The 60,038-nt window shown below is 59.5% G+C and overlaps 4 protein-coding genes across 8 annotated transcripts; 1 reads left to right on the top strand and 3 right to left on the bottom strand.

Moving 5' to 3' along the window:
• Positions 1-3,058: 3,058 nt before the first annotated feature.
• Positions 3,059-13,120, top strand: GCGR (glucagon receptor). Of its 2 annotated transcripts, none has more exons than XM_031011668.2 (14): positions 3,059-3,170; positions 7,824-8,060; positions 8,533-8,635; positions 9,576-9,683; positions 9,761-9,882; positions 10,333-10,439; positions 10,515-10,671; positions 10,762-10,921; positions 10,997-11,057; positions 11,295-11,364; positions 11,689-11,777; positions 11,919-12,057; positions 12,128-12,169; positions 12,586-13,120. In XM_031011668.2, the coding sequence occupies exons 2-14, from the start codon at positions 8,001-8,003 to the stop codon at positions 12,799-12,801; spliced, it is 1,434 nt and encodes a 477-aa protein (XP_030867528.2). In that variant the 5' UTR covers positions 3,059-3,170; positions 7,824-8,000; the 3' UTR covers positions 12,802-13,120. The 2 variants fall into 2 exon arrangements, with proteins under 2 accessions (XP_030867528.2, XP_063562067.1); XM_063705997.1 differs by lacking the exon at positions 3,059-3,170 and adding an exon at positions 3,198-7,240 and having other exon boundaries at positions 12,586-13,113.
• An 8,344-nt stretch (positions 13,121-21,464) lies between these two features.
• Positions 21,465-32,427, bottom strand: MCRIP1 (MAPK regulated corepressor interacting protein 1). Of its 4 annotated transcripts, XM_055389430.1 has the most exons (6): positions 32,301-32,367; positions 25,437-25,572; positions 23,548-23,603; positions 23,336-23,454; positions 22,460-22,561; positions 21,465-22,359 (listed from the first exon to the last, which is right to left on the bottom strand). In XM_055389430.1, exons 2-6 carry the CDS (start codon positions 25,449-25,451, stop codon positions 22,295-22,297), a joined length of 357 nt encoding a protein of 118 aa, XP_055245405.1. In that variant the 5' UTR covers positions 25,452-25,572; positions 32,301-32,367; the 3' UTR covers positions 21,465-22,294. The 4 variants fall into 4 exon arrangements, with proteins under 4 accessions (XP_055245405.1, XP_030867540.1, XP_055245406.1 ...); XM_031011680.3 differs by lacking the exon at positions 25,437-25,572 and having other exon boundaries at positions 32,301-32,427; XM_055389431.2 differs by lacking the exon at positions 25,437-25,572 and having other exon boundaries at positions 32,306-32,351.
• Positions 32,428-32,561: 134 nt separating this feature from the next.
• On the bottom strand, positions 32,562-34,657 carry PPP1R27 (protein phosphatase 1 regulatory subunit 27). Its single transcript, XM_004040771.5, has 3 exons — positions 33,829-34,657; positions 33,568-33,718; positions 32,562-32,915 (listed from the first exon to the last, which is right to left on the bottom strand). Exons 1-3 carry the CDS (start codon positions 34,016-34,018, stop codon positions 32,792-32,794), a joined length of 465 nt encoding a protein of 154 aa, XP_004040819.1. The 5' UTR covers positions 34,019-34,657; the 3' UTR covers positions 32,562-32,791.
• A 7,432-nt stretch (positions 34,658-42,089) lies between these two features.
• P4HB (prolyl 4-hydroxylase subunit beta) lies at positions 42,090-59,817 on the bottom strand. Its single transcript, XM_004040770.4, has 11 exons — positions 59,450-59,817; positions 58,303-58,509; positions 54,665-54,798; positions 54,354-54,491; positions 46,434-46,538; positions 46,129-46,254; positions 45,368-45,568; positions 44,811-44,931; positions 44,501-44,682; positions 44,080-44,166; positions 42,090-43,022 (listed from the first exon to the last, which is right to left on the bottom strand). The coding sequence occupies exons 1-11, from the start codon at positions 59,592-59,594 to the stop codon at positions 42,942-42,944; spliced, it is 1,527 nt and encodes a 508-aa protein (XP_004040818.1). The 5' UTR covers positions 59,595-59,817; the 3' UTR covers positions 42,090-42,941.
• Between the last annotated feature and the right edge of the window lie 221 nt (positions 59,818-60,038).

Here is a 60,038-nt window from a genome sequence, read left to right as displayed (position 1 = left end):
ATTTTGTTCAGGACTATTGTAATAGGGGAAAAAAGATTTTAGTATAGACCTGGGCTCAACTCTCAATGTGGCACATGCAAGTGGGGATTTAGATCTGAGGAGCAGGGCGGGGTCAGTGGGTGGAAAATTACTGGGACGAAACACCTGTCTGGAGGATTCTGGCTAAACCCAGGAAACAGGAAGCTTGCTGAGGGCAGGCAGGGTTAGCAGACATCGCCTGGGGGTGGCGGAGGCTGAGAACCCTACCCAGGTAAAACGAAGCTTGCTGAAGGCAGACAGGGTTAGCAGACATGGCCTGGAGGTGGCAGAGGCTAAGGAACCTACCAAGGTAAAATGAAGCTTGCTGAAGGCAGCCAGGGTGAGCAGATATTGCCTGGGGGTGGCGGAAACTAAGGACCCTACCCAGGTAAAAGGAAGCTTGCTGAAGGCAGGCAGGGTGAGCAGACATTGCCTGTGGGTAGCAGAGCCTGAGGACTCTACCCAGGTAACAGGAATCTTGCTTAAGGCAGGCAAGGCGAGCAGACATCGCCTGGGTGTGGCGGAGGCTGAGGACTCTACCCAGATAACAGGAATCTTGCTGCGGGCAGCCAGGGTGAGCAGACATCGCCTGGGGGTGGCGGAAGCTGAGGACCCTACCCAGGTAAAAGGAAGCTTGCTGAAGGCAGGCAAGGTAAGTAGACATCGCCTGGGGGTGGCGGAGGCTGAGGACCCTGATCAGACATGGGGGGATGGAGGCTTCTTGCCAAACTGACTTAGCAGAGTTCTTGATAAATCTGGATTTTACAAGGCAGAATGCAGATGAGCCTGCGAGAAGGTTCTGAAGCCGGACTACAGTTTGGTCAAGCAAACAATCTTGTCATGGATTCAGTCATATCAATAACGGTCACCTAGCCCAGGGGAGGGGCCCCACCCCATCTGTTCCCTCTCCCTCCCCACACTGAGTCCGAACCTTTCAGGCTTTGCCCCCTTCACACACTCCAAATTTATTCTTCTACTTCTCTTCCTGCAGGTACCAGACTCCGGCCACCCAGCACTTACCTAGGACTGCTGGGCCTCTGCCCTGGACCTGTCCTCCAGGAAACAAGGCCAGACACAGGAGGGCAGGGAGGACTCTTCTCCAGGGCCGGTGCGCCGTCTCTTCAGCCCCATGGCACTTGACTTAGGCAGAGCCTACAGCACCCTCACCCCAGTCCCTGCAGCCACCAGGAGGTGGTCCCCCTCATCCCATTAGCCATCACTCCCATTCACAGAGGTCTCGGACTGAGGCTGGCAGGGGGAGCACCATGACCCAAGATCAGAACCCTGTTGTCTGTGCCTCTGGAGAGGTGGGGGCAGGAGCTGAGGGAGGGTTTGGGTGGAGAGGGGAGAAGATGCGGTAGCAGGGGCAGATGCTGGCAGGTAGAGACAAACTTTTATGACCTTTGCCTTCTGACCTTTGCCTCTGGCCACTGCTCCAACTAAAACAGAATGGCCCCCTCTGGGAACAGGGCTTCCTATGGGCTGGGAAGCATGGAGCCCCCACAGTGTGGCTATGCAGGGGAGTGAGGACCAGGTGGGGGCAGGCCTGTGGGGGTCACAGAGCTGGGCTAAGCTTCAGAGGGAAGTGGCCCCTGGGAGGGGAAATGGCTGGGGTTAAGACCCTGGGTTCCCACGCCCCCTAAAACAGAAGTAGAATTAGGGAGAAAGGACCCCCAAGACCAAGGACGGCACCTATCAAAGGAGCTCTCCACGGGCAGGAGGTGTCCCAGGGTGAGGGTGGCCAGGACAGGTCTAGGGAAATGCAGGTGGAGCAGGACCCAGAGATGGACTGGAGATGCCGGAGGGGAGGCTTCCTAGCGGGAGCCGAGACAGGCACTGCCGACAAGTGTCAGCGGGAGGGGCTCTGGGTGGGGAAGAAGACTGGGACTTGGAGGAAGACCTCTCCAGGGAGAAGGGAGGAGGGGGAAGGAGAAGGGGAGGAAGTGGGAGGAGGAGAGTGCTCATCCTGGAAGCCACAGCCTCGGGGAGAACTTTCTAGAAGGAAGGCATGACCATCAGTGTCCCAGGATGCTGAGAGGCCAGGAAAGGTGAGGCCTCAAGGCGCCATGGGGTTGTGGTGACCCCAAGATCACTGGGCACAGAGCAGGGATGGCTGGGGGTGGAAGGGGAGGGGCGCGGGCTGAGGTTCTAGCGGCCCCAAAGCCAGGTGTGATGTTGGCTCTAGGGGGAGTGAGGAAGGGGAGAATGTCCCTCTGAGCGTGCCTCTTGGGGAAGGCAGGGGTTCTGGCTGGGGCTTCTCCACTCCCAGGAAAGGAGGTGGTGTGGAAGGAGAGGGTGGGACGGAGGAGAGAGCGCCCCGCGGCCGCAGGACCAGCAGGTGGGGGACCAGGGTCAGCGCTGCTGGAGGGGCCTTAGCGCGACAGGACTGGCCAGAGACCGGGGATGTGGCACAGAAAGAGTTAAAGGGCACCCCAGGGACCGCCCTGCCGGTCCACCCATGTCACCCTTGTTGGCCCCTACTCCAGCCCCCGTCTGCTCTGCAGGGGAAGGAACCGGGAGCCGCGGTGGGGGCGAGTGGGGGTGTCGGTCTTTCCAGAAAATCAGGCAGGCATCAGGAAAGAAGCGGCGAGAACCCGGGGACGCGAGAGGAAGGGGGCGAGGGGGCGCCCAGGGAGACGAGAGGAAGGGGGGCTGAGCCACGGCCCCCACGCCCGCCGCGCCCCTCCACGTCCCAGGGCCTCCCCTCCCGGAGCTGGGACCCACCGCGACCACCACCTGCTGGGCCAGGGTCCGCGGGCTCAGGGATCTGCAGGATTAGGGTCTGCGGAACCAGGACCCGTGGGACAAAGGTCTGTGGGGCGCGGGTCCGCGGGGTGGAATTCAGCGCGCCGAGTCTGCGTATGGCCAGGGTACGAGGCGCTCGCCGGGGCTCCCTGCGCAGGGTGGGCAGAACCGAAGCTCGCCGGGAGGCTGCGCGGAGGGCGGGCGGGGACCCTCGGCTGCCGCTCCCACCCCCGCGGGGCCGCCCCCGAGCCCGCCCTCCGCCGCCGCCCTCGCCCTGCGTCGCCGCCGGAAAGTTTGCACCGACGCCGATCTGGCAGCGCCGCGAAGACGAGCGGTCACCGGCGCCCGACCCGAGCGCGCCCGGAGGACGGCGGGGAGCCAAGCCGACCCCCGAGCAGGGCCGCGCGGTGAGCACCTGGGCCGCGGCCCCGAGGGGACGTTCGGGAGTCGACCCGGTGGGGACAGAGACTGCGGGGCGGGCGCGGCGGGGCCGGGGGCGCGGGGAGCGGGGAGCCGGCCGGGCGGTCTCCGGGGTCCGGGCTGGTGCGGTCCTCAGTCCCGTCAGACACCCCCGTTCCCAACCCCGGCTCGGACACCACCCGGTCCTGCACCGTCGGGCAGGTCCAGGGGTCTCAGCCCCTCCCCCGTTCTCTGGTCCCGGGGGGCGCGGCTGGGGGCGGGGGTGTCGCTGGCCGCCTGGCGCCCTGCGGCGGCCACACTGCAGCAGCCACACTCCCCACTCCGGGCCCCGGGCCCCGCCGCCCTGGGGAGCGCACAAAGCGCCGCGGACGCGCCCCCAAGGCGCGGGGTCTCACCAGCGCTGTCTCCCCTCGGTGGGCTCCTGCCCCCAGGACTGCCCGGTGGCACCGGCGCGGCCCAGGATGGGGTGAGGGGTGTCTGCGCCCCGCCTGGCCGCTCCTCTTCCGCGGCCCACACTGGCGACTTTGACCCCGGCAAGCGGGTCACTGCCCTGCCCGGCTCCGGCCTCTCCGGCGCCCCACCACCCGGGCGACTCGGCCACCCGGCTTATGCTCCGACTCTGAACCGACTGACCCCGGCCCTCTCGGCGCCCGCATCCTCCAAGGACCGGCCAGGGCTGCTCTCTGCCCTTGGTATTGGGGACATCAGGGTTGGGGGGTCGGGGTGCACCCAGGCCGGCACCCAGGCCTGCCCCGCCCCCACGGGGTGAGGACGCAGGGATAGGGCTTTGTCAACAGCCTGTGGCCCCTGATCCCGCCCCGGTGCCCTGACCTTCCAGTACCTTCTCTGGTTTCACAAAAACATCCCGGCTCCCATCCTGGAGCTCCTCAAAGCGTCTGAGAGGCCCCTTGCGGACGCCCTGGGAGCCCCGCTGCCTTCCTGGACCAGTGGCCGCTCCACCCATCCTGGGGGCCCAGCTCCAGGTCTGCGGGTCCCTCAGCCGCCCCCAGTGGGAATCGGTGGAGCCCGACGGAGCCAGGAGCACCCAAGAGTCACGTGTTCTGCCAGGGAGGACATGGGACAGGACACGGGGTGCCAGCCCTGCAAAGCGGCCGGGGCAGTGGAGCTCAGGTGGCCCTAAGCCCTGGTGGTGGCTGGTGTGGCCCAGCAGGCAGCTGTGGGAGGGAGGAAGAGGGTGGCATGCGGTGGGGGTCTAGGGAAGGCGGGCAGGGCACCTCGGGAGCCCCCCATTGGGCATCTCAGGAACCCCCGCATTGGGCACCTTGGGAGTCCCCCGCATTGGGCACCTCGGGAACCCCCCACATTGGGCACCTCGGGAACCCCCGCATTGGGCACCTCGGGAACCCCCCACATTGGGCACCTCGGGAGTCCCCCGCATTGGGCACCTCGGGAACCCCCGCATTGGGCACCTCGGGAACCCTCCCATTGGGCACCTCGGGAACCCCCCCTATTGGGCACCTTGGGAGCCCCCCACATTGGGCACCTTGGGAACCCCTCCCCTAATTCTCAGCTGACTCCAAGGCCTGAGAAGGAGCTTGGTCACCTGGACTGTGAAGGTGGAGGGTGGGGTCCCTGGTGGGTCGTCCTACCTACCAGCTGTGTCGCCGGAAGGGTAATACGGGGCACTGTGGCCCCGGGGAGCCCCAAGTGGCAGCTCCACAGCTGGGAGTTTCTGTCCACTCCTTCAGTCAACAAACATTGATCCTGGGCTGACCGGGTCCCGGGGGTGTCAGTGTCTCCTCTCGGGGAAGAGGGCTGAGTGAGATCAACAAAGGAGCCTCCCTTCTTCCCTTCAGGCTGGTGTCACCTTCAGTGACGGGGCAGGGTCCCCACTTGGGAAGTTAAATCGTCGTCCCCGTCCCAGGACCACAGCAGCCTCAGCCCTGCTCTCCAGGCCAGGCTCTCTCATGGGTGCTCAGCTGGAAATTGGTCCCCCCCCGGCTCCACCCACCCCTGTTGGGATGAGGGGCTGGAGTCTCCCTACCCATACGGGACCCACCGCCCGCAGGGAACGGAGGACCCTCACACTTCTGCACCTCCTGCCTCACTATCAGAGACCCAGTGGAGAATTGCCCCCCACCTCACCTTTTGTATTCAGAGGCCCTGACCCCTAGGGATCCAGGACTAGGGGTGCCCTATGGGGAGCCCACCAGTGGCCTGTGGATGCTGAGCTGTCGGGGGAATCCTCCAGGATCCCCAGCCCCACCTTCCCAACCTTCTGTTGAGGCTGGGGGGACACAGAGCCCCACTCCCTCTTCCTCCCACTCCTGGGTCCTGACTGTTTTAAAGAAAGGCCTGGGGGACTGGGCAGCCAACCCCTCCCTCGGCTCGCTGGGGTCTCCAGACTGGCTGCCCGGCTGGAAGGTGGGGCCCTGGCACGTGAGGACCTCATGTGTGGAGGCACTGGCTTGGGGGGGTGCTCCCAGTGGCTCTAGAGTCAACATGACAGGCATTGAATGGCTCCCGTTTCTCTGGCAGAGTTGGGGCAGAGCCAGGCTTGGCCACGCTGGGCTCTAAGGGGCTGTCATTTTGCCCAGGGAGCTCCTGGCTGGGCGGTCCTCCCCCCAGGGTGAGCACGCGTCCCCCCAACCCCCACTTCGAGGCCCCTAGGCAGGGAACAGCTTATCGGCCAGTGTCCTTCCTCCTTGTCCCCTGCCTGCATCTCCACCATCCACCCTGCTCCAGCTGCCCCTTGTCTCTCTCCCCATCCCCTGCCCAGAGCCCCAGGTCTCCCCTGCACCCCTGAGCCTGCCCACCTAGCAGTGCCCCTCGTCCAGGGCCCCTCTGGGTTGGGGGTGCACACAGCGGGGAGAGGCGGCTCCTGCTGCTCCTCACCCAGCCCGGCTCAGTGGCCGGAGCCGCCCAGGGCAGTGGCAGCAGATGGGGCTGTTTGATCAGAATCAGGGAAGATAAGGCCCCTTGCATGACCCCAGAGCTGGGGACGCCAAAACTGCCCCTCCTCCCCCACCCGCCTGCCGCTTTCTCCGCCAGGGAGAGGCCCCTACTCTGTGGGTCCTTCGCCCCAGCACCAAGCCTGCATGGCTGCTCACCTGGCTTAGGAACTGGGGATCAGCGACACACGGGTCCTGCCTCCCATCGGCCCCTACATGAGCCCAGGGTCCAAGGCCTGCGGTTGGGAGCTCTTTAGCAGTCTGTGACGCAGGTGCCTGTCCCTGTCATTCAGCTGTCACACTGCTTGGTGCATCTCAGGCCCCGTTAGCGGTAGAGCTGGCCCCACGCGGGCTCACCCAGCCACTACCTGGAGGAGGCTAAAATCCAGGCTGTCCCGTGGCAGCCAGCAGTCCAGCCCTGCCCGGAAACCCTCTGCTCCAGCCGCAGCCTTCGCCCATCTCCTTGCCCCTCTCCCCGGCTTCCCCTGGCACTGCCTTCCAGCTGGCTGGCCCTCCATCTGCCCAGCCATCCATCCACACCTCTTATTCCATTTGAGGGTGCCCCAAAGAAGAGCCCGTCACAGCCCGGGGGCTCACAGCCAGCCACTCGCGGGACCCCGCACATGCACGCGGACCTACAGGAAGACCCTCCCTGCTTCTCCCACAGAATTCAGTTGGTGCAGAAACTGGGCTCTGTAGCAACGAAAGGCCGATTTGTGTAGCTGTTGCCACCCCGAACTCCCAGCTCAGATGCTGGCTATGGCCTGGGGACCAGGGGCTGTGACTCCCACAGCCCTGGCAGGCACCACGGGGGATGTCCTCCCCACCCTGTGTCCCCACCCTAGGCCAGCTCCTCCTCCGAGCCGACGCCCGCAGTGCTAATCTCAAAGGACTGTGCGGCCAGCCTGTGGCGTCCCATGGGATCCAGGAAGCCCAACCGAGCCTTGCACGGCACCCATGAGGCACCTAGGCACCCCGGTGCTGGGCAGGGGGCACGCATGTGACACAGACCCCTGAGTGTGGGCCCCACACACTTGGCCTGGCACAGCTGCAAGCCAGCCCAGCCACTTTGCTCGCCGTGGCACTGGGGCCAAGTGATGGAAGGTCCAGGCACCGCCACCCTCACGCTTGGCACATTGACTCAGGTCAGCCTGGCAAGCCAGCTTTCCCAGGGGCTAAGAATAGGTGAGGAAGATGGTGAGGAAGCGGCCGGGGGCTGTCAACTGAGGGAGGAGGTCATCATCTGGGGAGGCTGGTCCCCCACCCAAGAGCATTGGGTCACCCTGCAGGAAGGTGGCTGCCACCAGCAATGAGACGAGGGGCTCTGTGACCCTCAGAGCTGCCAGCCAGCCAGCCCTGGGTGGCAAGAGTGACTCCTCCTGGGGTCTCCTCCCTCCTATCGCCCTCTTTTTTTTTTTTTTTTTGAGACGGAGTCTCGCTCTGTCACCCAGGCTGGAGTGCAGTGGCTTGATCTCCGCTCACTGCAAGCTCCGCCTCCTGGGTTCACGCCATTCTCCTGCCTCAAGCTCCCGAGTAGCTAGGACTACAGGCGCCCGCCACCACGCCTGGCTAATTTTTTGTATTTTTAGTTAAGACGGGGTTTCACTGTGTTAGCCAGGATGGTCTCGATCTCCAGACTTCGTGATCCGCCCCCCTCGGCCTCCCAAAGTTCTGGGATTACAGGCGTGAGCCACCGCACCCGGCCCCCAGCTCCCTCTTTATCCCTAGGACCCTGAGGCTCAGAGGGGCAGCTTCAGGGGAGGACACCCCACTGGCCAGGACGCCCCAGGCTCTGCTGCTCTGCCACTCAGCTGCCCTCGGAGGAGCGTGCACACCCACCAGGACTGCATTGCCCCAGCTGTGCAGCCCCTGCCAGATGTGGGAGGCAGCTAGCTGCCCAGAGGCATGCCCCCCTGCCAGCCACAGCGACCCCTGCTGCTGTTGCTGCTGCTGCTGGCCTGCCAGGTGAGGACTCACAGCACCCTCAGCACCCAGGGGCCCTCCTGTGAGGACTGCACACTGATGGCTCTCTGTCTGCCTGCCTGCCTGTCTGCCTGTCTGTCTGTCGGCCTGCCTGCCTGTCGGCCTGCCTGTCTGTCTGCCCGTCTGCCTGTCTGTCTGTCTGTCCATCTGCCTATCCATCTGCCTGCCTGTCTGCCTGTCCGTCTGCCTGTCTGTCCATCTGTCCATCTGCCTATCCATCTGCCTGTCTGCCTGTCCGTCTGCCTGTCTGTCCATCTGTCCATCTGCCTATCCATCTGCCTGCCTGCCTGTCTGCCTGCCTGTCTGCCTGCCTGTCTGCCTGTCCGTCTGCCTGTCTGCCTGCCTGCCTGTCTGTCTGCCTGTCCATCTGCCTGTCCGTCTGCCTGTCTGCCTGCCTGTCTGCCTGCCTGTCTGTCTGTCTGTCTGTCTGGTTGCTTGTGCATGTGTCCCCCAGCCACAGGTCCCCTCCGCTCAGGTGATGGACTTCCTGTTTGAGAAGTGGAAGCTCTACGGTGACCAGTGTCACCACAACCTGAGCCTGCTGCCCCCTCCCACGGGTAAGCCCCCCACCCAGAGCCTTTCAGCCTGAGCCTGGCCTCAGCACTTTCTGAGTTCTCTTCATGGGAAGGTTCCTGGGTGCTTATGCAGCCCTTGAGGACCCCGCCAAGGGGCCCTGTCATTCCTCAGGCCCCCACCACCGTGGGCAGGTGAGGTAACGAGGTAACTGAGCCACAGAGCTGGGGACTTGCCCCAGGCCGCAGAGCCAGGAAATAACAGAACGGTGGCATTGCCCCAGAACCGGCTGCTGCTGCTGCCCCCAGGCCCAGATGGGTAATACCACCTACAGCCCCGTGGAGTTTTCAGTGGGCAGACAGTGCCAGGGCATGGAAGGTGGGAACCAGGGGCCTGGGAGGGCTCGGGTGGAGAGTGTATATCATGGCCTGGACACTTGGGGTGCAGGGAGAGGATAGGGCTGGAGGACTCACCCGGGAGGCAGTGCCTGGGTTCGGATGAGGGAGGCAGCCTCCACTGGGCAGAGGGGGGCAGGTGTGGCAGCCTCCACTGGGCAGAGGGAGCAGGTGTGGCAGCCACAGGTGTGGCGGTGCACCTGGGAAGGATGAAAATGGCATTGGGGTTCAGCCCCCAGAGAGGGAGGTGCTGAGAGAAGGTCACGGAGAATGGGGGACCCCAGTGTGGGTTTCGGGCACATTTGAGATGGGGGGTCTCCAAGGGAAGGTGTCCTGCAGAGCTGGAATTCAGGGCTGGGCTGGGCGTGCTAGCGGAGGCTGGTCCAGGGGAGGTGGATGGTCAGGTGAGGAAGGTGGAGGTCAGATGGGGGAGGTGGAGGTCAAGTGGGGGAGGGAGCAGCCCAGGCCATGTCCTGGGGGAGGTGACGGCCGAGCTCAGGCTTCCAGAGAGAGGAGAGAGGCCTGCTGAGGGAGCCCCTTCTCCCACCCTGCCCTGCCCTGCTCTGCCCTGCCCTACCCTACCCTGCAGAGCTGGTGTGCAACAGAACCTTCGACAAGTATTCCTGCTGGCCGGACACCCCCGCCAATACCACGGCCAACATCTCCTGCCCCTGGTACCTGCCTTGGCACCACAAAGGTACCCATAGAGGGGAGGAACTGTGGGAGGGGCGGGCCCGGGGTGGGGCTGACCCCAGCCTCCCCCAACACCCCCAGTGCAACACCGCTTCGTGTTCAAGAGATGCGGGCCCGACGGTCAGTGGGTGCGTGGACCCCGGGGGCAGCCTTGGCGTGACGCCTCCCAGTGCCAGATGGATGGCGAGGAGACTGAGGTCCAGGTCAGCGGGCGGCAGGCAGGCGCGGTGGGGCTGGATGGGAGCGGGCGGCAGGCAGGCGCGGTGGGGCTGGATGGGAGCGGGCGGCAGGCAGGCGCGGTGGGGCTGGATGGGAGCGGGCGGCAGGCAGGCGCGGTGGGGCTGGATGGGAGCGGGCGGCAGGCAGGCGCGGTGGGGCTGGATGGGAGCGGGCGGCAGGCAGGCGCGGTGGGGCTGGATGGGAGCGGGCGGCAGGCAGGCGCGGTGGGGCTGGATGGGAGCGGGCGGCAGGCAGGCGCGGTGGGGCTGGATGGGAGCGGGCGGCAGGCAGGCGCGGTGGGGCTGGATGGGAGCGGGCGGCAGGCAGGCGCGGTGGGGCTGGATGGGAGCGGGCGGCAGGCAGGCGCGGTGGGGCTGGATGGGAACGGGCGTGGGGGCCCCCGCCGGGCCCTCACAGGCCACTGTAACTCGCAGAAGGAGGTGGCCAAGATGTACAGCAGCTTCCAGGTGATGTACACAGTGGGCTACAGCCTGTCCCTGGGGGCCCTGCTCCTCGCCTTGGCCATCCTGGGGGGCCTCAGGTAGGATTCCGCCAGTGCCCGGGGCAGCCACAGAGGGCAGGGAGGAGGACGGGCGCTGACTGGCTGTGCCCACAGCAAGCTGCACTGCACCCGCAATGCCATCCACACGAATCTGTTTGCGTCCTTCGTGCTGAAAGCCAGCTCCGTGCTGGTCATTGATGGGCTGCTCAGGACCCGCTACAGCCAGAAGATTGGCGACGACCTCAGTGTCAGCATCTGGCTCAGTGATGGAGTAAGCCCCCCTTGGCGGCCCCAGGCAGGCGGGTGGGTGGGCAGCCAGGCAGGTGGCCACGTAGCCGTGCTCACACTGCCCCTGTGCCAGGCGGTGGCTGGCTGCCGTGTGGCCGCGGTGTTCATGCAATATGGCATCGTGGCCAACTACTGCTGGCTGCTGGTGGAGGGCCTGTACCTGCACAACCTGCTGGGCCTGGCCACCCTCCCGGAGAGGAGCTTCTTCAGCCTCTACCTGGGCATCGGCTGGGGTGAGTGGGCTGGCATGAGAGGGGGTTAAGGCAGGCTGACCAAGCCTTTGGGACCACAGCTGCTGCCCCCTACAGGTGCCCCCATGCTGTTCGTCGTCCCCTGGGCGGTGGTCAAGTGTCTGTTCGAGAACGTCCAGTGAGTATGAGCGGCTGGACAGCCTGGGGGAGGGACCGGGGGGCTGGGGTGCGGGGCTCTGGCCTGAGGCAGGGAGGGGCCGGGGATGAGCCTGGTGCCTGGGGAGGGGGTCATTTGTGACCTTCTCCCTTCCTTTCCTGAGACCCGAATTAGATCCTGGCAAAATCGGGACGGGGGTGCTGAGGGGCTGAGGGGCTGGGGGCTGTGCCCCAGTATGTGAGTGGCCTGGCCTCACAGGTGCTGGACCAGCAATGACAACATGGGCTTCTGGTGGATCCTGCGGTTCCCCGTCTTCCTGGCCATCCTGGTGAGGAAATGAAGAGCGAGGAGTGCACCCCAGGCCCCTCCTCCCTTGGCGTCCTGAGGCTGCCCCAGGAGACAGCAGCATCCTGTCTGAGAGGGCTGGGAGGGAGCCGGCACCCAGACAGGACACCAGGACACTGGCCAGCACCCTGGGCACTGAGCCAGGCTGCTCCTCCCTGGCTGTGTGCCCACCAGCCCCAGGGCTATGTGGCCCAGGGCCTGTCTTGCTGCCAGGCCCACCTGCAGGAGGGTCAGGTGGGGCCTTCCAAGGGCACAGAGCTGTCCCCTGGGGCTCGGGATGCCCCTGACTCGCACCCTTCCCACACAGATCAACTTCTTCATCTTCGTCCGCATCATTCACCTGCTCGTGGCCAAGCTGCGGGCGCGGCAGATGCACCACACAGACTACAAGTTCCGGTGGGTGCCGCGGCGGCTGGCGTCTCGAGACCTGGAGACCCTCAGGGCCAGAGGGCAGCTGGGGGTGGGGACTCCAAGCTCCACATGGATGGTGCGGGCCGAGGGTGGGGGCGGTGGGTGACTCAGGCACTGCCTCTGCAGGCTGGCCAAGTCCACGCTGACCCTCATCCCTCTGCTGGGCGTCCACGAAGTGGTCTTCGCCTTCGTGACGGACGAGCACGCCCAGGGCACCCTGCGCTCCGCCAAGCTCTTCTTCGACCTCTTCCTCAGCTCCTTCCAGGTGCCCGCCCGCCCGCCGGCTCCCCTGCCCGGGGCGCAGTGTGCCACCCCTGACCACCCTGTCTCTCCAGGGCCTGCTGGTGGCTGTCCTCTACTGCTTTCTCAACAAGGAGGTAGGTGGGAGTGGGGGCATCTGAGACCATCGGCACTGGCCGTCGGGGTCAGGGGCAGAGAGAGGCACAGGGATGCCAGCCCCACCCCTGCCCGGGGGCTGGAACACGTGGGGCCCAAGCCTTTCCCTCCACCTGCTCTTATTGGGTGCAGTTGCCATGGTGCTGGGTGTCAGGCCCCCAGGACAGGTTGGCCTCAGCCTCATCGCCACAGTGTCCACCGTGGGGGTCCCCAGGTGTCTGCAGACTGCTTTCCGTGGCAATGGTGGGTGGCATAGCTGTGCCCAGCAGGGAGCTTGTGTCGCTCTGCACCCCTCAGAGTGGAGACTGGGCATCTCTGATGAGGCCCACAGCAGGTCCCGGTGGGGTGGAAAGGACAGGCAGGCCCTAGGACTGGCCTGCCCCGTCCCCCTCCCCAGGTGCAGTCAGAGCTGCGGCGGCGTTGGCACCGCTGGCGCCTGGGCAAAGTGCTATGGGAGGAGCGGAACACCAGCAACCACAAGGCCTCATCTTCGCCCGGCCGCGGCCTTCCCGGCAAGGAGCTGCAGTTTGGGAGGGGTGGTGGCAGCCAGGATTCATCTGTGGAGACCCCCTTGGCTGGTGGCCTCCCTAGATTGGCTGAGAGCCCCTTCTGAACCCTGCTGGGACCCCAGCTAGGGCTGGACTCTGGCACCCAGAGGGCGTCGCTGGACAACCCAGAACTGGACGCCCAGCTGAGGCTGGGGGCGGGAGAGCCAACAGCAGCCCCCACCTACCCCCGACCCCCAGTGTGGCTGTCTGTGAGATTGGGCCTCCTCTCCCTGCACCTGCCTTGTCCCTGGTGCAGGGGTGAGCAGAGGAGTCCAGGGCGGGAGTGGGGGCTGTGCCGTGAGCTGCGTGCCAGTGTCCCCACGTATATCGGCACGTCCTGTGTGCGTGGAAATGTCCTCCGACAATAAAGAGCTCAAGTGGTCACCGTGCATGTCCTGGAAAGCAGGGCTGGAAATGCCGGGGCCGAAGCAGTGGGGGATGGAACAGCGGTGGGTGGTCAGCGCCAGTGCAGGCTGTTGAAGGGTCCCCCTGCTGTCCCAGTTCACACAGAGTTGGCACTGGAACCCCGGAGGATCCCGAAGGCAGCCAGCCTGTGCCCATCTGAGCAGGCCCTGGCCACCTTCCCATCCTGGTTCTGGCGGGTAGTCCCCCTGGACGCTTTGGCCACCAGAGGGTCACCATTCACCAGCAGAGACGTGAGGGGCACAGTGGCTAAGGCGGCATGAGGCATCACAGTCCCCTGACCGACCCCATCAGCACTGGATTCACCCGAGGGTGTCTTCTCCTTGGAGGCCGTGAGGACACTGGCACCTGGCTCATCGGCCCGCCCTTCTTCTGAGCCTCCTGGCCTCCGCTTCATCTCAGCTCCAGCCCCCTCGGGCAATTTGCAGGCCACGTAGCAGATTGAAGCGGGAAGAAATGGGCCTGAACATTGCCGCGGGTCCAGACGACGGAGGAGCGCAGGTTGCCCAACCTCTGCACAGGACCCGGGGCGTGCCACACAGAGAGGTCCGGCCTACGCCAGTCCTCGTGCCACACAGAGAGGTCCGGCCTACGCCAGTCCTCGTGCCACACAGAGAGGTCCGGCCTACGCCAGTCCTCTTGCCACCTCGTGGTGGGTGGGAGCCCTGCTTGCCAGCCAGGGAGCACCAGGAAAGAGCTGCCTCCTGCATGCTGGACACAGGAGGTGCTTCAGGGTGGGGTCTCCCATTGTCTGGGGCCCAACCTGAGTCTAAGGGCCCAGGGACCACACAGCGGGGGTGGAGACAAATTCAGGGTAGAAGCTGTGAGGGGCCTGTGGTCAGCCCCCCGGGGGGTCCCTGCAGCAGGCACTGTGAGACCTACTGAGGTGTGTGCATGGGCTGGGGAAGGAGCCAGTCAGGTGCCCCTGCTCTGAGGAGCTGCTGGGAGGTGCTGCTGGGCCCTGGGGGAAGGGGTGCTCACAGCCCCCGCCTGGGCCACGTGGGCTGGAGCCGCTCAGGCAGAGCCGGACTAATTGGGGCAAATGAGGGGACAGGAGGCCTCTGAGGAAAGGTAAATAGAATTACTCACCCGCCAGGCACTGGGGCCCTCCTGGGGGGGCCCTCACCCTGCCACCCACCACAGGGCCTGCATGCAGCAGGGAGGGAAGCGAGCTGATTAGGCAAGGCTGGACCCTTCTGGGGCCCTGGGGTTGCTGTGATTGGGACAGCAAGGCCAGGAGACGGTCCCCTGAGCTGCACCAGCTGGAGGCCTGTGATCTCAGACCTTAAGGCTTCAGGCCAGCTCTACGCCCCTCCGGCCTCAGGTCCTGGCTCTCCTCTGAGCCCTGGATGCCCGGGTGCCTGTGTGGGCACGAGGCTGCTCCGAGTCAGCACATGGAGGTGGACATTCTCCTTCATGCCAGCTGAGCTCAGGGCTGGTGACTGCCCTGGGGAAACTGCCCCTCACCTGGGACCTCCTGATAGCCCTCCCCATTCCCGAGTCCCTCTGCCCTTGTCCTCTTTCACCCCTGTCCCGCCCTCATCCCTAAGGGAACTGGAGCAGGCTGGTGGAGTTGGGCGGAGTTGGGGACTGGCAGGGGGTGGACTCACCCAGGCAATAAACACTGGCCCTAACCAGGCAGCCCTGCAGGCAGGTAGTTGGAGGGACTGTTTTTTTTTTCTTTTTTGGAGATAGAGTCTCACTCTGTTGCCCAGAGATAGAGTCTCACTCTGTTGCCCAGGTTGGAGTGCAGTGGCATGATCTTGGCTCACTGCAAACTCCGCCTCCCAGGTTCAAGTGATTCTCTGCCTCAGCCTCCCGAGTAGCTGGGATTGTAGGCGTGTGCCACGACACCTGGCTAATTTTTTTTTTTTTTTTTTTGAGACGGAGTTTCGCTCTTGTTGCCCAGGCTGGAGCTCAATGGCGCGATCTCAGCTCACCGCAAACTCCGCCTCCCAGGTTCAAGCGATTCTCCTGCCTTAGCCTCCCTAGTAGCTGGGATTACAGGCAGGTATGTGATGCCTGGCATCCCAAAGGGGTATCTGTAAGAGTTGGGTGCTGTGTGTGCATGGCTGGGAGGGAGACTGACTTTGACCCCCTGGAATCTGGTGTCTATGGACACAAAAATACTACTAAAATGAGAGTGGAGACCAGGAAAAAGGAAGACATGAACTACATGAAGGACCAAATCTAGGAGAGTCAGGGGTGCATCACAGGAATAGGGGACCTTGAGCCAGACAGAAGGCTCAGCAGAGACACCCTCAAGGGGATGAAAGGGATTGAGTGCACTAATATTTAGAGGAGAGGGTGCAGGACTTGATTAGTGAGTGGTACACAGAAAACTAAACAAATGAGGCTGGGTGCAGTGGCTCATGCCTGTAATCCCAGCACTTTGGGAGGCCAAGGCAGGCGAATCACCTGAGGTCAGGAGTTCGAGACCAGCCTGGCCAACATGGTGAAACCCCGTCTCTACTAAAAATACAAAAATTAGCCGGGCGTGGTGGCGGGCGCCTGTAGTCCCAGCTACTCGGGAGGCTGAGGCAGGAGAATGGCGTGAACCCAGGAGGCGCAGCTTGCAGTGAGCCGAGATCGCGCCACTGCACTCCAGCTTGGGCGACAGAGACTCCATCTCAAACAAAACAAAACAAAACAAAACAAAACAAAAAAAAACAAAGTGGTCATCTCTAGGCAAGGTGGGTGGGAGATGGCTAGGGCTGCAGGTCCACTACGTGAGCTGGCTCAGCCTATCCCCAGACACCCTGGCAGCCCTCAGCCCCGGGTCCTCCCCCTGCACTCACTCAGCCCGGGGTCCTCCCCCTGCAATTACTCAGCTCCGGGTCCTCCCCCTGCACTCACTCAGCCCGGGGTCCTCCCCCTGCAATTACTCAGCTCCGGGTCCTCCCCCTGCACTCACTCAGCTCCGGGTCCTCCCCCTGCACTCACTCAGCCCCGGGTCCTCCCCCTGCACTCACTCAGCCCGGGGTCCTCCCCCTGCAATTACTCAGCTCCGGGTCCTCCCCCTGCACTCACTCAGCCCGGGGTCCTCCCCCTGCAATTACTCAGCCCCGGGTCCTCCCCCTGCACTCACTCAGCTCCGGGTCCTCCCCCTGCACTCACTCAGCCCCGGGTCCTCCCCCTGCACTCACTCAGCCCCGGGTCCTCCCCCTGCACTCACTCAGCCCCGGGTCCTCCCCTGCAATTACTCAGCCCCGGGTCCTCCCCCTGCACTCACTCAGCCCGGGGTCCTCCCCCTGCACTCACTCAGCCCCGGGTCCTCCCCCTGCACTCACTCAGCCCCGGGTCCTCCCCTGCAATTACTCAGCCCCGGGTCCTCCCCTGCAATTACTCAGCCCCGGGTCCTCCCCCTGCACTCACTCAGCCCCGGGTCCTCCCCTGCAATTACTCAGCCCCGGGTCCTCCCCCTGCACTCACTCAGCCCCGGGTCCTCCCCCTGCACTCACTCAGCCCGGGGTCCTCCCCCTGCAATTACTCAGCTCCGGGTCCTCCCCCTGCACTCACTCAGCCCCGGGTCCTCCCCCTGCACTCACTCAGCCCCGGGTCCTCCCCTGCACTCACTCAGCCCCGGGTCCTCCCCTGCACTCACTCAGCCCCGGGTCCTCCCCTGCACTCACTCAGCCCCGGGTCCTCCCCTGCACTCACTCAGCCCTGGGTCCTCCCCCTGCACTCAGCCCCGGGTCCTCCCCTGCAATTACTCAGCCCCGGGTCCTCCCCTGCACTCACTCAGCCCCGGGTCCTCCCCTGCACTCACTCAGCCCCGGGTCCTCCCCTGCACTCACTCAGCCCCGGGTCCTCCCCTGCACTCACTCAGCCCCGGGTCCTCCCCTGCACTCACTCAGCCCCGGGTCCTCCCCTGCACTCACTCAGCCCCGGGTCCTCCCCTGCACTCACTCAGCCCCGGGTCCTCCCCTGCACTCACTCAGCCCCGGGTCCTCCCCCTGCACTCACTCAGCCCCGGGTCCTCCCCTGCACTCACTCAGCCCCGGGTCCTCCCCTGCACTCACTCAGCCCCGGGTCCTCCCCTGCACTCACTCAGCCCCGGGTCCTCCCCCTGCACTCACTCAGCCCCGGGTCCTCCCCTGCACTCACTCAGCCCCGGGCCCTCCCCTGCCTGCTCTTTCTCTGACCTTGCCCTCCACTGTTCCTTTTTCTTCTTTCTCTCCCTGTTGTGTCCAGGAACCAGGCACCACCCTCATTTCTTCTTGATCAATCTTTAAAAACCAGCAGTGCTCAGCTAACTCTTCATCTATCTCCCCTGACTTGCGGCCCTGCTGAATCCACGCTTTAGACCCAGCTATCAGCTCGGCATGTACAGCTGGATGTCCACACCGAGCTGCTCACCCCGTCCCCAGCTTCTTCCTCCCACTGTCCACTGCAGAAGCCTCCTAACAGGACCCCTGCTGCTACCCCGGACCCTGCAACCCATTCCCACACAGCAGCCAGATGCTTTGACACCCGGAGTCTCCTATGAATCCGATGAGGCCTCTGCACCACACCTCATTTTACAGAAGTACAGGGGAAACAGGGGCCTGTTGGCACCACAAAGATGCAGCCGGCCAAAGGCAGAATGTGGGGTACACGACTGTCAAACGCCAGGGGTCCTTACACGAATGGTGGAAAAAGGGGCACGTTACGGATGGAGGCTTGGGACACATGGGCACCGCCTTCCCATGCTGCCAGCAACCCACCAGGAACCTACTAATTTAGTCATTTGGGAAATGTGAGCTGGGTATATTGGCTATTAGGAAATTGTTCACGCTCAATAAGTATTAATTACAATTTTCATAAGAGCTTAACCCCCCTGAAAGAGGTCACTGTTTCCTCACTTGTAAATTGGGATACTAAAACCTGCCCCATGGAGTTGCCAGAGTGACATGTGTGTGCGTGCACACCAACAGTACACAGCAGATAGTGACATGTGTGCATGCCAACACTGCATAGCAGATAGTGACTTGTGTGTGCACGCCAACACTACACAGCAGATAGTGACATGTGTGCATGCCAACACTGCATAGCAGATAGTGACTTGTGTGTGCACGCCAACACTACACAGCAGATAGTGACGTGTGTGCGCATGCACACCAACACTACACAGCAGATAGTGACATGTGCGTGCACGCCAACAGTACACAGCAGATAGTGATATGTGTGTGCACACCAACAGTACAAGCAGTGATGTGTGCACACCAACAGTACACAGCAGATAGTGATGTGCGTGCACCCCAACACTACACAGCAGATTGTGACGTGTGTATGCACGCCAACAGTACAACACGCAACAGTTGCAGTTGCCTCATTTCCCCAAGTCGCCCTCACTGCAGAAAGGGGAGTGTCTCCAGCTGCTTAGCCCAACAGCCTCCAGGATTGGGTGAGGGTCGGAGGGCCCCGGTGCCCTACATGGACAAGGCAGTGGCAGCAGGGCTGAAGGTCGGGCTGGGGTGGGAGGACCACAACCCTCTGGAATCGGCCCCCACGGTCAGCTCCCGCAGCCCAGGGGAGAGGTGCCCACTCTAGCAGCCCTTTATGTGCTCCTCAAGCTGAAAGTAGAGACCCCGCTTTGTGACTACACAGAGTTCTCACGCCATTAGGTGAACTGCTGGCGTAAGACCACCCTGTGGCCCCTGCAGAGCTGACCTCACTGGGTGGTCCACCGAAGAGGGGATGGGAGGGCAAGTTTGCTTCAGGGTCAGAGGTCCGGTCCCAGTGGGTGCACCTCCCTAGCCCTCAGGTAGGTTAGGCGCCCTCTCCCGCATCCCCTCCCCCTCCTCACCCCAATCCCCATCCCCCACGCGGTGCATCGGGCTGGAGCGTGAAGGGGTGGGGCCTCCAGCAACACCGTGGGCTCAGCGCTCCCCACAGGCTCCTACCCTCCTGCCCAGCATGTGCCTGGCCAGGCCGGCCCCCTCCTCTGAAGGGTTCTTGGCAGAAAGATCTCCAAATTGAAGGTTTCTGGTGGCAGGCCCAGGTGCTGGGGCCATACCTGGGGGAGCTCCACTCCCCAGCTGTAGGTAGGGAAGGCCCGGATTCCAGGGCCCAGTGTAAGATGACCCAGGAGAGCCCAAATCAGGTCCATCTCTTAATACAAGGAGCTCCCTCGGCACCTCCTGTGTGCTACACAGGGGTCCCAGCACCCATGCAGGGGAGAGGCCTTTGGATCACCACAGCCCACACTCTGTACAGAGGGATAAACTACTGCTTTGCCTGTAGAATAACCATTCTTTTATTTATTTATTTGTTTGTTTGTTTTTTTGAGACAGAGTCTTGCTCTGTTGCCCAGGCTGGAGTGCAGTGGCGCAATCTCAGCTCACGGCAACCTCCACCTCCTGGGTTCAAGTGATTCTCCTGCCTCAGCTTCCCGAGTAGCTGGGATTATAGGTGCCCGCCACCACACCCAGCTAATTTTTGTTTTTAGTAGAGATGGGGTTTCACTGTGTTAGCCAGGATGGTCTCAATCTCCTGACCTTGTGATCCACCCGCCTCAGCCTCCCAAAGCGATGGAATCACAGGCGTGAACCACCGCACCCGGCCCTAATTTTTCTATTTTTAGTAGAAATGGAGTTTCACCATATTGGCCAGGTTGGTCTCGAACGCCTGACTTTGTGATCCGCCCGCCTCAGCCTCCCAAAATGCTGGAATTACAGGCGTGACCCACCTCACCTGGCCCCTTTTCTTTAATAAATTTGCTTAAAAAAAAAAAAAAAAAAACCCAAAGGCTGGGCACGGTGGCTCACGCCTGTAATCCCAGCACTTTGGGAGGCCGAGGAGGGTGGATCACAAGGTCAGAAGATTGAGACCATCCTGGCTAACACGGTGAAACCGTCTCTACTAAAAATACAAAAAGTTGGCCAGGCATGGTGGCGCTTGCCTGTAGTCTCAGCTACTCGGGAGGTTGAGGCAGGAGAATCGCTTGAACCCAGGAGGTGGAGGTTGCAGTGAGCCGACATCACGCCACTGCACTCCAGCCTGGGTGACAGAGCAAGACTCCGTCTCAAAAACAAACAAACAAAACACCAAAACCCAGAAAACCCAGAGGGGTAAATTGAGGCAGGCTGGCCGTGTGCCAGGCCCCAGACTGCAGAGCCCAGGCTCCCCACCGAAGGCTGAGGGTCGCGCTTGCTGTGTGGGGCTCAGCACCTTGTCAAGTGCACCTACACGGTGACTCGTGGGGGTAGCGGCACCAAGCACTGCGCCACCCAGGATGTAGTCATCACCACCTGAAGAAACCAAGGCTGACTCCAACCTGCTCACAGCCACGGTGTAGCAATGGCCTGGCCAGGGCTCAAGCCCACCCCTCCTCCTCCTGGGAATCCGGGAACCCCATGTTTGAGTGGGCCCCCCACTGCAGGACCTCTGCTGGCCCTTGCAGCTACCACTGTACAGAAGGTGCACAGGGCAGGGCCTTGTCCCCAAGAGGCTCGGTGAGTGGAGGGCACATGGCATGAGGACCGCTGTGAGCCGCCCGCCCCTCATCCCGGTGGTGGTGGTCCCCCAAGCTGCATCGGCTCGACAGGGGGAGGCAGCCTGGGTCACCCTAGCCTGGTGGGCACTCGAAACGCTCCTCGAAGGACTCACAGGCCCCACGGGGGCCAGGTAAGGCCGTGTGTTTACAGGGAGTTGGCTCGGGGCTGGGTACTGCTGTGCACACTGGCTGCCAGGCAGCAGCTGGGCTGGTTTATTACTGGAACACCCTCCCCTGCTCCTCCTCCCCGGGGAGGCCAGCCCTGCGCCAACATCTCCTGCACCAGCCCACCCACCAGGAGGCGCCTGTGGGGCCACTCTTCTGGGAAAGCGTGTTCCTGGAATAATTCTGGTTTCGCTTCCAACAGGAACAGGAATAGAGCTCCCTGTCTGGCCTGCCAGGGCAGCTTGCAGGTTTGAAGGTCAAGTGCACGTGGCTCTCTCCTGGGCCCAGCGGCACCCCCTTCATCCGGGCGGGGAGGAGCCCAGAGGCACCCCCTTCTTCTGGACAGGGGAGGAGCCAGCTCCTAGAGGGGCCACAGTGCCCCAGAGGGTGGGTTCAGGGTGGCGCCTACTACCTCTGCGGCCCCCTGCGGAGCCCCTGTGGCAGAACAAGGGTGGTGATATCAGGCAGCCCAGCCTCTCCCTCCAGAATGCCCTCCCTGCCACCACCTGCCCTAGGAGACCTGAGCACGCCCAGTGGCTTAGACTGAGAATTTCTGGGCTTGAGAAGCCTTCGCCATGATCTGGGGTTTCCAGCCCTGCCCGGGAGCTGGCTGTGCATGTGTGCCACAGGGGTAGAGGCCTGACAGACCATCAAGAGGCCATGCCCAGCGCTGCCGCCTTTATTCACAGACCCTCAAGCTCCACAGCCACACAGACACTTGGCTTTCAGAGGGCACAGGAAGAAAAAGGGACCTGGTGACTCTCCCAGCACACCCCAGAGCCAAGACAGACCCAGAAGCAGCACCTCAGGGTCAGCCTGGGTGCCCCTGCCCAGGGGCCACTGTGACCGCAGACACCAGGAGGCCAGGCCTGGTTGCTGGGGACCCCCTTGGGGGGCCCGGCAGTATCCTAGGCCCAAAGAGCTGGTGCCATCTTGAAGCTGATTCAGGGAAGAGGCCAGGCTGGACGGTAGGGGTAGGTGTGAGAAGCTCCCCAGTGTGTCCAGGCCACGGGAGCAGCAAGGGTCTGCGGGGAGCCCAGGCTGGATGGGGTGGGGCTGCCCTTGTCCTGTATCCTGACCACTTCAAGGACAAAACCAGCCCAGTCCCAGCAGCCTGGGAGGCAGCAGAGGCTCCTTCTTCTCCCCTCCTGATCCTGCAGTGGCCAGGGGCAGGAGGGTGAGGGGAGAGGAGAGAGGTCAGGTCAGGGCCCCTGGGGGCCAGGCAGCTTCAAAAATGCAGCCAGGTGGCTGGGGGAGGGCAGGAGGGTGGGCAGGGCCCAGACCCCCATGATGGGGGCAGCCTGAGACCCCCAAGGATGAAGGAAGGGGGCTTGGGAAGGAGAGGCAGGCCTCAGCCGTCAGTCACGCCAGTGCTGGGGTCTGCAGCCCGCTGGAGCAAGGCACCCCCATCCCATGGGCAGGGCCACAGGACAGGAGGGAACCGACACCTCGCACCCTGATCTTCCGGAGGCCGGGTAGAGGCGCCGGGCGCTCTAGGACTTCTTGGCATCCTGCGTGCTCCGGCGCTTCAGGTCACTCAGGTCGATGGGCTTGAAGGCTGCCAGGGGACAACGCGGTAGGTGGTGGGCACAGGCCCCTCCTGCCCATGAGGCCCGGCCTGCCGGCCCAGCCCTGCCCCCAGGTCAGCCCCCACTCACTCTTCAGGCTGGGGTTAGGGACCTTCTCCACGTACTCCTCCACCAGGCCCCGCTCGCCACCTGGCACCTGGCCTCGCAGGTCTCGCTCCACGCCCTGCCACGCTGCAGAGGCAGAGAGTGGTGTGCTCAGGGCCCCCTGCCCCAGGGGGTGGCATCCACATCATGAGAGTGCCTGCCCTCAGCTCCTGCCCTCCCAGATCCTCTTCTCCCTCAGAAGTGTCCTCCATGCTCCTCCACAGCCCTCTGCCCACCCCAGCCTCACTCACCTGCAGACCCTGTCCCTGCTCCTCTGGCAGGCCTGTCCCTTCCCCGCAAGATGACCAGGACTGTGGTCAGAGGGACCCCTATGACCCTACCCCAGGCTTCCCTGCGCCTCGGAGGCAGCGCATCCTCCTCAGCTAGGCCTCTTATCTTTCCCACCTCATCCACGCACCTCCCCAGCCCCAGCACACGGCACACTCCCCTAATCCCAGACAACCACCTCCCAGCCACTTCTGCAACACGCCCGTTCATGGCTGGGTGCGTGCCTGTCTGTCTTCAAAGGCCCCTCCCTTTCCCCAGCAAACTCCTCCAGTGCTGCCAACATGGATGACTGGCTCCCAATGCGGCCTCTATCTGCAGCATGGCCCACTCCCAGCTCCTCCTCCCGGGCTCCCCCCATGATCAGAACCAGGTCTCCTCTCTACACAAGGTCCCCTCGGCCACCCCCACCCACCTGGGCCCTGAAGGCTGTGGACACAGTGATGGGGCTATCTGTGCCCTGGAGGGGCAGGGGCAGGGGCCACAGGAGGTTCCTCGGAGCGTGGGTCCTGGGCTGGGGGCAGAGCTGACTCCGTCAAGGACAGGGCAGGAGCTGTGTGTGGCAGGCGCACCCACCTTCGTAAATGAAGCGGACGTTCTCCTCGTGGGCTGGGGTGAAGATCTCGCTGCTGCTGGGTGGGGAGCGGGGGCTGCTGGTCCTCTTGCCGTTGTACACGACTCTGGAGACGGGGGAGCTGGGGGAGCCTGGCGCATGAGACAGGGCACACAGCAGGGTGGGAGCCCACACCCCGCCCCGGTGGAGACCAGCCCACCTGCCTGAGACCCACCTGGTCATCGCGGGGGCGTCTGATCCTAGCGCTCCACCGCCAGATCCCCTCAGCCTCTGAAACAGAAGCCAGCGCAGGAGTGGGACGGACGCAGGGCCACCCTCTCCAGCACAGAAGGAGGGGGAGGTATAGGGCACACCTGCCTCCTCCCTTCAGATGTGAACAAAGTGCATGGTCCCTCTGCCTACCAGGGTGTCCCCCATAGGCTGGGGTCCAGCCACAGGCAGCCAGTGGGCTCCAGGCAACCCTAGGAGGTAGCAGGGAGCTGGCCAGACAAGCCAGACACACACACGACTTGAAGCGATCAAGCCCGCTCAGCGGCCTTGATCCTCCACGTCTCAGGCTCAGACGTGGAGGCCTCAGCCCCAGCACCGGGAGCACCGTGGCCAGAGCCCCTCCCCACGTGGGCTGGTGGAGCCGCCAGCATCTCTGATGTCCGGCTGCCTCTCACTGCAGCAGAGGGCCTGCAGCCCCTCAGGAAACTGACCCTGCTCTCCCTGGTGCATGGCTGGGCACACGGCTTCTGCTGAGCCTTGATTTCCTTTCTGTAAAACGGGGATGAGCTTCCCAAGGGTGATCCCAGCTCCCCGGCACCTACCCAGGTCCAGCTTCCTGGTTCCCTAGAGCATGAGCCACATCAGTACCCTGGAGATGGAACCAAACTCCAGCTCCCCTGGTGGGCAGAGGGGGTGGCCCTGGAGGAAGCTGCTGGGCCTGACCTGGTGACCAAGACCCTGGGCTGCCGCCCGTTTATGGCCTCTCAGCCCAGGGGAATCCACGGCTCTGGAAAAATGGAGTCTATTTGGAGGCTCAGACGCTCACACTGGCAAGCTGGACAGTGTCCCCACTCCAGCTGAGGACACACAACCCCAGGGTGGGGAAGCCGACAGGGCTGGTCTCCAGCCTGCCCTGCTCCAGAGGGGGCAACTCCAGGTTCTCAGGGAGGGGAGTCCCAGGATTCCCAGGAGGGGGCTTTGAGCACAAGCAACTCCCCTGCCCACCCAGAGGCCCAAGGCTGCAGATACTCCAGGGCACATGGCTGCAGCCCTCACAGAGGGCCAGGAGCACTGAGGCTTCGAGTCCTCTCTGGCTCGTTCCGCCTCATGTCAATGGTCCAGCCCTCAAACACCACGTGATAAGAATCCCACGGCTCAAGGGCAAAACCAGCAAAGAGCAGAAAACCAGCTCCCAGCCCTGGAACTCTGTGCCCCATCCCAGGCCAGGAGTGGGGTCCAAAAAGGGCCAGGGGCTCCCCACCCACGGCAGCACCCAGTTTGCTCACAAAGTCACCTCTCCTTTCTTGGACTCTGGGATCTCTCTGCCCAGTCCTCCTGCCAGGGACTCCAGCCCACGAACACCAGAGCACGGAGGGAAAGGCCTGTTTGGGTTGAGGGTCCCACAGGGACACGCTGCCTGCTGTGAAGCTCCCGTTACAGAGAAAGGCAGAGCTCAGGTAACAGGTGGACTGGCCAGCCCCCTGCCTCGCCCCCTGCTGGCTCTCACCACTGACCGACTGCTGCTTTAGGGATACCTGCCTCCCAGCCTGCCCTCTCCAGTGGCTCTTCTCCCCATGCATCCTCTGCCTCCAGTGGCCACTTGGCCTTTCTGCAGCCACACCTTTGGCCTGGGGTCCCCCTGCTGAGTTCGGTTGTCACTCCTGCCCCAGATCCCACTGATGGCCCCACATCCTCCCAAGCAACTACCCTTCCGGGGCTCCCTTTGCCTTGTGTGTGTGCGCACACACACACACACACACACACCTGCCCACACATACCTGCACACCTTAGCTGAATACATCTGCCACACACATGCATACACACAACCGCCTGCACACACCTGTCTGTACACACCTGCCCACACACATGCTGCACACACCCATATGAACACACCTGGTGTGGCAGCATGCACTTGTAGTCCCAGCTACTCAGAGGCTGGGGTGGGAGGACTGCTTGAACCCAGGAGGTCAAGGCTGCAGTAAGCCAAGATCGTGGCACTGCACTCCAGCCCAGGCAACAGAGCAAGACCCTGTGTCAAAAAAAAAAAAAAAAAGCCCAGGCATGGTGGCTCACGCTTGTAATCCCAACACTTTGGGAGGCCGAGGCGGGTGGATCACCTGAGGTCACGAGTTTGAGAGCAGCCTGGCGAACATGGTGAAACCCTGTCTCTACTAAAAATACAAAATTAGTTGGGCATGGTGGCAGGCGCCCGTAATCCCAGCTACTCGGGAGGCTGAAACAGGAGAATCGCTTGAACCCGGGAGGTGGAGGTGCAGTGAGCCAAGATTGCGCCAACGCACTCCAACCTGGGCGACAGAGCAAGACTCCATCTCAAAAAAAAAAAAAAAGGCCAGGCGCGGTGGCTCACGCCTATAATCCCAGCACTTTGGGAGGCCGAGGCGGGTGGATCACAAGGTCAGGAGTTCAAGACCAGCCTGGCCAATATGGTGAAACCCTGTCTCTACTAAAAATACAAAAATTAGCCGGATGTGGTGGTGGGCACCTGTGGTCCCAGCTACTCAGGAGGCTGAGGCAGGAGAAGTGCTTGAACCTGGGAGGCGGAGGTTGCAGTGAGCTGAGATCGTGCCACTGCACTCCAGCTTGGTCGACAGAGCAAGACTCCGTCTCAAAAAAAAAAAAAAAAAAAAAAAAAACTGGGTACGGTTGCTGGCCTATTAAAATACGCCTGTAATCCCAACACTTTGGGAGGCTAAAGAGGGCAGATCACTTGAGCCCAAGAGTTCAAAACCAGCCTGGGCAACATGGCAAAATCCCATTTCTTTTATTTATTTATTTATTTATTTATTTATTTGAGATGGAGTCTCGCTCTGCTGCCCAGGCTGGAGTGCAGTGGCGCCATCTTGGCTCACTGCAAGCTCCGCCTTCCGGGTTCACGCCATTCTCCCGCCTCAGCCTCCCAAGTGGCTGCGACTACAGAAGCCCGCCACCACGCCCGGCTAATTTTTTGTATTATTAGTAGAGACGGGATTTCATCCTGTTAGCCAGGATGGTCTCGATCTCCTGACCTTGTGATCCACCCACCTGGGCCTCCCAAAGTGCTGGGATTACAGTCGTGAGCCACCATGCCCGGCCGGCAAAATCCCATTTCTACAAAAATATAAAAACTTTGGCAGGAGTGATGGCTGAGGTGGTAGGATTGCTTGAGCCTGGGAGGTGGAGGCTGTGGTGAGCCATGATCATACCACTGCACTCCAGCCTGGGTGACAGAGCGAGACTCTGTCTCTAAGTAAATAAATTTAAAACCCCATAAATATATACACCTATTGTGCACCCATACATTTTTTTTTTTTTTTTGAGACGGAGTCTCGCTCTGTCGTCCAGGCTGGAGTGCAGTGGCGCGATCTCGGCTCACTGCAAGCTCCGCCTCCCGGGTTGACGCCATTCTCCTGCCTCAGCCTCTCGAGTCGCTGGGACTACAGGCGCCCGCCACCACGCCCAGCTAATTTTTTGTATTTTTAGTGGAGATGGGGTTTCACTGTGTTAGTCAGGATGGTCTCGACCTCCTGACCTCGTGATCCACCTGCCTCGGCCTCCCAAAGTGCTGGGATTACAGGCGTGAGCCACCGCGCCCGGCCACAACCATACAGTTTTTTAAGTCAACAAGGAGTCCCGTTTGCCTCCTCTTGTTAGGAAAAGAAATGCGCCCACACCCTCAACACCACAGGCTGTGTCCTCTAAGTCTTCCCAGACACGAAGAGCCCTTCCCACCTCTCCCTACTTCTTCCTCCAGCTCAGCGACCCCCAGGGCCTCACACTGCCCCCCCACCCCCTGACCCTGCACACATAGCCCCAGGCTTTCCTGGATGTGCCAGCAGTTCCAAGAGGCCAGGGGCCTGCTGTCCCCCTGGAAGCACAAGAAACGGTTCTGCAGCTCATTCAGCCTCACTGCCTCCTGGGGCCCTGCCAAGGAGCTGGGTGCCCAATTCTGACCCAGAAGGAATTTTCCATTAAAAATCAAGTATCTGTGCACAACCTATGACCCAGCCATTCTGCTCCTAGGTACACATACCCAAGATGCGTACAAGGACAGCTGGAGAATTTCACTTGTAATTACCCAAAGGGAAGAGCCACCGCAGAAGGGTAGCAATGCATACCTGGCCTATTCCCATAAGGGAATCAGCAGCCAGAGGGGGCACCACAGCCCCCACGCAGAGACGGACACCAAGCACAAGAGGCAGGACCTGAGGGGCCACAGACAGGCCCTGGGACACATGGCACGGGAGGAAGCTGCAGAGGGCCGAGGCATGGACATAACCGGAGCCGGGGCCAGGACGGTGTCTGTGAGGGCAGGAAGGAGCCCTCCACGGAGAGGGCTGGAGGTCAAGCAAGCTCTGAACCAAGAGGTCACCACGGAGCCACAATAAGGCCTCCAACAACCTCAGCGAGGCAGCCTAGCACAGTGAGGCACACAGCTGAGGGGGGAGGGCAGGAAGTGTGGCTGGCAGGCAGCTCAGCCCTAGCTCAGGCCCGGTGGGCAGCAGGCTGGTGTCTGGCTAAGCAGAGGGAACCCTGAGGCATAACACGCATGCATGGGGTCCCTGAGGTGGTGGATGTGGAGGGACTCAGGACCATAGTGGGTGAGAGTGAGCAGGGGACAATGGCACAGGCCCAGAGAAGCGCCGGGGGCAGCCGGAAAAGACCCAGCACACGGCAGACGGCCACCCAAGGTGGCAGCCCCTGAGCCAGCAGGAGGCTGACACCTCAGATGCCTAGGTAAAGGGGAGTGGCGGCCTGACCGAGGCCGACCACAGGTGAAGGGCGGGAGGGAGGGGCTCCATTCAGCCCAGAGAGACAGCCCCACTTCAGAGGTTTCGAGACCCCACCCAGCCCGGCCCCCTGGCCTTCATCCCACCTGGGCCACCACCAGGATGAGAGCAGCGACGGAGGGTCAGGCGATGCCTCGGTCCCGTTTTCCTTCCCTCTTTCTGTCAGAATCAAGACCGAGCATGCCGACGTCCCGGCCACGGCCCCGTACTCCTCAGTCGCTACACCACACCCCACTGCCTCTGAGAGTTTTCTTTCATAGTTTTCATATTTTAATATCTTTGAAACTGGGCTGCGCCTGACAATTGCTAACACGTCAGAATTTAACCAATGGTGGTTTTTATTTCTCAATGTACTGTAAAATATAGCGCAGCTCACAATGGCTGGGGTGTCACATGGGAGGACCCTCGATGACACTCTCCTGGCCCAGGACCACCCTTCCAGAGCCCCTCAGGCTACATGGTCTTTAGGTATTTTCTCCCCTTCCCCTCAAAGTCTTCCACATCCCACGCCACCCCACCCCACCCAGTGCTGGGACAACCTCCAGTTCCAGACGCCCAGCATCAGGACAGGTGGACACACATGTCTACATGATCTTCCTGAAACCCTATCCCCAAGTCACTTACCACTAGGGTGTCACCCAGGCCCTCTGCTGCCATCAAGCCCACTGTCCAGTCCCAACTTGTTTTATCAGGTGTCACCTGCTGCTCCACTCCTGCCCCAACAGCCTTTGCCACAGGACTACCTGCCACCAGCCACACAGAGCGCAGGCGACCTACAAGTCTGCGCATTCTGCAGGACCTGACTGCCTGCTTCCGTGGCTGTCCAGCCTACAGGGCCTGGCCTACTGGGCTGCAGGTATTCCCCTGCTCTGGGGCCCCGGGCAAGCTCCTCTGAGCCTCAGCGTCCTCATTCAAAGTGATGCAGCCCACAGGTATGCTCGCCTGCTCCAATAGGGACGGACGCACAGCCATGGAAAGCCAGCAGCTCAGTGAGGTCTCTGTGGCTCCTTATCCAATACGATGATGGACAGGACAAGCATGTGCCATATGGTTCAACTGGATGCTGTTAAGAATGAAAGGGGCTGGGGCCAGACGTGGTGGCTCACGCCTGTAATCCCAGCACGTTGGGAGGCTGAGGTGGGCAGATCACCTGAGGTCAGGAGTTCGAGACCAGCCTGGCCAGCATGGTGAAACCCCGTCTCTACTAAAAATACAAAAAGTAGCCGGGTGTGGTGGCAGGCGCCTGTAATCCCAGCTACTCAGGGGGCTGAGGCAGGAGAATCGCTTGAACCCGGGAGGCAGAGGTTGCAGTGAGCCGAGATCACGCCACTGCACTCCAGCCTGGGGGACAAGAGTGAGACTTCGTCTCAAAAAAAGAAAAAAGAAAGGGGCTAGATGTGGTGGTAATCCTAGCACTTTGGGAGGTCAGGAGTTCAAGACTGGCCTGGGCAACATAGAAAGAGCCCCATCTCGACCAGGTGCGGTGACTCACGCCTGTAATCCTGGCACTCTGGGAGGCTGAGGTGGGCAGATCATAGGAGGTCAGGAGTTTGAGACCAGCCTGGGCAACATGGCGAAACCCCATTGCTACTAAAAAAAAATACAAAAATTAGGCCAGGCGCAGTGGCTCATGCCTGTAATCCCAGCACTTTGGGAGGCCAAGGTGGAAGGATCATATGAGGTCAGGAGTTCGAGACCAGCCTGGCCAACATACAGTGAAACCCCATCTCTACTAAAAAAAATACAAAAATTAGCTGGGCGTGGTGGCACATACCTGTAGTCCCAGCTACTTGGGAAGCTGAGGCAGGAGAATCGCTTGAACCCAGGAAGCAGAGGTTACAGTGAGCCGAGATTGTGCCACTGCACTCCAGCCTGGGCAACAGAGCAAGACTCTGTCTCTCAAAAAAAAAAAAAATTAGCCAGGCATGGTGGTATGCACCTGTAATTCCAGCTTCTCAGGAGTCTGAGGCAGGAGAACCGCTTTATACCCAGGAGGCACAGGTTGCAGTGAGCAGAGACCATGTCACTGCACTCCAGCTTGGGAAACAGAGACAGAGCAAGACTCTATCTCAAAACAAACAAACAAACAAACAAAAAAGGGCCCCATCTCTGCTCTCCGCCCTCAAAAAAAAAAAAAAAAAAGAACGAAAGGGATGCTGTTGATTATCAAGAATGAAACAACTCTTCTGGGTAAACTGGAATGTAGAGTCAGCCCACTCTTAGGGAGGTGGAGGCCCAGAAAAGCACTGGGGACTGAAAGAAGAGACTGCCACCAGCCACAGCAAACACTTGTCGGGCTAAGGACAGGGCAGCCACCACGCTGGGCCCTTACACACGTTGCCCACGTCCCCACAGCTGGACCAGAAAGATACCCTGAGAACTCCCAGTTCAGCACTGAAGGAGCCTGCCACCAAGCAGCGGTGCCCCTCCCAGGGCCTCCGGGGCCACAGCAGTTGGGGCTCAGCCCAAATGCTGCAGCTGGCCTGAGCCTCCCAAAGCCTGCCTCCACTCTGCCTGCACCCTACAGCAGGTTTCTGGACTCCCTGAAAGACCCACTCCCCACTGATACCCATGTGGCTTTGCTCAGAGACTGGCCCTCCCTCCAGATAGGGAGGGGAGTCGCATTGGGTAGAACTATGTAGAACCTTCCTCCTCCAGGGGACCCAAGGGCTTTAGAGACTTCCTGGTGGGGAGGGGACAGAACCCCAGTCTCTGGCCTCCCAGTCTCAAATTCCTTCCCCCACACAGCCACATGCCTAAGAACAGGCCATGAGGTAACATTCCAGCAACGTGACAATAGTGAGGTTCCAGAGTTAGAATCAGTGACGCCATCGCTAGTCACTATGCTCCTCCGGAGTTTCTGAGATTCAAAGTTTCTAAGACTCCACTTTCTCTTCGTGTTCTGTGTCTTTTTCAGCCAACGAGGCTAGAAAATGATCTATTGCCCAAGCAGGCGCACGAGGATACGGCTGTCACAGCTGCCACACTGGCACCTCGTGGTCCCTTGAAGACCGCCCAGGGAAAGCCTCTAAGCGCTGCACCACCTCCTCACCCTGTCCCCTGGGTGGTGGCAGCAACAGACTGAGCGTGTGCGCCCTCCTCCCCATCCTGATCCCACTCAAACCACAACCTCCCCTGACTCGCCCCAAATCCAGCCCTGTCCTTTAGGAAGAGTTGGCTTTTCCTTCACGTCCCACTTCCCACCCTCTCTACATGTTCTCGCCACATCCCACCCAAAGTCCACTCAGTGGTCCCTGTTTACACCTCAGGGCCTCTGGTCAAGCTGTCTTCTCTGCCCAAACCTATCCTACTCATCCTTGGGGATCCAGCTGAAAGACCACCTTCCTGCGACGGCTACCCAGGGGCAGGAGGGAGAGAAGCACAGCCCGTGCCCCGTATGGCTCCCGCCCCTGCGGTCACAACCACCGCCCAGTGAGTGCCTAGAAGGCAGGCGGAGGCCCCGTTCTCCCCGTTAGGCCCAGCATCACCGCCCCGGGAGACGGGAAAGAGGGCAAGGCCGAAAAATGGACAGAAGAAGAATGCGGACGGCCGGGCCCGCGGCGCTCCGAGAATCGGAGGCATCCTCAGGCACGGTCCCTCCAGGAGACCGGGAAAGCGGGGCTCTGTCAGTCCCAAAGCCCCGACGGCGGCAGAAGGCGGGCCCGCTGCGAGCGTCCGGCCGCGCTGGGTCCCCGGCCCCTGCCCCGGCCTGGGCGGGAAAAGCGCTCAGTCCGAGCCGCGCCCTCCCCACGCGCGCTCCCAGGCGCCCCGCGGGCCGCGCCCTCCTGCAGGTGCCGGGCGGGGAACGCCGGCCCCTCCCTCGGACCCCGGCTGCCCGGCCACTCCCCCGCGCCCGGCCCCGCCCGGCCCTGCAGGGCACCCGCGGCCGCGCGGCGACACCAGGGCGGAGCCCAGCCGCGCCCGCCCCGCCCCGCCCCGTCCCCGCCGCCCGGCGCCGCACCCGCCTCACCTCACCCCGACCCGCCGCCACAGCCTCTTCCAGCTGGGAGGCCCCGCCGGAAGTGACGCCACCGCGGGCTGCACAGGCGCAGACGCAGCGCGCTCTCACGTGACCGCCCGGCTGGCGGAGGGCGGGGGCGGCCGGGATTCCAGTGCGGGGTTGGGGCTCGTGGCGGAAGCTCCGGACTTCCCTGGCCTGAACGGTGAGCGCCGCCGGCCACTGGCAGCGGCCAGAGCCCAGTAATCAGGACACCACCACAGGCACCACGTGTGTAGACCCAGGCCCCCTCACCTGGGAGTCACGTTTATTGAAAAAGTAAAAAGTGTCACAGTAAAAAATTCACCTGGAGACAAAGCCAGGCCTAGGAGGGGTGGCGGGGTCGTGGAGGGACGGGTCCGGCCGCCCCTGGCCCACGGGTGGGGCACGTGCTGGCCCATGGGCGACGCGCGGCTTCTCCAGGGAGGCGGCCCTGGGCGCGGGGGCGGGCGGGCAGAGCTGGCTCAGTCCATCGTGGTCCCTTTGAAGAGCTCCACCAGCTCCTTGAAGTCCGGGTCGATGAGGTCGGAGGGCAGGTCGCCATCGTCGTTGGTTGCATCCCTGTCCGCTCCCAGGGAGATAAGGTACCTGGGGTACAAAGGTCGCTCTGGCTGAAGCGGGGAGGAGCCAGGAGAGTGCTCGCCCCAACCCGGGTCAGAGGGCCAGAGTCCTGGGGTCACCTGTGTGTCCCCCACCTTGGGGTCCTAAGGTCCGGGTAGGGTGAGGAGGAAGAAACCTGACCCTTTGGAAGCTGTGGCCAGCTTTTCAAGTTGGTTCTATTGAGGACAAAGGCAGAAACAGGATTCCAGAAGCCTTTAGGGTTTGCAGGGTTCTTTTTTTGTTTTTGTTTTTGTTTTTTGAGACAGAGTTTCGCTCTTATCACCCAGGCTGGAGTGCAATGGCATGATCTCGACTCAGGGCAACCTCCACTTCCCGGGTTCAAGCGATTCTCCTGCCTCAGCCTTGAGTAGCTGGGATTACAGGCGCGCGCCACCACGCGTGGCTAATTTTGTATTTTTAGTAGTGAGGGGGTTCTTGTCACGAACTCCTGACCTCAGGTGATCCGCCCACCTCGGCCTCCCAAAGTGCTGGGATTACAGGCGCAGGCGTGAGCCACCGCACTCAGCCTCTAGGGTTCTTGCCGACACCACCCGGGCTACATTTTGGGGCCCCCATCCTGGGGACCCACTGAGGCCCGGAGGGGTCGGGTTCAAGCCTGTGTAGACCCAGGCCCCCTCACCTGGCTATGTCAGGGTACCCATCGCTGCAGGCAATGTGCAGGGGTGTCCAGCCCGCCTCATCTCGCTGGTGAATGTCCGCCCCGTATTTGACCAGCAGCTTCACGCATTCCAGGTTTCCAGAGAGCACGGCTTCATGCAAGGCAGCGAGGCCTGGGCAGGGAGGACGGGAGGGGTCAAGACTGAGCCCCAGGTCGGGTCCTCCTTGCTGGCCTCCCCCACCACCCCACAGGCCCTGGCCAGCTCTTCCAGGCCTTGCTCACCTGAGGGGTGGATAGTGGCCAGGGAGACTTTCCGAGTCCGGATGAAGCGCCCCACCTGCTCCAGGTCACCCTGCCGGATGTGGTCCAAGAACAGGACATCATTAGGGAAACGCACGCTGCGATCAGCCAGCATCCGTCGCCGCCGCTGCCGTGGGCTGTAGCGGGCATAGCGGGCAGTTCTGCTAGGCATCTTGGGCGCTGTGGGGCAGGTTGCCCCTGGGGACCCTACTGCACTGGGGTTAATAATGTATCCGGTCCCGACCAGATCAGCTTGAGGGCTCCTGTCGGACGAGCCCCGGCCTCTGACTTGCTTATATAGGGCTCAGGGGCTATATAAAGCTGCACGGTCATCCTCCCCGGCGCGAGGGGCTGAAACTGAGCTGCACCCCCGCCCCGCGCCCCAGATCATGTTTAGTGACTCATCTTTCAGCCCATCTGTCACCGTGCCCGGCCAAAGGGGTCAGATTATTCCTGCCTGTCGCTCCCTGCCCCACAGCTGGACCTAGAAGGTGCCTTACCGAGGGCAGGAGGAGGCACCGGTGCAGAACCCATGAGATAGCTAGGAACGCGAGATCAAGGGCACAGTAGGTACCAAGGTCATTGGAAGGGCTTTTGCTCTCTACCTCCTGGAAAGTGAGGGGCGGCCACCCCCTCCACATCTGCAGAAGCACAGGTCTACCGTGCTGTGGGGAAACAGGCCTGAGCCCCTCCATCTCCCTACCTGTCAGTTTTCACCTTCCAGCGTGGCTTGCCTCACTCTCAATGGTTTTCCCAAAACTACTCTGATGGCCTAGGCAGGCGGATCATGAGGTCAGGAGATCGAGACCATCCTGGCTAACACGGTGAAACCCCGTCTCTACTAAATATACAAAAAATTAGCCGAGCGTGGTGGCGGGCGCCTGTAGTCCCAGCTACTTGGGAGGCTGGGGCAGGAGAATGGCGTGAACCCGGGAGGCGGAGGTTGCAGTGAGCCGAGATCGCGCCACTGCACTCCAGCCTGGGCGACAGAGCGAGACTCTGTCTCAAAAAAAAAAAAAAAAAAAAAAATGGCTCTGATGGTGCTGCCTCCTGCTCAGAAACCCCGCAGGCATCCTTGGCTGGGATCTCAGTGCCTCAGGCTCCTGCTCAGCCAGTCCTGCGACTTTTCCTCCACGTGCCTGGCTCCCCTGCCTCACACACCTGCAGGGGACAGGGTATTCCCTACACACTCATGGGTTCACCCTGCATAGTGTCTCTGCATTCCAGGTTTGACACACGTACTCACACTTAAGGTGGTGTCCAGTTTGCTCTCCACGTTCAGGGACCATCACACCCTGGGTGGTGTGCTGTCTCTGCCCTGGCCCCTGTGATCTTACCTCTAGAAGCACAGCCAAGGGAATTTTTTTGTTTGTTTGTTTGAGTCAGAGTCTCACTCTGTCGCCCAAGCTGGACCACACTGGTGCAACCTCGGTTCACTGCAACCTCTGTGTCCCGGGTTCAAGCGATTCTTTTGCCTCACCTTCTCGAGTAGCTGGGACTACAGGGGCATGCACCACCACGTCTGGCTAATTTTTGTATTTTTAGTAGAGACGGGGTTTCACCATATTGGCCAGGCTGGTCTCAGACTCCTGGCCTTGTGATCCACCCGCCTCAGCCTCCCAAAGTGCTGGGATTACAGACGTGAGCCGCTGCGCCCAGCCAAGGGAATTTTTAAAACTCATGTTCCAACAGGCTCTTCATTGCTGGCTGCCTTTACTTTTGCAACAGCCCCAGTGGAGGTCCAAAGTAGGGCTTGGACTACAGGACATGAGCAAGTGGATGGGACGGGACACAGACACAGAGTTGACCAGGGAGGTCTTTGTTGTCAGGGACAGCCATCGATTGTGCTGGGAGCACTGCAGCACTTGAAGCTGGATGGATGAGTCCACTGGGGCTGTCTTGACAGACCACAGACTGAGTGGCTTGAAAAACAGATGGTTGGCCAGGCGCGGTGGCTCACCCCTGTAATCCCAGCACTTTGGGAGGCCGAGGCGGGCGGATCACCTGAGGTCAGGTGTTCGAGAGCAGCCTGACCCACAAGGTGAAACTCCTTCTCTACTAAAAAATACAAAAATTAGGCTGGGCACGGTGGCTCACGCCTGTAATCCCAGCACTTTGAGAAGCCGAGGCGGGTGGATCACGAGGTCAGGAGATCGAGACCATCCTGGCTAACACAGTGAAACCCCGTCTCTACTAAAAATACAAAAAAAAAAAAAAAATTAGCTGGGCGTGGTGGCGGGCGCCTGTAGTCCCAGCTACTCAGGAGGCTGAAGCAGGAGAATGGCGTGAACCCGGGAGGTGGAGCTTGCAGTGAGCCGAGATCGTGCCGCTGCACTCCAGCCTGGGTGACAGAGCAAGACTCCATCTCAAAAAAAAAAAAGGCCAAGCGCGGTGGCTTACGCCTGTAATCCCAGCACTTTGGGAGGCCAAGGCAGGTGGATCACGAGGTCAGGAGATCGAGACCATCCTGGCTAACACGGTGAAACCCCATCTCTACTAAAAAATACAAAAAAATTTCTGGGCGTGGTGGCGGGCGCCTGTAGTCCCAGCTACTTGGGAGGCTGAGGCAGGAGAATTGCTTGAACCCAGGAGGCGGAGGTTGCAGTGAACTGACATCACACCACTGCACTACAGCCTGGGCAATGGAGCAAGACTCTGTCTCAAAAAAAAAAAAAAAAAAAAATGACGGTCCGTCCCAGAGCTCTGGAGGCTGAAATCTGGGATCCGCGTTTCAGCAGGGCAGGTTCCTCCTGAGGCTCTGAGGAGCATCTGTCGCAAGCCTCTCCCCAGCTTCTGGTGCCGCCAGCAATCCTGGTGTCCTTGGCCCTAGCAGCATCGCCACGGTCTCGGCCTTCATCTCCATGGTGTTCTCCCAGCCTTTGTCCCTGTTCACATCTACCCCTTGTGTAAGGACACCAGTTATAGTTGGGTATTGCCTCATCTTAACCAGTGACATCTGCAAGCATCCTGTTTCCAAACAACGGTCACATTCTGAGGTCTTGAGGGCTAGGACTTCACCGTTAATTAAGGAGACACATGAGTCAACCCATCATGCTGGTAAAACCCTGCAGGTGGTCACTAAAGGCCTGAATGAGGACAGAACCAAGACTGGCCAGCAGCTCTTTGCAGGGGCAGAGGAGAGCTGGGCCACCAACAGCCTCGCATCATTAGGCTGATCTGCATCCAGTGAAATCAAATCAGCAAACATATTAGACACCTCTAGGTGCAAAGCCTTGGCCAAATGCTATGGGAGGGCTGGGCACAGTGGCTCACGCCTGTAATCCCAGCACTTTGGGAAGCCAAGGCTGGAGGGTCAGTTGAAGCGAGGGGTTTAAGCAGCCTGAGCAACATAGTGAGACTCCTTTGCTTTAAAAAAATTTAAAACTGGCCGGGTGCAGTGGCTCACACCTGTAATCCCAGCACTTTGGGAGGCCGAGGAGGGTGGATCACATAAGGCCAGGAGTTCGAGATCAGTCTGGGCAACATGGAGAAACCCCCCGTCTCTGCTAAAAATACAAAAATTAGCCGGGCGTGGCGGTGTGCGCCTGTAATCCCAGCTACTCCGGAGGCTGAGGCAGTAGAATCTCTTGAACCTGGGAGGCGGAGGTTGCAGTGAGCCGAGATCGCGCGACTGCACTCCAGCCTGGGCGACAGAGCAAGACTCCATCTTAAAAATAATAATAAAAAAAAATTTTAAAAATAAAAAGAGTAAAAGGAAAAATGCTGCTGGAGAAGCGGCACTGACAGAGGGTCCCTGCCTGGCGAAATTTCCTTGACCTGCGTTGGTACCCAGGTGCACCCCCTGCCCCCTCCCCTGTACCCTGGGCCCCTCGCCTCGGGTACACCACCTCTCCAGTCACACACTGGAGTGGCCCTGGAGCCTCTAGCCAGGCCCGGGCCTGCAGACACCCTGAGGGGGGTCGGCTCCCAGCGTGGCTGCATTTCTAGGGACTCAGGGAAAGGTATGGACAGTTGGAATTCCAGGTCACTTGGGAGGAGCCAGGCCGTTTTTTCTGGGAGGAGCCAGGCCGTTTTTTCTGGCTTGTTTACGTGAAGCCTAGAGACGAAACGTTCTATACTGGAGACAGGATCTCCTCTGATGTGAAGATTGCCTTTTCTCATGTTGTGGAAAGTTCTGTCTGCCCTCCCCCCTCAGAGGATCAGATGAAAGCATGCTGAATGAAGCTGCCACCAACAGTGTGACGAGAAGGAACGCCCTTTCCAGGAGTGACCGGGCCTCAGGCTAGAGACGCAGTGGGGGCAAGACCACCCGGTGAGCCTGTTTGGCGACCCCAAGCAAGCCCCTGTGTCCCTCCTGCTGAAGGTGAGCTGGGAGCGTGCAGAGCTTTTGGCTTTGGGATTTCTATCTGGATCACCCGAGGGACTGGTGCCTGAAGCCTCGCCAGTCACAACAGATTTCCTTGAAAGGCATTTATGTGCCTTCTATTCTAATAAGGATGTGGGAACCGTGTGTTCTACGCCATGATGGACACTCCCTGGAGCTCCTCACCCTTGAAACGTTCCATCAGAAGCCGGCCGTCAACAGTCATGCCTGCTCCACCGTGGGTGAAGCGTGCTGTTCATGCAGCGTGACGTCAGAGCAAAACCTGTCTTCATGGAGTTTTGTCCCTGATTCTTCTTGGTCCATATGAACTTGCAAATTGACCTAGTTTGCATGACTTTAAGTTTCTGCCTTCTGGAGGACGAACTAGAACATCTAATGCACAAGGTTTACCATCACACTTTTTTTATTTTTTTTTTGAGACGGAGTCTCGCTCTGTCACCCAGGCTGGAGTGCAGTGGCGCGCGATCTGGGCTCACTGCAAGCTTCGCCTCCCGGGTTCACGCCATTCTCCCGCCTCAGCCTCTGGAGTAGCTGGGATTATAGGCGCCCGCCACCACACCCAGCTAATTTTTTGTATTTTTAGTAGAGACGGGGTTTCACTGTGTTAGCCAGGATGGTCTCGATCTCCTGACCCCGTGATCCGCCCGCGTCGGCCTCCCAAAGTGCTGGGATTACAGGTGTGAGCCACCGCACCAGGCCTACCATCCAACTTTTAAAAGTCCAGTGAGGCCTGGCTGGGCTCAGAAGCTCGCGCCTGTAATCCCAGCACTTTGGGAGGCCAAAGTGGAAGGATCACTTGAAGCCAGGAGTTGAAGACCAGCCTGGGCAACATAGGGAGACCCCCTTCCCTTCAAAAAATTTAAAAATTAGCCAGGCATGGTACTGGGTGCCTGTGGTCCCAGCTACTTAGAATGCTGAGGTGCAAAAGATTGCTTGAGCCCAGGAGTTTGAGGCTGCAGTGAGCTACAGTCACACCACTGCACCCCAGCCTGGGCAACAGAGCAAGACCCTGTCTCAAAAAAAAAAAAAAAATGTCCAGTGAATGCAACCAGCAGTGCTCTGCAAAAGCACGCGGGAAACCCTGTTAGTAAAGTCAGCTGAGGCCAGGTGCAGTGGCTCACGCCTGTAATCCCAGTACTCTGGGAGGCCAAGGTGGGTGGATCACCCGAGGTCAGGAGTTCGAGACCAGCCTGGCCAACATGGTGAAACCCCATCTCTACTGAAAATACAAAGATTAGCCGGGCATGGTGGTGCATGCTTGTAATCGCAGCTACTCAGGAGGCTGAGGCAGGAGAATCACCTGAGCCCAGGAGGCAGAGGTTGCAGGGAGCTGAGATCGCAGCACTGAACTCCAGCCTGGGCAACAGAGTGAGACTCTGTCTCAAAAAAAAAAAAAAAAAAAGGAAAAGTCAGCGCAGGTCGCACTGCAGTCTGGCAGGAGGGCCAGCCTAGGGCCAGAAGGGCCCTTCCCTCCCTGAGGTCAGTGGACCCCCAGGGTGTAGTACATAGGCCCAGCAATCACTGTTTTAGGCTCCAGGCCGGTGGCTTCCTGGCACCTGGAGAGACAGAGGGTTGGGAAGTCCCAGGCTGCTAAGCCCTAACCACCTCCCCCGAGAGCTTTCAAAGTCTCCCCACTAATCCAGCAGCCCAGTCAGAGAGGTTTTGGACACTGCCCCACTACCTCCCAGCAACAGCCAAGCCCAGGAATGTGCTCATCAGCTGCCTCTGCAAAACGGGAAAGGTATCAGTGACTCCCTCCCCTTTCCAGAGCACATGACACCAGTGCTGCGGGCAGCTGCGCCGTGTCCCAGCATTCTCTCCACAGGGCCAGCTCCCTGCACAGCTGGTCCACAGGATCGCTGCACCCCATCCCACGGCCAGGGAGCACAGGCAGAAATACAGCCCACCCCTTTAGCTGTGACTCAGGACAGCCTCCCTCCTCAGAGACCCTGCAAGGAGCCACAGCCCTCAGGCCTCTGCCCACATCCTCCCACGGCACCGCCGGATGCCGTTGCCCACTTTTCCGTGAGTATGCGGCTCACTGTGTCGCAGGATCCAGGCATGGCACACAAACCCTGCTGAGGCCCTGGAGCTGAACTAGCCAGAAACCAGCCCCAGCACGGGCTGTCTCCAAAACCCACAGAGCTGGGGGCCAGGGCAGATGGCAGCACCCAGACTGCCGAGCTGGTGTGAGCCGTGTGGGGCCAAGGACATGCGGGCAAACCGGGCTGGTTGGTGCTGGCGACGTGTTGACACAGGTCCTCACGGCATGCTGGCCGGATACTCCACAGCCTGGAGCGGAGGCAGGAGCCGGAGCGGCCGAGTTTGTGAGGGCCTGTGGGGCCGGCAAGGGAGGTAGCGGGGAGAACGGGAGAACCGCACCCCCGGCGAGGCCGGGTCTGGCCTGAGAGCTGTCTCTGGCTCCAGCAGCCGCTGCCAGCCCGCAAGCTCGGGAACTGGGAGGACACCCGGGAATCTCGGCAGTGCAGAAGCTCCTACTCTAGGAAGCACATCAGGATGTGAAGTTGGCGGGGCTCACAGAGTCACAGGCAGGGCTCCTCAAGGCAGCCTGGTGAGGGTCGTTTGTTCCGTCCGACCTTCTGAGGGCCGAGCAGCCTCCCTAGAGCTGCAGCTCCACCCCCACTGCCACCTGCACCCTTGGGCTCCTTCCTCCTGCCTCACCGCCCTCTGAGACCACCATGAGCCCTGCTGGATCCTCAGGGCCTCTGCTGTTGCCCTCAGTGGGACCCACAGACACCACAGAGCTCCTGTTGCCTCCCCTGCAGAAAAGCAGCAAATCCAGGCTCAGCAGAGCCCTCGCCCAGCCCTGCACACAGGCCGCAGCTTGCTGTCTGCAGAAAAATTGACTTTCAGCCGGGCGCGGTGGCTCACGCCTATAATCCCAGCACTTCGGGAGGCCGAGGCCGGCAGATCATGAGGTCAGCCAGCAGATCCTGGCTAACACGGTGAAACCCCGTCTCTATTAAAAGTACAAGAAATTAGCCGGGCGTGGTGGCGGATGTCTGTAATCCCAGCTACTCAGGAGGCTCAGGCAGGAGAATCACTTGAACCCGGGAGGCGGAGGTTGCAGTGAGCCAAGACAGCACCATTGCACTCCAGCCTGGGCCACAGAGCAAGACTCCGTCTCAAAAAAAATCGAGTCTATGTGTTTTTTCTGCATGTGAAGCACAGGAGTGCTGAGGTTAAGCCAAATTACAACTTAAAGACCAGGAGATCCTTATTTTTAGAGATAGGGTCTCACTCTGTCACCCAGCTGGAGTGCAGTGGCGCGATCTCCGCTCACAGCAGTGTTGACCTCCTGGGATCAAGTGATCCTCCTGCCTCAGCCTCCCGAGTAGCTGGGACTGTAGGTGCAAACCATGCCCAGCTAATTTCTAATTTTTCCTAGAGACGGAGTCTCCCCATGTTGCCCCAGCACTGGGATTCCAGGCGCGCGTCCCTGCGCCCAGCCCGGCCCTTTATCGTGTGAAGGGTTAGTGATAAGCAGGGCCCCCTGTTCCTCTCACCCATCCTTGAAGCCTGTGTCCACCTGATTTCTCGTCACTCCACGGTGGTGATGGGAGGGAATGACCAGGAATCTGAGCATCACGTGGGGCTGGGTGACTCCACCCATGTCCACATCCAGGGTCCAGAATCACAGAAGCCCCATCAGAGTCCAGGTAAAGCAGCCTACAGGCAGGGAAGGCATCCTCCCCGGGAATCGCAAGCCTGCACAGCTCTGCTGGGGAGACTGGGGCCTGTTTCTGCATCTGCACCTCGTCCCAGGGGCGAGGCCTCTCAGCACCAGTAACCCCACTAAGGCCTGGCAGGTGGCCTTGGCGTCCACATTCCAGCCCAGCTCTCCGGGCTTGCTGAGATCATAAGCCCGAGGCAAGGACAGGTGGCAAAATTTCAACTTTATTTGGCCAATGTGTTCAATTCGGTTGTGAAATAGACATGCCTGAAGAACTGTCAGCGTCTGATTCAGCTCCAGCATCCTTGGCCACCTCCCCACCCGGGAGTCAAGGGTCCTGGTTCTGCCTCGAACAGGCCACAGGCCGTGCTGTAGAGGCCAGTGGTCACAATGAGCCCACGACAGGAGGAGGAGCCCTGGCTTGAGGGAAGGGGAAGGCCCAGGCCTGTGCCGGGCCCCAGGGCTGGCAGCCACCAGCTCCTCTTCCAGGCATGGGGGACACCCTGACAGGATCTGGAAGTCTCCATTTACCCAAAAAATGCAAGAGCCGTGATCAGTCATGGCGACACTGCAGGCGGTACTGAGTGACCATGTCCAGTCCGGCTCCGTCCCTCCCACACAGGGGACAAGCTTCTCCGAGGAGGCCTGGCCAAGGTGGAACAAATACCCTGATGTCGAAAAATGTCTAAAAATCCCACAAATGGAATTTTCAAAAAGAGGAGAAACCTCCCGCAGGAGGGAGGCAGCGAGACTCCGAACACTCTAGCAAGCACTCTGGACAGACCCACGTATGAAAAAGTACATCACGTTTCAGGAAACAAGCCCCACCAGGGTGGGCTGCCTGGAGATGGATCCCTTTCCAAAAACCGAAAAGCAGAAGGAAGAGACGGGGGTGAACGGACGGTGTGTAGGGGTGAGGTGTCACTTCAGAGAGGTTCCCTGGGTTTCCGGCGATGCCCTCCTTCAAGCGAGGGCCACAGGCTTCGGAGGCGTGCGCTGCTGCTGGGTGTGCAGCCCCCGAGGGGTCTCGGCAGCGCCCAGGTCTGGCTTTCCGTATTACAGTTCATCTTTCACAGCTTTCTGATCATCGTCTTCCTCCATGTCTGGCTCCTCTGCTTCTTCCAAGTCCTCGAGATCCTGGGATACAGGAAAAGGGGCGGGGCGGGGGGGGCAGGTTGGCTGCAACAGCTGAGGCTGCCGGCCCCCAGCACCCCACACTGCTCACACCGGGGACTAGCCGGCCACAGTGGACATGGCCACCGGCCACTGGAGCAGCCAACCCTGGTCTTTACGAGCTACACAGGGGTCTTCCCAGGAAGAGTGATGCCTGGGGGATTTCTGCCTATAGCAGGATGAATCAGAGCCCCCACTGTGTCAGGAACCCTGGGAATCCCAGCTCAGCCTTGGACCCTTCCACTGGGCATGGAAGGCGTATGTGTGTCTCCCAGCTTGGCACTATGGAGACTACAGAGGGTCCACATCTCGGCAGGGACAACAGCCCCAGCATGAAGTCCAGGCACAGTCACCACTGGGGTGTGACCATTCTACTTCCAACCCTTGGGCTCTGGCCAATGACAGGCCACAGGCAGCACCAGGGGCCGGCCCTCCATCCCCAGCCTGGGCAGAGTGTTCCCACCTCCCACTGTGCACCAGCACTCCCAGCAGGCCCTGCCAGCCTGGGCTGACCATGCCCTCATCTCCCTCACCAGGGTCAAGCACCCCGCCCCTGCCGCATCCTCCCAACACCAGCCTTCCTGCTTCCCCGGCAGAGTCACCACTGCTGCTGGCCACGCGCTGACGGGCAGGACTAAACTCCCGAGGGCAGACCCATGTCTGCTCCCTTGTGCCCGGGCCCCGCCAGGGGGCTGCGGATGGACCTCTGAGTCCAAGTTAGCAGCATGTGAGGAACCGGTGCCATGTGTCTGAAAAGGTTTTCTAAGCAAAATCTGGTTTTTAAAGATGCCTGCAACCTCGTCCCCTAAAGAAGTGCTGGCCAGGGAGAGCTGTTTCAGCAGAGCACTGGGAGCACATCCCTTTGCCCTGCTGGGCGAAGGTGTGGGGCCCCAGAGCCCTGGAAGCACAGACGTGCCTCCAACAGCACCATGCCCATCACAAGCCAAGCCCAAGTGGGCATGTCCCATGGGGCCAAGGGGCTGAATCCCAGAGACCAGCCCAGGGCTGTGACCCCACTCACGTCATCATCCCCTGCCCCATCCTGGCCACCGCTCTCCAGGAACTTCTTAAAACCATCCAGCGTGCGTTCCCCGTTGTAATCGATGACCTGTGGAAGACAGGGATGAGTGCAGGGGCTGGTCCCGGCCCAGAGCCAATCTCCTGGCATTGGCTCCTCCTCCCTAGAGAAAGGCAGAGCAGGCCCGGTCCGGTGGCTCACACCCGGAATCCAGCACTTTGGGAGTTCAAAAACAGCCTAGGCAATATAGTGAGATCCCATCTCTCTCGAAAAACAAAAAAAGGTGGGTGCTTCTGGAGGAGCTCCCACAGCTCTTCTCCCACCCGACTAGCCCCAGGCTCCTTCCAGAGAGGCACCCAGGCTGGCGTGGGGACCACTGCTCTTCCCAGAGCCCGCCCCAGCCCCGTCTGGAGGGAAGGCGCACCGTCCTGTCGGCACTGGCAGGAAAGAACTTGAGTGTGGGGAAGCTGTGCACTTTGACGGCCTCCACCTCGTTGGCAGTCGAGTCCATCTTGGCAATGACGATGTTCTCATGGTCTTTGTACGTCTCTCCCAGTTTATCCCAAATGGGAGCCAACTGTTTGCAGTGACCACACCATGGGGCATCTGAAAAGAAAACAGTTCTAGGGTGTGTCCTGGACACAAAGCCATCAGCAGACGCTTCCCCAGGAGTCTGCCTACCTCGCGCGTGCCCTGGTGGCACGGACCTGGGGAGCTGAAAGGGCAACACTTACAGAACTCCACAAAGACGTTTTTTTTCTCATCAAAAGCCACGTCTTCAAAGTTTTTCCCAACAAGCACCTTGACAGGCTGCTTGTCCCAGTCCTCTGGCAGCTCCTGGCTCATCAGGTGGGGCTGGAGGGCAGGCAGGGCACGGTGAGGGGCGGCGATGCCTGGGGGACCACAGAGCTCCCCAACCCTCACCCTGCCCGGGGCTGAGGTGCGTGGCTGCCCTGGGCACACCAGGGTGGCAGCCGCAGACACCGACAGTGCCAAGAATCCAGAAAGAGAAGGCTGGGCCAGTGGGCTGGGCCCAATGAGCCCACGCAGGCCGCACCCTCGCTGGCCAGGAGGTTTCCCTGAGGAGCATCTGGGCCAGCCGTGTGGACAAGAGGGCTCCTACAGGTCCCCAAAGGTGTGACAAGAATGGTGGTCTTCACACCATCTTGGGCTCCGTCCTCTTACTCTGAAGATATTACTTTGAGGACGAAGCCCAGGACACTGAGAGCCCAGAGACCCCAAGGTGGCGGCTCTACCCGGGAGGCAGCCCTGGCCCGGGACGCGCCCGCACCTTGATTTTGCCCTCCAGGAAGCGGTGGCAGAACTCTGTGATCCTCTCTGCCGTCAGCTCCTCCGATTCGGGCTTGTACTTGGTCATCTCCTCCTCCAGGGTGATGAGGCGCACGGCCGGGCACTCTTCCTTCTTCAGGCCAAAGAACTCGAGGATGCGCTGGTTGTCGGTGTGGTCGCTGTCGATGAAGATGAACAGGATCTGGGGGAGAAAAGGAGGTTGCACAGGTGCGGGGGACGGCTGGCCTCTGCCTCCAGCCCTGACTTCGCTGGAAGGTGTGGGAGACGGCTGGCCTCTGCCTCCAGCCCTGACTTCGCTGGAAGGTGCGGGAGACGGCTGGCCTCTGCCTCCAGCCCTGACTTCGCTCAGAAGGTGCGGGAGACGGCTGGCCTCTGCCTCCAGCCCTGACTTCGCTGGAAGGTGCGGGAGACGGCTGGCCTCTGCCTCCAGCCCTGACTTCGCTCAGAAGGTGCGGCAGACAGCTGGCCTCTGCCTCCAGCCCTGACTTCGCTCGGAAGCAGACCGTGCTCCTGGTGCCTTTTTCCTCCAACCTGGATTCCGGGGTTGCCCAACCAGACCAGCAGGTGACTGGGAGCAGAGGTCTGGCCTGGCTGGCCCCTCGCCTACATCCAGGCTGTCCTGAATCAGATGCCCGGTCCGGTCCAGGAGGCAGCCTCAGGAAGGCCCCACACTTGTCACCTCGGGAAGAGTTGTACTGCTCCCTGGCACCGCCCCATGAGCCACCCAGAGGAGCAGCTCACCTTGCCCTTGAAGCTCTCGGCTGCTGTTTTGAAGTTGCTCAGTTTGCCGTCATAGTCAGACACACTCTTGGGCAAGAACAGCAGGATGTGAGTCTTGATTTCACCTCCAAAAATCTTCGGGGCTGTCTGTGTTATAAACTTAAGTTACTGGGTCTGAGTCACACACTATTAATGCAGAAGGTTCTCCCAACGGCCTCCAATGTCAGACGCTGGACAGCAGTGGTGACCGGGAGCCTCATGCCACCCCCCAACCCACTCCTCCCCATCCCCAGCCTGGGGGCTGCAGGGCAGCAGGGAAGCCGCACCTGCTCGGTGAACTCGATGACAAGGGGCAGCTGGTTGTGTTTGATAAAGTCCAGCAGGTTCTCCTTGGTGACCTCCCCTTCAAAGTTGTTCCGGCCTTCATCAAACTGTGGACAGAAAGAGGGCCCTGACTGAGCATTGCTGCTGGGAGCACAGCCCCTGGGCCCGGGTCTCCCTGGACATGGGAAGTCACAGCAGCCAGCAGCCCTGCCCTCCCGTGGGGTTTCGAGCCACAGGTCCAGCAGTGGGTACAGGACATGGCTGTTCCTTGACAGCAAGACTGGCTCCGGTCACGGCCTTATGGCTGCCAGTGAATTCAACAGCTGGCTTCACACCCACAACTCAAGCCTGGCGCATGTGGTCTTCCAGCAACCCTTGAAGTGTGGCCCATCCCCAGGGCCCCCAACCTTTTCAGAGCACCCATGTGGTCAAAGCTATTTTCTTTTTTATTTGTTTTTGAGACAGTCTCGCTCTGTTGCCCAGGCTGGAGTGCAGTGGCACGATCTTGGCTCACTGCAACCTCTGCCTCCCAAGTTCAAGTGATTTTCCTGCCTTAGCCTCCCGAGTAGCTAGGACTACAGGCGCCTGCCACCACGGCTGGCTAATTTTTTTTTGTATTTTTAGTCGAGATGGGGTATTACCATGTTGGCCACGAAGGTCTTGATCTCTCTTTTTTTTTTTTTTTTTTTTTTTGTGACGGAGTCTTGCTGTGTCTCCCAGGCTGGAGTGCAGTGGCGTGATCTCCACTCACTGCAAGCTCCGCCTCCCGGATTCAAGCCATTCTCCTGCCTCAGCCTCCCAAGTAGCTGGGACTATAGGCGCCCGCCACCACCGGCTAATTTTTGGTATTTTTAGTAGAGACGGGTTTCACCGTGTTAGCCAGGATGGTCTCAATCTCCTTACCTCGTGATCTGCCCGCCTCGGCCTCCCAAAGTGCTGGGATTATAGGCGTGAGCCACCGCGCCTGGCTAGTCAAAGCCATTTTCACACTCACACTTCTCTGGCCTCTGCCTTTTCACTCTCCCTCTCACGTGCTGCGGCACAGACCCACAGAGGCTGCTGGGCGCATGGTGTCGCAAGAGCAGGAGGGCAGGAGAGGAGAATTCTGCTGGAGGAATCTAAAACATCACTCAGCACTAAATTGTTTTTGTCTGGGAAAAACTAGTTTCCATAAAGATGTGATTTATGATAACATGTAATGGGATTATTATTCTTTTAAAATAAATTTGGCCACAGTGGCTCAGGCCTGTAAGCCCAGCACTTTGGGAGGCCGAGGTGGGTGGATCGCTTGAGACCAGGAGTTCGAGACCAGCCTGGCCAACATGGTAAAACCCCGTCTCTACTAAAAATACAAAAATAAGCCAGGCGTGGTGGCGGGCACCTGTAATCCCAGGTACTTGGGAGGCTGAGGCAGGAGAATCGCTTGGACCCGGGAGGCGGAGGTTGCGGTGAGCCGAGATCGCACCACTGCACTCCAGCCTGGGCAACAAGAGCGAAACTCTGTCTCAAAAAAAAAAAAAAAAAAAAAAAGGCCGGGTGCAGTGGCTCACACCTGTAATCCTAGCAGTTTGGGAGGCTGAGGCAGGTGGATCACTTGAGTTCACAAGTTTGAGACCAGCCTGGCCAACATGGTGAAACCTCGACTCTACCAAAAATACAAAAAATTAGCTGGGTGTGGTGGTGCACACCTGTAATCCCAGCTGCTCGGGAGACTGAGGCAGAAGAATCACTTGAACCCGGGAGGCAGAGGTTGCAGTGAGCCAAGATCGTGCCACTGCACTCCAGCCTGGGCAACAGAGCAAGACTCTGTCTCAAAAAAAAAAAAAAATACAAAAATACAAAAATCAGTTGGGTGTGGTGGCACCTGCCTGTAATCCCAGCTACTTGGGAGGCTGAGGCAGGAGGATTGCTTGAGTCTGGGAGGTAGACATTGCAGTGAGATTGCACCACTGCACTCCAGCCTGGGTGACAAGAGTGAAACAGGCCAGGCGTGGTGGCTCATGCCTGTAATCCTAGTACTTTGGGAGGCTGAGGCGGGCGGATCACCTGAAGCCAGGAGTTTCAGAGCAGCCTAGTCCAACATGGTAAAACTTCGTCTTTACTAGAAATACAAAAATTAGCTGGGCGTGGTGGCGGGTGCCTGTAATCCCAGCTACTTGGGAGGCTGAGGCAGGAGAATCGCTTGAACCCAGGAGGCGGAGGTTGCAGTGAGCCCAGATCGTGCCACTGCATTCGAGCCTGGCAACAGAGCAAGACTTCATCTCAAAAAATAAAAAATAAAAATAAAAAAGAGAAAAAAACCGATTTTTTACATTCTTAATTCTAGTTTCTAATACAACAGATCCTGAAAGGCGCAATCCACGTGCCTGTAAGGCCCTGGGGACCCCTAATAATGCACGGCAGCTTCAGGGAGTCCTAAGGCCACAAGATGGAGAGGCTGTGGCGCCCCAACCACGAGGGGTCAGCCTGCAGCTGAGGATGCGGCCTCAGCTCAGGCTCAGAGAGGCGCCCCTGTGCTGAGGCTCTTCAAGTGAGAATTTTGGGTGAGCCTTCCATCATTCCCCCGAAGTACTTTTTTATTTATTTTTAAAATTTATTTATTTTTTTATTTTTTGAGATAGACTTTTGCTATTGTTACCCAGGCTGGAGTGCAATGGCGTGATCTCGGCTCACTGCAACCTCCACCTCCCAAGTTCCAGCGATTCTCCTTCCTCAGCCTCCCGAGTAGCTGGGATCACAGGCACCCGCCACCACGCCTGGCTGATTTTTGTATTTTTAGTAGAGACAGGGTTTTACCATGTTGGCCAGGCTGGTCTTGAACTCCTGACCCCAGGTGATCCACTTGCCTCGGCCTCCTAAAGTGCTGGGATTGTAAGTGTGAGCCACTGAGCCCGGCCTGAACTATTTTTTTTTTTTTTTTTGAGACGGAGTTTCACTCTTGTTGCCCAGGCTAGAGTGCAGTGGCAGGATCTTGGCTCACTGCAACCTCTGCCTCCCGGGTTAAAGCAATTCTCCTGCCTCTGCCTCCCAAGTAGCTGGGATTACAGGTACGCGCCACCACGCCTGGCTAATTTTGTTTTTTTTAGTAGAGATGGAGTTTCTTTCTCCATGTTGGTCAGGCTGGTCTTGAACTCCTGACCTCAGGTGACAGGCCTGCTTCGGCCTCCCAAAGTGCTGGAATTACAGGCGTGAGCCACTGCACCTGGACAGAACTACTTTTTAAAATATTTATTTATTTATTTTAATTTATTTTATTTTATTTTATCTATTTTGAGACTGAGTTTTGCTCTTGTTTCCCTGGCTAGAGTGCAATGGCACGATCTCGATCTTGCCTCATTGCAATCTCCGCCTCCTGGGTTCAAGTAATTCTCCTGCCTCAGCCTTGCAAGTAGCTGGGATTATAGGCATGTGCCAACACGCCTGGCAAATTTTGTATTTTTATTAGAGATGGGGTTTCTCCATGTTGGTCAGGCTGGTCTCAAGCTCCTAACTTCAGGTGATCTGCCCGCCTTGGCCTCCCAAAGTGCTGAGATTACAGGCGTGAGCCAGCGTGTCCAGCCAAAAAAATTTATTTTATTTTTATTTTTTGTAGAGACAGTCTTACTATGTTGCCCAGGCTGGTCTCAGACTCCTGGCCTCAAGCAATCCTCTTGTCTCGGCCTCCCTGAGTGCTGGGATCACAGGTGTGAGCCACCAAGCCTGGTCCCCTTGAACCTTTTTTTTTTTTTTTGAGATGGAGTCTTGCTCTGTCACCCAGGCTGGAGTGCAGTGGTGCGATCTTGGCTCACTGCAAGCTCCGCCTCCTGAGTTCATGCCATTCTCCTGCCTCAGCCTCCTGAGTAGCTGGGACTACAGGTGCCCACCACTACGCCCAGCTAATTTTTTGTATTTTTAGTAGAGACGGGGTTTCACCGTGTTAGCTGGGATGGTCTCCATCTCCTGACCTCATGACCCGCCCACCTCAGCCTCCCAAAGTGCTGGGATTACAGGCGTGAGCCACTGCGCCCGGCCTCCTCAAACTTCTTAAATGAGACTTGGGGAAATAAATCATGCATCCTTTCTTACTGGCCATTTCCATGTATGCGTCTGCAGAGTAACTTGGAGACCAGGTGCCACTTCCTGCTCTTGTGCATGCTGTGCCTGGGCCACCCTGACCTGGCCTGACTGCCAAGGAGCTGATGCTAAACCAGGACACAAGCACCAACCACCCTGCCTGAGCCCGAGGGGCAGAGGCTTCTAAGCCTGCTACCTCTTCCCCAGAGGGGCAAAGGTGGATAAGGAGAGGCAGAAAAGCCAAGTTCAGGAGGCCCTTGGAGGGAATCCTTTGGAACATGAGCTGCTGATCACAGCCGGGCTCCCAGTGGCACGGGTGGGCTCGCACTGTGCCCAGGAGTAACGCCGGGCCGCAACTGCAGGCAAACGAAATCCCCCCACCCCTGCAGAACAATGTCTCTGACTCCCTCCAGAGTGTCAGGCGCCGCCTACACCATCTCATGCCAAGAAGCCAGGAGGAGACGCTGCCGCAGCTGTCCCAGGGCTGCCATCGTTTCAGCAGAGATGCTACACCACACTCAATCACAGTCTACTGTGGTAAGGGAAACTGGTCCACTTAGCAGGGCACAGCAGCAGGAGGCCAGCCCTGCCAGGCCACGGTGACAAACAGCATAGAAAGGCCCAATGCAGGCCGGGTGATATGGCTCACGCCTGTAACCCCAATGTTTTGGCAGGCTGAGGCAGGAGGATTGCTTGAGCTCAGAAGTTCGAGACCAGCCTGGGCAACACGGTGAAACCCCATTTCCACAAAAGTATTAAAAAATAGCCAGGTGTGGTGGTGCACACCTGTGGTCCCAGCTACTCAGCAGGCTGGGGTGGGAGGACTGCTTGAGCCCAGAAGGTCGAAGCTGCAGTGAAGTGTGATTGTGCCACCGCACTCCAGCCTGGTAACAGAGCGAGACCCTTTCTCAAACAACAACAGGCCCAGTGCTGCCGGCTGGTGGAGAAGAAAAAGTGAAATATCAGAAGCTCTCACACCCACGGTGCCAGTGACCAGCAGCCCCCGCAGAGGTTTTCCTGGGTTGCAGTGCCTGCTAGGGAAGGAAGGGAAGAGCAGGCAAGAGCGGGCCACACAAGAGCACCCGACTCAGCCAGGCTGCCCACTGCGGCCACTGCACACACAGGAAGGCCTCACTCACTTTGAGGGATGGGGGTTAACAGCCTGGTGGAAAAGGAACAAGTTGGACTCATCCTCTCAGCTGCGGGGTGAGCTCTGACTTCCAGGGCAGCCCCTACCACATGCACCGGACAGGGGGCCGGGCTTCTGCCCGGAGCTGCCTGCAACGACCACGTTCGCCATCACAGACACCTGGGCCACCTTCAGTGGGCAAGAAAGCGCCACCCACCAACTGGCATCAAACCCAAGTGGGTTTGTCTGTGCCCAGCTCTAGTGGACTCCAGAGAATGGAGGCAGAACGTTAACCTGTGGGGAGCCCACATGGATGGCCACGTGTGAGCCTTTGCAGACAAGAGCAACGAAACCACCCTCCCGGCCTTCGCGGACACATATCACCAAACTGTCCATAGAGTCACAGTGGCCACTGCAGACATCCAGGGCACTGAAGGGGCTGTGGGCTGTGTGACGAAACAGGGTTTGTGAGTTTCGTGGGCTCTGGAGAAAGTCTGCCCCAGAACCCAAGTTTCAGGACAAGACTTGGAACTTTCTCTTTAATAAAAGCTCTAAAAAGACCTTTGGTTCCCTCAACTTTATCCAACACTTCACTGGCTTTTTCTAGTCAGATGTTTAATTTCCTGGGCACCTTGCAATGGCAATAGACTAATTTAGCAACTCTCTTCCCTTCAGGGAACATCAAGAGAATGTCTCCTGGTAAAGAGCATCTACTGTCTTGAGTTATCTTGAGGAAGTGGCTGCAAAAACAGCTGAATGACAAGAACAAGAACATGGAAGCAAGCCATCCTGACCCACCCGCACCACCGCGCTCCAGCAAGCTGGCTCTACCCTCCCTCCTACCTGGTCCCGGGGAGTGCTGGATGCTCAGTGCTTACTACAGAAAGTGAATGGGTCGGTGACTCACACCTGTAATTCCAGCACTTTGGGAGGCCAAGGCAGGCGGATCATGAAGTCAGGAGATCGAGACCACCCTGGCTAACACGGTGAAACCCTGTCTCTACTAAAAATACAAAAAAATTAGCTGGGTGTGGTGGCGGGCGCCCGGTAGTCTCAGCTACTCGGGAGGCTGAGGCAGGAGAATGGCGTGAACCCGTGAGGCGGAGCTTGCAGTGAGCTGAGATCGCGCCACTGCACTCCAGCCTGGGCGACAGAGACAGACTCTGTCTCAAAAAAAGAAAAAGAAAAAAAAAAGAAAGTGAATGGGTTCCTCGTGTCCAAAACCACTCAGCCCGTCCCAGAGGCTACCTGTCTGACCGTTTGGCTTATGATGCTGCTGTCTAAAAGGTGGTTCTTCTCCCCTCTGGAAACAACACAGGACAGGAGCTGAAGGTCCGATCGCCCCCGGCCGCCCTGCTGCCCCTCACTCCCCAGGTCCCTCCTCTCCCGAGACTTTCTCTCCTATCCACACTACCCTGGCTCTGAGCGGCACAAACCCACGATCACCCACATCCAGGTTCAGCTGTCCCTAGAGCACAAGTGTGCGGCCCCAGCCCCACCTGCCTGGTGACCGAGAAAAGAGACAATAGAAACCCACAGGCCCCATCTTGACACTGTGCAAACAAGGACCCTGCTGCGTCCTGGTAACGGGGAGAGGCGGCTAAGAGGCCACACTGTCCAGGAGCCCTTCCCCAGGAGAAGGACAGCGGGATCAGGATGGCAGTTTTCACAGTGGATCCTTAGGGGTCGTAATGCCCTTGGGGCTGAGGGGCATACGAAGTGTGGGTGCCACCTGGGTGGGAACATGCCCAGAGCGCCAATACTCCAGACCTCTGGGTAAGGAAAACGTTCTGGAAATAGGGATGCTGCAGGACGCTCTGAATGTAGTTAATACTTTAGAATAGTTAAAACGTGGCTGGGCACGGTGGCTCACGCCTGTAATCCCACCATTTTGGGAGGCTGAGGCAGGCAGACCACTCGGTGCTCAGGAGTTCAAGACCAGCCTGGACAACACAGCAAAACCCCATGTCTACCAAAAAATACAAAAACTCAGCCAGGCGTGGTGGCACGCGCCTGTAGTTCCAGCTGCTCGGGAGGCTGAGGTTAGAGGATCACTTGAGCCTGGGAAGCAGAAGTTGCAGTGAGCTAAGAATGCACCACCACACTCCAGCCTGGGCGGCAGAGTGAGAAACCCTATCTCAAAAAAAAAAAGGCAAATGGGGCCAGGCGCGGTGGCTCACATCTGTAATCCCAGCACTTTGGGAGGCTGAGGTGGGTGGATCACGAGGTCAAGAGATTGATACCATCCTGGCCAAAATGGTGAAATCTCATCTCTACTAAAACAAAGATTAGCTGGGTGTGGTGGTGCATGCCTGTAGTCCCAGCTACTCGGGAGGCCGAGGCAGGAGAATCACTTGAACCCAGGAGGCGGAGGGTGCAGTGAACCGAGATCACGCCACTGCACTCCAGCATGGGTGACAGAGCAAGACTCCGTCTCCCCCCCAAAAAAAGGGCAAATGTTGTTACATGTTTTATCATAATTGAAAAAAAAAAAAGCTAACAGTCAAAAGCAGCTCTTCTGAGGCGGCTGTGGCAGGAGAGTGGCCAGAGGGCCCACAGCTGAATGCGAAGGCCAGGCCACAGGCATCAGCGCAACACCCCAACTTGGCAAAGCTGCAGAACATACCTATTGGGCCAAAGGTGCCAGGAGCAAGGTTCCCTTAACGATAAGGAGAGCAACGCCACCCTCTGCAGACCAACCCCGGAACTAACCTGGGCAGAGCTGCCTGGGGCCACTCACCTTCTTAAAGAGGACAACCCCATCTTTGTCGAGCTGGTATTTGGAGAACACGTCACTGTTGGAAGTGATCCCAAATGGTATGTCATCGATGGCCTCTGCTGCCTGCAAAAACTGCTTGGCAGAGTCCGACTCCACGTCCTGAATGAGGGAGAAGCAGAGGTCGTCACGATCCTGCAGCACCAAGCAGTAGGGCAGACCCTGTAGAGCCCAGGCCAGGGGGGACACGTGCAGAACTGCCAGCCGCAGGCTGTGGACCCCTCCTCAATGGATGACAGAAGGAAGGAAGACTGGAATAACGCTCTGGTCTCTACCTTGAAGAAGCCGATGACAGCCACCTCACTGGACTCCACCAAGGACTCTGCAGCTGCGCCGTCAGGCAGGGTGGTGGCAGCCGGGCCTGTGCGCTTCTTCAGCCAGTTCACGATGTCATCAGCCTCTCTGCCAGCTAACCCCAAACAAATGTAGGTTCTACTCTCAAACAGGGAGTGCCACCTGCCCTGCCGGGCCTGTTCCCGTCTCTGCTCTCTGCCAGCTAGGCTGAGGACACCTGAATCAACCTAAGTAAGATGTTCTCCAACCATGGTAGAGGCCCGGTGCCGCCCGCCCGCCTCCTAAACCCCAGTGTACGTGAGACTGTGGTTGTGTTTATGGGGAGTGGGGAGGGAAGAGAGTGATTCTGTCTCTGAATAACAGGATCACAAACCCATTTTTTTTCTGTGATCTCTCTGGATTTTCTTTTTTCTTTTGACACAGGGGCTCACTCTTGTTACCCAGCTGGAGGGTAGTGGCAGAATCTTGGCTCACTGCAGCCTCCACCCACTGGGCTCAAGCAATCTTCCCAACCTCAGCCTCCCGAGTATCTGGGGTACAGGTGCACGCTACCACACCCAGCTCATTTTTGTATTTATTGTAGAGATGGGGTTTTGCCATGTTGCCCAGGCTGGTCTTTAACTCCTGTGCTCAAGCAGTTTGCCCACCACGACTTCCCAAAGTGCTGGGATTACAGGCATGAGCCACCAATCCCAGCCTTTTTTTTTTTTTTTTGGAAGATAGGGTCTTGCTCTGTCACCCAGGTTAGAGTGCAGTGGCATGATCATGGCTCACTGCAACCTCAAACTTCTGGGCTCAAGCAATCCTCCTACCTCAGGCTCCCAAGTAGCTGGGACCACAGGCATGTGCTACCACACCCAACTAACTTTTTTTTTTTTTTTTTTGAGGCGGAGTTTTGCTCTTGTTGCTCAGGCTGGAGTGCAATAGTGTGATCTCGGCTCACTGCAACCTCCACCTCCCGGGTTCAAGCAATTCTCCTGCCTGACCCTCCCGAGTAGCTGGGATTATAGGTGCCCGCCACCACACCCGGCTAATTTTTGTATTTTTAGTAGAGACAGGGTTCCCCATGTTGGCCAGGCTGGTCTCACTCCTGACCTCAGGTGATACACCTGCCTCAGCGGTCTCCCAAAGTGCTAGGATTACAGAGGTGAGCCGCTGCGCCCAGCAATGTTTCTTCTTCTTTTTTTTTTTTTTTGAGACGGAATCTACCTCTGTCGTCCAGGCTGGAGAATGCAGTGGCGCCATCTCGGCTCACTGCAACCTCCATCTCCCAGGTTCAAGCGATTCTCCTGCCTCGGCCTCCCGAATAGCTGGTATTACAGGCGCCCGCCACCATGCCCAGCTAATTTTTGTATTTTTAGTAGAGATGGGGTTTCACTGTGTTGGCCAGGCTGGTCTTGAACTCCTGACCTCGTGATCCGCCCGCCTCGGCCTCCCAAAGTGCTGGGATTACATGCGTGAGCCACCGTGCCCGGCCAATTTTTCTATTTTTTGTAGAGATGGGGTTTCGCCACGTTGCCTAGGATGGTCTCAAACTCCTGGGATTAAGCAATCCACCCACCTTGGCCTTCCAAAGTGCTGGGATTACCGGGATGAACCACTGTGCCCAGCCCTAGCTAATTTTTGTATTTTTTGTAGACAGGGTTTCACCATGTTGCCCAGGATGGCCCTCTGCATTTTTAAAATTTTATTTTCTGAAACGAAGTCTCACTCTGTCGCCCAGGCTGGAGTGCGGTGGCACGATCTCAGCTCACTGCAACCTTACCTCCCGGGTTCGAGGGATTCTTCTGTGTCAGCCTCCCAAGTAGCTGGGATTACAGACGCGCACCACCACGCCCGGCTAATTTTTGTATTTTTAGTAGAGACGGGGTTTCACCATATTGGCCAGGCTGGCCTCGAACTCCTGACCTTAGGTGATCCACCTGTCTCAGCCTCCCAAAGTGCTGGGATTACAGGCATGAGCCACCGCACCCAGCCTGTCCTCTGCGTTATCTAAATTTTCTTTGACATGTACATCCATCAAACACACGTTCTCACCCAGGAGTCTGACAGCAGGCCTCATCTTAGAGAGGCGGACAGTAACTCAAAACTCAGTGCCAGTTTTCTACCTCTGGGAACAGGCTGATGCCCAGCCCACCTGACTCCCGCCTCCTAACTTATCCCAGGCCTTTCGGGAGTTCTCGCCAATGGCCCACCCTCCATGCCTCCCAGACCAGGAAGAAGATGACACACTTTTATGCCACCAAAGGCGGTCAACTGACAGGAAAGAAACTTCCTCCTCCTGGGAGACTGAGGCTAAGAAATAATGCCTCTTTCCCTCCTAGAACTTGACTCCCTGGTCCGAATTGGGAAAACCCCATTCAGATGTAGAAGGATTCCACCAGTGCTAACAAGACGGTCACCAGTGACAAGTGGATTTAGGAGTGCTCATCTCATCTGCAAACCTGAGTGTTAGTGACAGAACCACGGTGACTTTGGACAGAGCACTTCCTGTTCCAAAAGTGAACATGAGTAAAAAATAAGAACATCAATCACGCCTGTAATCCTAGCACTTTGGGAGGCCGAGGCGGGTGGATGACGAGGTCACGATCAAGACCATCCTGGCCAACATGGTGAAACCCCGTCTCTACTAAAAATACAAAAATTAGCCAGGCGTGGTGGTGCACACCTGTAGCCCCAGCTACTCAGGAGGCTGAGGCAGGAGAATCACTTGTACCCGGGAGGCAGAGGTTGCAGTGAGCAGAGATCGCACCACTGCACTTCAGCCTGGGACAGAGCAAGACTGTCTCAAAAAAAAAAAAAAAAAGGAAACATCAAAACAGCCAAGTGAGAGGCAACCACAGAGTTGCTGCCACTAGAACAGGACAGGGCACACCTGCTTAAGGGGAGAACCCTGCTAACACTGGAATGAGCTGCTTTCGGGCTACCCACCATGTGCATCTGACATGCCACAGAACCGGTTTTATAGACGAGTTTTCTTTTGCCACAGTCACTGATCTGGCTACACAGGGGCTCGGCCTCCACTACGGCAGCTTCAGAGGCGGCAGACGAGCAGCTGAGGGCCTGTGCTACAGACGGAGCGGGGCGGGCTTGGATTCGAGGTCTGCTACCAACAGGCGCGATGCTGTTACTCAGCTGCTCTAAGCCTCAGCCCTTTGTCTGGGAAAAGCCTGCCTCACAGAGAGGATGCAAGGAGAAATCACGCAAGCACGTGACGCAGCAGCTGGCACGCTACACACAACAGCTAGCAGATGTCACCCCGAGAGCTACAGCCATGCTGCTGCTCCTAGGAACAGGGGGCAGCACAAACAGCCCATGTGGCCAGAAAGGCACCAGTCTCCCTCTCCTCGCTGGTCAGTCTCCAAACAGACCTCAGCCAGCCACCCCCAGGATAGCACCAGACAAGACAGGTTCTCCATTCGAAGGTTCTTCCAGGATGAAAACTTTCCTCACAGGACCCTCAGGGCACAAGTGGACGGAGAACCCGGCCTGAGGAACGGGATCCCTCCAAGCCTCTGGAACCCGGCCTCCCCACCGCTCAGACAGCTGCCCCTGCCCTTCCAAGTCGGCAGGCCAGTCCCTCTCTAAAGACAGTTCAAGGGCAGTGCCACAGCCACACCTGTATATTCCTTGGGGGAAGCCGTGTCTCCATTCCTGAAGAACTTGATGGTGGGATAGCCGCGCACGCCGTACTGCTGGGCCAGGTCAGACTCCTCCGTGGCGTCCACCTTGGCCAACCTGATCTCGGAACCTTCTGCCTTCAGCTTCCCAGCGGCTTTGGCATACTCAGGGGCCAGAGCCTTGCAGTGGCCACACCAAGGGGCATCTGGAAGCGGAAATGAGATGCTAGAAAGCAGCCTTGATCCCTAAAGCAGCCTTGATCCCTCGGCAGTGCTTCCCTTTTTCCTCTGGCATTTCCCTTCATAAAAACCTTATCTACTCACCAAGATAACCCCTCCTAACGCACAAGGCTGAGCTGATAGCCTGGTGTTCTTGGGCAATATCAGGACAGAGGCCGTGAACGACAAACTACCACCATCCAACACCAGCCCCCACTCTGCTATGTCACCATCAGCACAGCCAGACAAACCTTTCAATGGTTGCTGACTTCTTATTCCCCGCAGGCAACTAAGGCAAGGGTCTCCCTAGACTTTCCCTTTAAGACTACAGACAAAAGTGAAGAAGTGAACGTGGCGGCCTGTACCAGCACTGGCTGTGAGTATGAGATGCACATCCGTGCACACAGGCCCTGAGTTGCTTAGGGTGAGAGAATAAGACGATCTGTCAACAGAGTTAGCAGCTGTGTCAGGCACAAGGTTCCCACCCCAGGGACAGAGCTCAAATCCTTAAGGACATGAGGAAGGCTTGGGATTCTCCTCTGAGACACCATCGGAAGGACTGTTGTGGCAAGCTGAAGGTGGGGTGGGCAGGAGCGGGGCGCCTTCCGGGTCGGCCCCCGGGGAGGACTCGGCAAGGGTGGACACTGGCTTGCTCTGTTTGCTCACACAGGTCGATCCTGTTCTTCTCGCACTAACAGGAAGATCCTGCCGTGCGCAGGGCGGGCATCGGGACGGCCCCCCGGCTCCCAGCCCGGCTCTCACCCCCAGGGAGCCCCGGACATGGCCCCCAAGGCGGGCAGCAAGGGAGCCCTTCAGTTCCGGGTGCGCCGGGGGTCCCGACCCCGGGGGCTGCCGGGCCGTGCCTGCGTCCCAAGAGCCTGGCCCAGCGGCCCCGAGCCCCGCCCGCCCGCCAGGCCCGGCGCTCACAGAACTCCACCAGCAGGTACTTGTGGGCCGCCAGCGCCTCCGCGAAGTTGCTTTTCCGCAGCACCAGGACGTGGTCCTCCTCCTCGGGGGCGTCGGCGCACACCAGGGCGGCCACGGCCAGGCACAGCAGAGCGCGGCGCAGCATGTCGGACACGGAGCAGGCCGGGCGCTTCCGTTGGCGCCGCCGGGACAGCGGGGGCGACAAGAGCGCGCGCCGGTCCCGGCCTCGCCTTTATAAATCCTGGGTCCGGGGCGCGCCTGCCCCCCCCCCGCTCGCGCGCGCTGGCCGCGGCGCGCACGCGCCCCTGGGGCCCGCCTTCGATTGGCCGGAGGACTTCGAGGCTCGTCTTTGCCGCTCTCGGATTGGACACTCACACCAGGCCCGGCCCCGGATTCGGAAACGCTCCTGAGGGCTCCCTGGCCTTCGTCCGGGATTGGCCGAGGACCTCGCGCTCGCTGTCTTTCTTAGCCTCTCATTGGCTCCCGACAAGAACTTTTTCTGCCTTGGCTTCTAATTGGTGGCTTTCGCCTACACCTTCCACGGGTCTGGAATGGCTGCCCCTTTCGGTAGCCCGGGCTCTGCGCCTCC

The sequence above is a fragment of the Gorilla gorilla genome, chromosome 4 (assembly GCF_029281585.2).
Source record: "Gorilla gorilla gorilla isolate KB3781 chromosome 4, NHGRI_mGorGor1-v2.1_pri, whole genome shotgun sequence".
Taxonomy (NCBI): Eukaryota; Metazoa; Chordata; class Mammalia; order Primates; family Hominidae; genus Gorilla; species Gorilla gorilla.
This window is presented reverse-complemented; position numbering and strand designations above follow the sequence as displayed.

Coding starts and splice junctions, on each gene's coding strand:
- P4HB (XM_004040770.4), bottom strand. CDS start 59,594: ATGCTGCGCCGCGCTCTGCTGTGCCTGGCCGTGGCCGCCCTGGTGTGC. Junction 45,569..46,128: donor CCGAGAGCTTCAAGGGCAAG/GTGAGCTGCTCC, acceptor TTTCTCCCCCAG/ATCCTGTTCATCTTCATCGA. Junction 44,932..45,367: donor TCCTGGAGGGCAAAATCAAG/GTGCGGGCGCGT, acceptor CCTGCCCTCCAG/CCCCACCTGATGAGCCAGGA.
- MCRIP1 (XM_055389429.2), bottom strand. CDS start 29,119: ATGCGCAGACTTGTAGGTCGCCTGCGCTCTGTGTGGCTGGTGGCAGGT. Junction 23,604..28,954: donor GCCTGGGTGACACCCTAGTG/GTAAGTGACTTG, acceptor CTTCTGTTTCAG/AGGCTGAGGGGATCTGGCGG. Junction 22,360..22,459: donor CCCTAACCCCAGCCTGAAGA/GTGAGTGGGGGC, acceptor GTCCCCTGGCAG/CCTTCAAGCCCATCGACCTG.
- PPP1R27 (XM_004040771.5), bottom strand. CDS start 34,018: ATGCCTAGCAGAACTGCCCGCTATGCCCGCTACAGCCCACGGCAGCGG. Junction 33,719..33,828: donor GGCCACTATCCACCCCTCAG/GTGAGCAAGGCC, acceptor CTCCCTGCCCAG/GCCTCGCTGCCTTGCATGAA. Junction 32,916..33,567: donor GGGTACCCTGACATAGCCAG/GTGAGGGGGCCT, acceptor TTTGTACCCCAG/GTACCTTATCTCCCTGGGAG.
- GCGR (XM_031011668.2), top strand. CDS start 8,001: ATGCCCCCCTGCCAGCCACAGCGACCCCTGCTGCTGTTGCTGCTGCTG. Junction 10,922..10,996: donor CTACCTGGGCATCGGCTGGG/GTGAGTGGGCTG, acceptor TGCCCCCTACAG/GTGCCCCCATGCTGTTCGTC. Junction 12,058..12,127: donor TCTTCCTCAGCTCCTTCCAG/GTGCCCGCCCGC, acceptor CTGTCTCTCCAG/GGCCTGCTGGTGGCTGTCCT.